We start from the raw sequence: 72,089 nt of genomic DNA, 5'->3' as shown, positions 1-72,089 counted from the left end.
CCCTCAGAAATATTTTTAAAGAAACAAAAGATACAATTTATTTTTTATATAATAATTAAAAGCACATACAAAATTAACACAGCAAGCCTTTTATATATATATATATATATTTTAATATGTTTCAATATACATAAACCAAATGTAGGTAGATATTATCAGAACAAAAAACCTTTTCATTAAAACGGGTCTGACGCGAGCCAAACTTGTTCTCATAAAAAACTTAATTTCAAATGCATAATGAAGTCATTGATTTATTTATTTATCAGCACTTTAAAAGCCGCGAAAAAAGTGTGCAAGCAATACTTTAATATCTAGAATTTGTTAAGTGGCAAACTGATAATTCATTTGAATATGTTTATTGGTATGGGTCAAATAAAGTTCATGAAGTTTGAAGTTGATATGACAATAACAATGTGTATAGGAATAATAAAAAAATAACGTTTATTACAATTAGATACACCGCTGATAACGAAGTTAATGATAAAAAAGTGACTTTCGCTTGAAATTATAAATTATATATTACTAGCTGTGCCTCGCGGTTTCACCCGCGTGGCTCCGCTCCTGTTGGTCTTAGCGTGATAATATTATATAGCCTAGATAATGTAGCTTTCGAATGGTGAAAGAATTTTTAAAATCAGTCCAGTAGTTTATGAGCCTACTCATTACAAACAAACAAAGTTTTCCTCTTTATAATATTAGAGTAGACAAATAAATAATGAACAGCCATTCGAGTATTCACTGAACATAATATATCTGTATGTTCCTATAAAAATAAAGTATTGATACATTGAAATTTGAAATGAATTGATAATTTGAATATGAAACGTTTTGTGTGAACAAGGGAAGTGATTCACAAGCTAGAGCACCTTCAAGCATAATACTATAAGTACTCATAAGAGTATTTATAAATACATGTAACCTGATAAAATGTAAACAGTTGAACTTTAAAAAAAGGGAAATTAACAAGTCTTAGAAAATTTAAATGTAAACTGATAAAATGTATACAGTTGAACTTTAAAAAAAGACAAATCAACAAGTCTCAGAAAATTAAAACATTGCAGCATACTTCTCTTTTTAGGCTGATTATAGAGAAACTATTTTTGAGAAATTGGCCATTTAAAAGAGGTGCCTAAGTATGTAGATAACTTGTTTTTGAAACTAAATCGATATAATATCGTTTGATTTGATTTGCTGTACCAACAAAGTGATTTGCTCAATATATATCAAATAGTCAATTAGTTTTAGAGCATTAGAACTTTCAGAGTAATTATTATTTCGAATTGTCATGAATGGAGATCTCAATGTGGTTCCAACTTTCATACACGAACCTCTTAAGGAAACTGACATACGCGTGCGAGAAAGTCTTGGTTTTAATAATACATATGTGTTACACTATGCCAATATACTCTTTATAATTTTTAGGGTTACATACTCAAAGGGTAAAACGGGACCCTATAAGCCTCCGCTGTCTATCTGTCTTCCTCCAGGCTTTCTGTCTCTCTCATAAACCGTGATAGCTAGAAAGAAATTTTCACAAATGACGTATTTCCGTTGCCGCTACACAAATCCTAAAAATAAAAAATAAAAAAATTGTTTCCCCATACTATAATATATGATACATAAGGAGCATACTTATTACGAATAAGTGATCTTTGCCAGTCACTTCAATCACCTTACTAATGTCCAGTCTGTGTAAGATGGCACAGTAAAATATAAAAAGGCAACAATTTTCGTGACTAAGCGATATTTTAAAAATTAAATGTTTTTGACTGATTTTTGCAGGGAAAAGTTGTTTTGACCGGTAATGAGCATTAACTGTAACATAAATATAGAAAGTCGGGCTCGTTACACCACATTTCATTCAAGAAAGGCTGAGTTCTAAAGATTTATAGTTTGTTAGAATTGTCTTCGTCTGCATAATGATTTGTAATGAATGTCAATATATCCCGGCTTAATATAAAAACTGGCTTACCATACGCGGCTTCGACTTTATAGTCAAAGGCAAACAATATCCTTTCCCATGGCATATCTGGGATAAAACCTATGTGTGGTATCAATTATCATCTATATCGGTTCAGTGGATGAGGTGGGAAGAAGAGACAGACAGAATTACATTCGCATTTATAATATAAGCTTACCGCCCGCGGCTTCGCCCACTTTGTCTGAAACCTAATTAATTATATACTAAAACCTTCCTCTTGAATCACTCTATCTATTAAAAAAAACCGTATCAAAATCCGTTGCGTAGTTTTAAAGATTTAAGCATACAAAGGGACATAGGGACAGAGAAAGCGACTTTGTTTTATACTACCTATTAGTCTAAGATCCGGCTGCAGGATTAGTGCGTTCATCGGTTTTTTGCTGAAAACCGAATTTTTATGTATATTTATAATTAGGAGAATATATATCGACTAGGTTGCCAGTCAAAATTTGGCCGCAAGCATGTTTAATTAAAATTTTTCTAATCGATTTTTGGGAAAAAAATTCGTTCACATTTTTTTTTGAATAAAATGTAGTCTATATCACGGCAAATGATATAAAGATTCAAAAAAATCACGGTTGCCGCTTTTCACCTGGCCGCAACATCTTGGCAGCCTGGTGCAAACAGGTATGATTTCGATTCATTTTTACGTTCATAACGTACATTTATGAATCATATATCAAATTAAAGCTAATTTTTTTCTATTTATTATCATATATGGTTGCCTAATTAAATCCGGCCGCAAATAAGGGTTGCCGGCTGTTAAAAATTATAAATATTTACGCCTATTAGTACACCGACGCATTCTTTTTATGTATATTTATAATTAGGAGAATATATATCGATTAGGTTGCCAGTCAAAATTTGGCCGCAAGCATGTTTAATTAAAATTTTTCTAATCGATTTTTGGGAAAAAAATTCGTTCACATTTTTTTTTGAATAAAATGTAGTCTACATCACGGCAAATGATATAAAGATTCAAAAAAATCACGGTTGCCGCTTTTCACCTGGCCGCAACATCTTGGCAGCCTGGTGCAAACAGGTATGATTTCGATTCATTTTTACGTTCATAACGTACATTTATGAATCATATATCAAATTAAAGCTTATTTTTTTCTATTTATTATCATATATGGTTGCCTAATTAAATCCGGCCGCAAATAAGGGTTGCCGGCTGTTAAAGATGTTGAATATTTAAGGTTGAGTGAAAGAAAATATGTCGTCCTTTTCAAAATGACAAATTTAAAAAGTAATATTGATTTAATATAATTAACAGCCGATCCTCTCTTTTTCTAGTTGTTTCGCTGCCGCACGCGAATGCGTCGGTGTACTAATAGGCGTAAATATTTATAATTTTTAACAGCCGGCAACCCTTATTTGCGGCTGGATTTAATTAGGCAACCATATATGATAATAAATAGAAAAAAATTAGCTTTAATTTGATATATGATTCATAAATGTACGTTATGAACGTAAAAATGAATCGAAATCATACCTGTTTGCACCAGGCTGCCAAGATGTTGCGGCCAGGTGAAAAGCGGCAACCGTGATTTTTTTGAATCTTTATATCATTTGCCGTGAAGTAGACTACATTTTATTCAAAAAACAAGTGAACGAATTTTTTTCCCAAAAATCGATTAGAAAAATTTTAATTAAACATGCTTGCGGCCAAATTTTGACTGGCAACCTAGTCGATATATATTCTCCTAATTATAAATATACATAAAAATTCGGTTTTCAGCAAAAAACCGATGAACGCACTAATCCTGCAGCCGGATCTCGTACTATATGTACTATGTAGTGATTAAATAGAGATTACAGAATTAAATGACCTATACTTAATTAACTATAGCAAAATTGTTGCTAACAAGGCAAAATTTATTCTTCTGCTGCTGTAAAAGATTTATTCACCCGTTTTAATAATTGATGTCACTGGTATAATAATAAAACTGATCACACTTATAGATATCAAGAAGCAAGTAATTAATTCCTTATCTTAAAAATTCAATTTTGTCACTCAAGCTATCAATTTATTCAATTATGAAGAAAACATATTTTGTTTGATAAAGGATCTATTTGATGGACATGAAATTCACATGACTGCAATAAATATAAATAAATTACCATAAATTTTATACTTGATTTGTATAGGTAATCCATACTAATATTATAAATGCGAAAGTAACTCTGTCTGTCTGTCTGTCTGTTACTCAATCACGCCTTAACTACTGAACCAATTTGCATGAAATTTGGTATAGAGATATTTTGATACCCGAGAAAGGACATAGGATAGGTTTTATCCCGGAAATCCTACGGGAACGGGTTTTTCTTTGAAAAAGCGGGCGAAGCCGCGGGCGGAAAGCTAGTATCTGATAATATAACAAGGAAAAATAACGCTTATATAAAATATGCATTGTTAGTCTTATAGAACACCTGGTATTGTATTTAGAAACTAGTTCTAGCACTAGCCTCATATCAATTTAATGATTATGACTAGCTTAACCCTGCGGTTTCAGCCGCGGACCAAAATTTTTATTCTCTATTTCAAAGTTTTTGGGGATGATTTCGTAAAAAAGAAAGATCGAGTGTGCCGAACGCACGTCATAGATACCAAAATCGTCGCCTTACTCCATGACGTGACGGAATGGCCATGACGCAAACTTGAAAGGAGATTGCCCAAGTGACTATGGCACTTGGTATCGCAATCAAACTTATTGTGTCAAGATGAAATATAGCTCAATTTGAAGCTTGATGTTAGTACTTTTAGAAACGATTAAAGTTTTTATGTAAATAAGCCGCAGTTCACGACAATAAAAATAAAACAAAAGTTTTATTCAACGCTTCAAAAAAATACTTTATCGAGTTTAAACTAACGATGAACATTAAGTTTTACATTTATTACATAGGTAATATTTTAATTTACAAGATAAATGTGAAAAGTAAATCGTAATAAACATTATTTCAAAATAAATAACGTCGAACAATGCGTCTTCCTCTATGCAATGCGTCGAACACATTCATTCAACTATGACATAAGACGCAGGACGCTTGCAAGAGAGATAGATATATGTGTCAAAACAAAAACTTTTACTTTTATTTCTATTTATTCGGTATAATTACGACTTAATAGTGATAAATATGATCATTATAAATACAAATAGGAATTAACAATATCACGAACACGTGACACAACTAGTATTTTACCGATACCATACGTGGTCATACATGTTTCAAAAGAATAACTTTTACTATTATTTCAATTTATCCGGTATAATTAAGACTTAATATTGATACATATGACCATTATAAATACAAATAGGAATTAACAATATCACGAATACGTGGCACAACTAAAATTTTACCGATACCACCCGTGGTCATTCTCCTTTACTCTCAACGAGCCTAAACTTTCACTTTATCATTAATAAATAACTATTATGAATCTAAACTTAATCTAAATCGGTGCCGTGGTTCAGCAGATAGACATAAAAGTAATATTTGTATATAGAAATGAATGTACTGTATTATTTACAAATTGTTACCCCGCTCTCATGGAAACCGGTATAAAAATCAAAATCAATTCTCAAAATTACGTCATACTTACGTCGGGAGGTTAGTGTTTTCATTTTTTATTAAAAAATGTTTCATGTGTCTCTATTAGAATATTTAACTTCTATATTATCATACAAACAACAATAGCACAAAAAAAGACGTGTGGAACTCGGGGACTATCGCGGTAAAACTATTATTGATCGCAGGTTCTCGTATACATGGTGTCATGTTTAGCGCGCAAGAGCAACTTCTGTCTCCGCAACTATTTTGTCTCTCCCATCAACTCTAGGAAGTTGCGTCGCTACGTGCGCGCACTTTCTTACTAGCCCATAGAGTTGATGGGAGAGACAAAATAGTTGCGGAGACAAAAGTTGCTCTTGCGCGCTAGCTTTTAGTCTTGAAGATTGAATATTCGTAGGAGGCTTGTAGTAGTATCCGTAGTAACAATAATTATTATTAATATGAGCTGATGAGGATGAATGATGACCTGTCTAGCGTTATCTAAAAGTTCATTTAATATATAATTAAGCTTGCCTGACTTAGCTATGTTCATTATGTTAATAATTTTTTTTAAATTAAGTTTAAATAACAAAATTATTAGATATCTATGTGACTAGGTTTCAAATTTTATATCAAGGTATTATTAAAACGCAAAAACGCTACTATTAAAATGTGACGAAAATAAAATCATTTTTATTTTTAAATTTGCAAACTAGTCAAGCCAATTATTACAAACCACTTCCTTTTTGTATTTTGTGAATTTGACCTTTCGACTTTGAATGATAATTTTGCACAATAAAAAATGATACTCAAATAATATAGATAATATATTTAAATCGAACATAGTTTGCGAGCAGAAAACAGCTGGTTAAATCTTGGGAACAAAATATTAGTAGATGATTAAAGAGATTAGAAATATACATTATTTTATAAACGAAACATTTTTTGGGTTTTGTGCCTTAGATCCTGTGTCTTTTTACCAGTCTTTTTCACTTTCCAGTCTTGTGCATTATTCCCGTCGGCTATTATTTTCTTATCCCTGAAAAGCGAGCTACGCATTTGTCCTGCTTCTACAAAATAATATAGGGCTGTAGTGAACAACCAGGTTATCCTCACTAAAATTTAATGGGCCCTCTCCACAGTGGGCAGCGTTGGCCCAACAAATGATTGTCGATGTTTGCCGCCATTACGGCGATTATGAATAAACATAATATGCAAATATGAAAAAAACTATCGTGATCTACTCAGCCAACTCTGTCGGTAGTGAGGGGTTCATATCACATACTTTGCTTTATATTATTTACCGTCTGATCCACGTTCGGCTATAGGTACTTCTATTTCTTTCTGTTAAATTTGTTCTTTATTAACTCGATTTTTGGGTATTCATTATTTATTATAATTAATTAGTTTCCTTTCATTAAATCTAAGATCAAGGTCAATTCAAATCAGTTCAACAAGAACAAGAAATTTCGGGAATGAAAAACAAAGACAGGTATATCGAGTTTAGTTAAATTGTTATTTTTAATTAATGTAAGGTAACGTATGAATTAATTTCTTTTAAAATGGCCTTGAAATCATGTAACCATGTGAAAAGCTAATACAAAATTTCTTACATATCCATTCAGCTCTTCTGGCGTAATCGATAAACATACATCCTTACCATCTATATACTTTGGTATATAATGATAATAATATTATATCATCACTACATAGTATAAAACAAAGTCGCTTTCTCTGTCCCTATGTCCCTTTGTATGCTTAAATCCTTCCTTAGAACTACGCAACGGATTTTAATGCGGTTTTTTAATAGATAGAGTGATTCAAGAGGAAGGTTTTAGACAACGCGGGCGAAGCCGCGGGAGAAGCTAGCACAATAATAAATATGAAAAAAATCATTAACATAGATACAATTAATACATGTCATGTTGCAATACAAACTGCGTATTTCATCTTGAAAAAAACGTACTCGTGGACAAAGATAATAAAAAAAACTATCAATTTAAAAACAACTTAGTGCTTTGACATTTGCAAAATTTTTATAAGACTCGCGTCGCTCATGCTGAATTTTACGATAAAATTCGCGCGCGTCCAACATTCGAGACATAATTTATTTTTATCTGTCTAAATACCAACATAGTTCAACACTCAAATTTTATGTTTTTTTTTTGGCACGCGCACACAACACGTTTTATATTTTGAAATTTAGTATTTTAGAGATTGACAAACCGAGATAGCGGTGCATATGCATTAATTAAAATAAATATTCTATTAAGATATAGATTATTAGTGATTTTAGAAAAAAACTTAAGTGTATTATTAAATGTGCTTTGTTTCCAAGAATTGTGATATAATTAAAAACTATTTTAAAGGTGAGTAAAATAAATAAAAAGTTAAAATAAATATTTTATAAAACATTTAATCATCTACCTACCTATATTTCCATGAAAATCGAGTATTAAGTAGGAAATATTTTGTGAAGTTTTTAAATACCTATCCTATTGTTTTGGACAAAACAGTTTGAAGTATGAGCGTGTTGAAAAGTTAAACTATGTATAATTTATTACTAAAAAAACGTATTTGCATACGTATTTCTACAATATTATATTGACTTTCGAATGTTATAATACCATTATGATAATTTTTGGCATACATTATCATTGGTCAACAATTTTTAATTCTAAATTAGCTTAGTCAAGATTAAAGTTCCATTAAAAAAAATGAGAATTCAATGACTAATTAACAACCATTTTGAATATTTATTTTGTTTCTAGAATTTTATTATTACATGCCTATTTGTATTTTTTGTTTTTATTGTTGGTAACCGAATTTAATTGGTTAAAAGTGCTGTCTTATTTTTTTATCGATTACCTAAAAATATACCTTACCTACCTTATTTCTCAACCTCGATTATTATTCTCAACCTAACTAAATTATATATTATGATTGTATTAACTTCCATTACAATAAGATTATTAACTAATTAATTTCCTACAGTCCATAACATAACTACATAGTATAAAACCAAGTCGCTTTCTCTGTCCCTATGTCCCTTTGTATGCTTAAATCTTTTAAACTACGCAACGGATTTTGATGCGGTTTTTTTTTTAATAGATAGAGTGATGCAAGAGGAAGGTTTTAGTATATAATTTATTAGGTTTTAGACAAAGCGGGCGAAGCCGCGGGTGGTAAGCTAGTAATATGTATATAACCAAGAAGCGCAACTCAGGGTCCCAAGATATTTCACTTAGTTTGGGACCCACTGTCGTACATTATTTGTAAAACATAAATGGACAATAAATTTATTTAATTTCATTAATTAATGAGTGTTTAGAAATAATAGTCATTATAACTTGTATTTTTTTTCATGTAATTTGAATTTTTATACATTATGAATACAAATGACTAATTGAATGCCATTTTTATTGTAATTTAAAATTTATAATCGATATTGCATTTAGATTCATAAATATACATTTATTAATCATGAAATATGTTGTAATGTAAAAACAAGGTTTGAGTGTATTAAATTTTATTATCGAAATGTTCGTTTTATTTATCTTTATAGAGGTATTTCCAGTGCTTATAATTAATATAATCAACTAGACAATTTAATTAATATTGCATTAATAGGTGCTGTGCTACGCACACCTTAAAATCTATACTACTATAAAGCTGAAGAGTTTGTTTGTTTGAACGCGCTAATCTCAGAAACTACTGGACCGATTTGAATAATTATTTCGGTGTTAGATAGCCCATTTATCGAGGAAAGCTATATGATTTAAATCATCTCTCTAAGACCAATAGGAGCGGAACAATACGAGTGAAACCGTGGAGCAGGAGCTAGTAAAATATGTGGAGTTATTAGAGATTTTTGATATTAAGTGAGTACTTATAGAAAGTAATTTCTGATTTTTTTTGAGAATTAATAGTCAGTAGTTGTAATTACTTGGTAGTACATAGCTTACCTCCTTTGTACATAAGAAAATGCGTGATCGTAGAACCCAAGAGTCGTGGTTTCGATTATCGTTGGATCCTAAAAAAGGCTTGTCCTAGCTAGCACAGAAGGCTGATAATCTACTGTGCTTTAAATAAAATTGATTATTGAAATAGCAGTTTATGTATGCACTTTAATTTTGCATGAATCAACAGGCAAGTCGTTATTATGTAAACATTTATTTTTTTATGGACTTCAATGAGTAAAACGGGGACATTCTTAAAAAATCACTATTTACAAAAGAGTCTTAAAAAAAGGTTCTAAGCTAAAATACATAATTAGGTATATTATGCCCACAAGAAAATATGCTACGAAAATGCATTAGCTTCAGATGTTTATACATACACCACGTTATAAAATCCAAAACTTATTTCAAACATTTATTCAGTACATCTGAGAGCTTTTTAATATCCCAAGTCACGATCCGGTCCATAATATGCATGAATTTACTATTAATTACCAACTCGTCTATTTCCATAGTACTTTGATAAACCCCCCGTACCACGTGTCTTAAAGCAGTATTATGCCGGCTACTCACGTACCAACGGCAGGGGCGATATGGTACAATATCGGTTGGTCGGCGGTCGGAGCAATTTCAGTTGTTCTCTAAATTGCCCCTGCTTCCCTATACACATCACAATTAAGGAGCCAATTAAGGGTCCAATTCCAATATTGCCCCTGCTACAGGTACGTGAGAAGCCGGCTTTACCTATAGTGTGGAAAAATGACAGCACTATAGGTCGTCTAGCCATCACTTATCCACACTGGATATAATACTGCTATAAGATGGTAATCTCCCAGGTTTGATATTGTAGGCGTTCTTAACTGGGCGGTATTACCACCTCCCATTAAACCGGCTCAAGCTTCCTCCAGTATTCCAAGAAGTCATAGTTATTTTATATAGACAAGACCAGGTGATTACATTTGTGAAATGGCAACATTTAGTTACGTATATTGTTGATTTCATACTTATATTGAAAATTGAGCATAAGAAGGTTTAACTCCTTGATGTGAAACGTTAGCGGTTAGATTGCATTGACATTGCTTTCAAATCTATTTTATGAAATTATGGCCTCTTGTATATTACCTTAAAAATACAAATAATAAAAAAATGAATAAAAAATATCTGTGATAGCCATTAAATTCGGTTCTATTACCTCTTTACCTCAATCTTCTTTATACAGGTCTGTTTTAAGAGAACAGGGCATAATGGTTTGTATTCTATCTGAAAGCTTAATACCAAATAAATAATAGTAAATGCTATGAGTGCTCTGTGCACTAACATAAATTGCTATTATTTAACTCCATCAAAATCTGTTGAAATCTGTATACATTTATTTTATTATAATAAATCTGTAGAAGTGTCATTTCTGTACATTGAAAATATTGAAAAAATTAATAGCAGGGTTTACTGGATCGATACCAAACCCAAATATGTGATTAAAAAAATGTTTGTCTGTACGTCTGTCTGTATGTTCAGGCATCACGTAAAAACTAACAGGTCGATTTCGATGAAACTTGGTATGATTATACCTTATTACCCTGGGCATAAAATGGGATACTTTTTATCCTGAAAAATACGTAGAAAAAATAAATCTTAATTTTTCTTAATTTTTCCGCGCGGACGGAGTCGCGGGCGGAAGCTAGTTTATAATAATTTATTCTCATAGCTCTACCAAAATTTTGTACACGATATATTGGTAGTGTTATATTGATTTATAGAGACAATTTATCTCTTAAATTAATTATGTCGACATTCTTATTTCCTCTCCATTATAATTATGTACAGAAAACAAGACTTTCTTATACTATAATATTATGGTTATACAAAGCCACACTCAGATCGTATTTATCTAGTCAGCCATGACTTCAAGAGGTAGTTTCACAACGATATCCTTATAACCTTCATTATCTGTGCTAATAAAAAAAATAAAATCACTAAATCACCAAGGAAAAAATATATTTCTACTGTAGAAATTTATCAACATGTCAATTATCACTTGACATAATACTACAAGCGTTTTAAATAGGATTAGTATTCATAGATATCAATAAATAAATTTGTGTCATATTCAATCAATTTTTGAATTATTATTGTATTCAATTGTATTAGTTCATAAATCATGCTAATATGTCAAAACACAGTGCTCCTGCTAAGCTGTTAGTTTATATTATACGTATTACACGCTTTTGTAGTTTTTTTACTAATATCTCTTTAATAACCAAAATAAGGATAAATCAAATGTCACAGCAGTTTAATATCATTTATAATATAATAATGGATATCATTCATCTAATATTATAATGCTGAAGTTTGTTTGAACGCGCTAATCTCGGGAACTACTAGTCCGATTTGAAAAATTCGTTTGGTGCAGTTGGATAGTCCATTTATCGAGGAAGGTTATAGGCTATAATATATCATCACGCTAAGACCAACAGGAGCGGGTCCACGCGGGTGAAACCGCGGGGCACAGCTATTATTGCATAATTATATTTTTGGACATTTAAACGAATGCCAAAGAGCGACAGAACATAGAAAATTGTTCACGATTTTGTATTCTTTAGATGAAGGCTAGCTTAATGATTAAAAAATGCCAATGCCAAGTGATATAGGCGCTATTCTATAACTAAGTGACTTATGTATAGACAAGATAAATGCCACTTGGTATAGCAAAAAATGTAAGAAAAAATGAAGCATAGTTGCTCGGAATGCCTGCATCGAATGCTAATGGATATCTTTATTATGCACACATGCTATGCGCCTTGACTTCCTTGGATATTTATAAGGTAAATAAAAGACAATAGAATCGGGTAGTACCCTATAACATCAGTGATAGAAAATATTTCTTACAGGTCTCAACTTGGTCATTAGCCTGGTCATTTGGTTGAAATTTCAATTGTTACTCAATAAAAAGCAATCTATGATAACGATGTAGAGCACTCTCTATTAAATATACTAACAAAAGACAGGGCACAGGACATACACATGGCTTAATAAAAAATAAAAATGTGTGCGTGTACTGGTGTACACACGTAAAAAGTGAAACTTCTTTAGGACCTTATTTTTCAAAAAATAATTTTCTATAATATACAACTTTTCAGAAATACGGTCGAATCACGCGTGGTAGGAATAAGAAAAAGATGGCGCGTAACGGAAAAATGTCACGTGTAACGAAAAAATGTTACTCTAAATTTTTTCGAACCCCGATAAAAATAAAAAAAAATATACCGGCCGAATTGATAACCTCCTCCTTTTTTATGAAGTCGGTTAAAAATACTACGTTGTTTGAAAAGTCACTGAAATTCGTACAATTAGTAATTATTGGTAATTCTAATATTATACGAATATTTAAGCGGGTAGAAATACCTTAAATCTATAAGCATTAGTTATGTTATGTAGTTTGTTATTTTGTTATCATTGTGATTGCCTCAATATCAATCTTCCTAGTAATTATTTTACCGGCATTAACATAGCCCAACTCAAGGCATCAACATAAAAAAGTTACAACGTAATACTTTACCACCGCTTCAGCGTATTTGCTTCGAAACAAGATAAACAAACATATACTATTTTATTAGAACTCCTATGTAGCTTTCTAACTATAAGTACGATTAAAATGTACATAGATGCTAATGGAGTCGTACCGGCATAACAGGAAACCGACCAATACTTTCAAAACATTACAACCAACGACGAAATGGCTTTAATAAATGAAACAAGCTTGAATGAAAAGTTGATTTTGCTGTAGGAATACGAGTAGTTCTTGTGCCGTAAGTTGGTTATCTGTAATGGTATAGCAAGAAAACAATTGAAACACAGTCTAACTTTTAACCAGGGATCTGTCACTTTTTTTATTTTTTGAAGTGAAAACTTCTTTAGCGGCGTTGGGTATAAAATCTTAAACTCGCGTCAGGACACGTGGCCTGATCGAAAAAGCGTAAGACGGACTTTTTTTTGTTTTTTTAGCCCTTATATTCCATGCGTAAGACGGATACCATTCCAAAATATCAAACATGCTGAACGTTAATAATCAAGTTTTCACTTCTGCCGGCACTCCCGGAGTGCAACCCGTCTTTTTTGCTGCGATAGGGGAGCGCTTGGCCACGATCTCGCCTGAACTATTAACGTTTAAACTATTTGGTAACGAAGAGAAGTGATATGTATTAGTTAATATTATAGGATAGGAATTGGCGTAGTATTGTTGTATGTATACACTCACTTTTATACTACGTTTATCTTCATCGGAATCAAAGTAAATCTAAAATTCGATATAAAATGTTCACAATGAATCATTTTAAGCGCTCTACATTTCAAGATATAGCATAATAAATTGAAATACAGAGATTCGTCATATAATTATTAAATTAAACAAATAATAAAGCTTTAGATTTGTATCACAAGATAAGACTCAGCTACTGTTAATAAATTAATCTGAAAATCTCGAATCTAATCGTCACTTGTATTTCCTTGTATTTTAGAAGATACTACATATTATATTATAGATAAATTTATAAAATAGATAAAATTTAATGTTACTATATAAAAATGAGATGATAGTAATAACTATTTGTTGAAACAAAAAGATAGCTCGATTAGATTTATTCCAAATTTTAAAAAGTTACCTAGGCATTAGTTTATCTCGGGTGGTATAAATTGCTTTTTGGGTTCAAAAATTAATAATATACCTATAAAACGCTATTTAACGATTATATTAGTTCAAATCAAGTACTAGCTGCGCTTCGCGGTTTCACCCGCGTGGCTCCGCTGCTGTTGGTCTTAGCGTAATGATATAAAGCCTTCCTCGATAAATGGGCTATCTAACACCGAAATAATTTTTCAAATCGGACTAGTAGTTCCTGAGATAAGCGCGTTCAAACACAACAAACAAACTCTTCAGCTTTATAATATTAAGTATAGATATTCTCGGACAGATTAACAATTTTTTATATACATGTTTCCACATGCTAATCTATTAATTAACTAGATTAAGACGGATATTTTCCGAGTATAAAAAAATAACTCAAGTGTATAACTCAGTAACTATGTCGGCAGTTAAATTACCATGCAACTGACTGAAGAATGCTAATGTTACAAGACTTGTAATAAATAAACATTCTGATCTATATACGCCATTTTATAACACCACTTTTTATGTATTTTTCCGCTTAGTAAGGGCCTTCAGTTCATTCATAGTGTGTACTGAAAAAGATGTGGAAATATATATTCATATATATTTAATTTTTTTTAATAAAATTTAATGAAGAAAATGTTGTGTGGTTTTATGAAACCACGGTAAAAGTGAAACTTTTTTCATACTATAGACATTTAACTAAAAATTATCGTATTTGTACGATAAGTGTAGTAAGTACCTATCGTGCGTCACGCGACATGCGCTACACAGACCAAAAAGTTTGAGACGATGTAATAAAAGATAATTGTTCAAAAGTATCTTTAAACTTCAAACAGGGCAAAACTTAGACGAATATACGGTATACGGTAGGTAACCCTCCTAGACTTCGCTTTATAAAACGGAGAAGTTTCTCTATTCGATTGTTTGTTTGAACAAATTTATCTCAGAAACTACTGAATTGAAAAGATTTTTATACTTTTTGGTGGATAGACACATTTAGAAAGGAAGGTTAGCACGCTTAGACCATTAGACGTGGAATGTTGCAAAAATAGGATAAAATATTTTCTTTTTTAACCGACTTCAAAAAAAAGGAGGAGGTTATCAATTCGGCCGGTATATTTTTTTTTATTTTTTTTTATGTATGTACACCGATTAATCCGAGGTTTCTGAACCGATTTACGTGATTCTTTTTTTGTTCGATGCGGGATGGTGTCGAATTGGTCCCATAAAAATTTTATTCGGATAGGCCCAGTAGTTTTTATTTTATGAGCATTTTTGTCTGTAGGTATTTGTAAATTTTGCAAGTGCAAGTTTGAAGTCGGTTGTTTTTAACGCAGTTATCACTTGTTAGAGCATGTGCTACGCGGGTAAGCTAGTAGATACTTATTTTAGTAATACACAGGACTACGACCAGTGTAGAATTCTTTTGACCAAGACCTTCATTTCGCATTAATCGTTTTTCTTCAATAATATGATACACTTTACAATAAGTACTGTAGAACAAAATTGTTTTCACTTTTTGTGATGTCCATTTTTATTTGTAACATTTCATGCGCTTTTTTTTCATTTCAATAAAAATTGCTTCAGATTGTGCAATAATACAAATTGTACGTTTAAATTCATAAATTACGTAACATTTTGATAATAATTTCCTGATATTAAAAATGTAAATAATTCACATGATAATGGAAATTAGTGACACAAAACGCAGTGTTTTACACTTTATTACTATTTGACTATTATAAATACACGCTTATGTAATTAAGAGGAAAAAAAATTTAACGTAATAATGTAGTCCATAATCTAAAAATTATTTCTAAATTGCATTTTGCAACATTATTTCTAAATTTTAAATCTTAATCGATTTTTTTCCTCATTCTGATTTACTCAGACGAAGCCGATAGTATTATACAGGGTATTTTAAAGTAAAAATGATGAGGAATTAGATAAGATTAAAAAAACATGCAGTTGTATGGGTCTTTTTTGAAAAAAATTGCATTTTACTAAAATTGCAAGTATTTTTTTATTATTTTTTAAATTCAAGTATTAAAATATCAGGTAATGTAGTAGGGAAATACTAGTACATTCGTTTTAATCGGCAAGTACATTGATTAAGCAAAAAAATAAAAAAAAAATCATCAAAGTCGGTGAGGTACAATCGAGTACAGAAGTGTTTAAAAAAAATATGACTAGAACATTGGACTAGAATTGTAAAGTTAAAATTAAAATAGTCGTATTTTTTTAAATATTTAGAGTTAAAAGAAACCATACCAAATTTCATGTGAGGATGTCACCTATCCACACTGAAGTGATGTGACCAGGTCTCCCTTACACCCTGTATTAGTATAGTTATATACCTATATTAAACTAAACAATATTTAAGTTCTTTTTGCAGTTCATTCGGACATTAAAAGTATTTCAAATTAAATATTAAACGATAAAAACTAAATTGCTACGTGTAAAAGCGTTTAACTTAATTTTTCAAATAACTAGGTACTTACAATTTTAATAAGCTTTGCAGTTTTAGATCTAACAAATTTATTATGCGAATGATAATATTATTCATTGATTTTTAGGGACAAGTAGGTGACCAGCCTCCTGTATCCTGCGAGATTGAGACATTACTTCATTTTTTTTCGTAAAAAAAACCTAAGGGGTTCCGGGTTCCGGTAACGAACCCGGAACCCCTTCGATTCAACGCACATGCACCACTGTGCCAAGGCGGTTCAAGTTAAAGGGCAGAGGAAACCGAGGGTATCTATGCAAGATTTCCCCACTAAAATAAGGGTAATACGGTAGATAATAATCTTCATTTCCCACAAGAACAATACACCAACTAGGATTATATTTTAAGTCCTGATTATTATTGTAGCCATGTCAACCTAACTGGAGGCGGATGCAAGCGGCGGTGACCAGTCTTTCAGCATTAAGAAATAACTTCTATTCTTCAATTTTTTTTTCTGAATTATTTTCTGCATAATGTTTAGTTTCGTTATAAACCTCTAACCTATTCGCTCTTTATTTCAAGCCCTTGTTGCTAAAGGACGTTTCAAAAGCTATTTTTGAAGTTATACTTCTTTTGGGGCGATGGAGAAAAATGATGAGAGTGAATTTTTACGATGCGCGCTCACACTGGCACCTAAATTTAACAGCATGAAGTTAGGTCTAGGTGGTATGAAAATTGATAACTATGTTCAAGTTGTATATTCTAGTATTTTTTCCATACGCCAAAGAAGTATAACTTCTAACGCGTGTACACAAGTACACACACTCATTTTTATGCGATTACACATATTTCAACTGTATTCCAATGTTTTTTATCTCAACCTTTAAATTTAAATAAATCTAACAAAAAGCACACAAGTCGTTAATCGTTATACATAGTTCCTTAATTTATTAGCATTTTATCACTGATCTATTGTCGCATTCTTTCCCACGTGCAATAATTAAAGTGCGATAAAGACAACTGAGTATGGCCGCCAAAAATTGTACATTCAAGAAAAAAAAAATGTCCTTGTCATTTTATATAGCACCAGATTTTTTTATATAGTAATTATGGTAGTTTTTAAATAGTTTCAGCTTCACTATGTTATATTTATCATTATATTAATAATTTAAATTAATTTTGAGTGCCTTTAACAAGCTCAATATTTTTTTTTTGAAATGCTTATTTTCCTTTCCATACTAAAATCATGTGTCCCACTTAGTCATCTCACACTTTGAAGTCACAAAATTATGCAAAAATCTATTGATACCTGTAAAATTTTGGTATTTTTAAATTATTCTGTAAACTTGTGGATAGTTTTAACAAGTTCTAATAAAAATAACATAAAAGAAATTAATATAAAACTCACTTAAAACTATGTCTCACTTTTTTTCACGAATGATACTTCACGCACGGTTACCATAAAATAACACCCTAAATAACTAGATATCCAAGCCACAAAAATATTTTTAAGTAGTGACAACACCGATTTACATGTTGGCCAACCTTTAGTAAAAAAATCGCCATTCTGTTACTGTCAAAGTTAATCGAAAGGTAGTCGGCATTTTTGCTTCGCAACATTTTAATAATTTTGAGTGAGAATTATGCAAGGTAAGAATACAAATTTACTATATTATTTAAATTATGTGTGTAGCTTTAGTGTTCTAGTAACAAATCAAACTATGCGGCGTCTTATTACTACAATACTTTGGCGAATAAAGGCTTTTTAGGTTATGTCCAACCATATTTTTATTCACGAATGATACCATGTGTTACTATTGTGTTACGTAACATCCGTGAGCGGCTCTTAGGGGTAGTACTCACTAGAGAATCTAAAGTTAAAAATTTACTTTTTTACATAAAGAGAACCCACTTCAAAAACTATCATGTTTCGGAAGTTAGTAACTTTTTTACTATAATAATTCGTATTCGTAATTAATATCATAAGTTGTGAATGATTTTTGCATTTGTAAGTATTATAGAAATACAAAATTTGAGAAATAAAACTTTTTCTTTAATATTTAAATTTGTTTTATTGAGTTTTAAAGTAATTTAATCAAATATTTTAATTAACAATATAAAACAGAAATGTAAAAAAAAATCTCCTGCATTATTAGTTGTAATGTACACTAGGCTTAACAAAATCACGTATGTTACTATCAGTCACGTATGTTACGGTGTGTTACGATTTCACGACTGTTATTGTACAATATTTGGCGGCCATACTCAACTAATGACTAGGTTAATCACGTATTAAAATGTACATCAGTGGGGTCTACACGATCCTTTTATAACGAGGCATGTAATTTAAGTTATGGTTTTGCGTTAATGGTACGTGTGTATACGCCTTAATAGGCTTCTGAGATGTTTTTATACAAATCTGATAAAAACAAGAATTGCGGGTCAGGGGTAGATAAACTATAGTTTTTTTTTTGTCACAATCAATATAGAGAATAGAGTAATGAGTTACGTAAGTATATTAAAAATAAATGCCCCGGCAAATGTTCTTTGCGTTACTATTATATTTTAGTGGTAGGTATGAGTAATAGATGTTGGCCGATTCTCAGATCTATCCAACAGACAAAATTTTATCGGAATCGGTCCAGTTGTTTTAGAGAAATGTTGTAACTAACATTGTGACGCGACACTTCTATATGTATACATATAGAGAAGAAGAGAAGATAACCTCCTTAGCAATGTGTTAAGTGGTTTAATCATAAAAATTAACTATTATAGAAGTTAAACTTAATTTATTATAGATTTTTCATATTATGCAAAATCATTACATAAATTTAAATTAACATGATTAACATGGCATATTTATTTTTATTTGAACTATAATTTTAATAGATACATAATTATTACCATTCATAAAACCATAGAAATCTAAATAACAAGATGCATAAAACTGATAAATACATATAACTAATAAATAAATATATTATGTCAAATTGTGTTAGATTTTTTAATGAACGTGATTTTTTAATGAACGTCATTTATGTAAACAAACATAATTTACTACAATCTACATATATTTTATAGTTTGTCCAACGAATTTTTTGTGAGCGATGTTTGCTATAAAAAGTGTAGTATTCTAGTAGTAATGCGTCACTGACTTAATGATAAAACCATAGTATTTCAAAAAGTTATGTATCTTCAATCCAGCCTTAATTTTAGATTATGCCTAGCTTTCCGCCCGCGACTTCGCCCGCGTTTTCAAAGGAAAACCCGCATAGTTCCCGTTCCCGTGGGATTTCCGGGATAAAACCTATCCTATGTGTTAATTCAAGTTACCCTCTATACGTGTGCTTAATTTAATTGCAATATGTTCAGTAGTATTTGCGTGAAAGAGTAGCAAACACACACACATCCTCACAAACTTTCGCATTTATAATATTAGTAGGATACGATAGGATAGGATAATTTTCATTCCAATCTTTCGATTGGTTAATTGATGTATCCACTTGAGCATGCTCAGGCGAATGAGCGGCTCGGCCAAATGAGCCGCTCATTCGCCTGAGCATGCTCAAGTGGATACAAGACTTTAGATGAGTCTATGGTTACTAATATTGAATTAGGAATGATTTTATTTTATCATCGGGCGACATAACGAGTCGCTTAGAATTGAAATATTAAAGTCAAGTTTTAATTTTGATACTTGATACAGTTATGAGTTTGCTTTTGTTATGAGTCCTGGTATTCATCTTGGTTAAAAGCAATGACAAAGATTCTGTGTAGCAGATAATGTAGTTTACGTGCTTAAAATGTAAAAAAAACAACGCGGGGACTGCCGCGGTAAAGCATGCTATGCCTTCAAGCCACACCTCCGCCCGTCGGAGTGGGGAGCGTGAGGTTTTTTCGTTACGGAATTTCTCGATTCGCTCCCCGCGATAGGAGCTTGCAATAGCTTAAAAAATCCTTGTAGTTTAAATCAATTAGTCAAAAACTACATCTATAGATATATTCGTATAAAACAGTCGTTAATGGACAAATTAAGCACAGCCAAGCTATTAAGATTAGATATGATATACCGGTCGATTTTATAAAGTGAGCAATATTTTTTTTTGAAAATTCTCCACATATTTGTAACTAGCGGTCCGCCCCGGCTTTGCCCGTGGATACATATCAACGTTTTCTCTCCATTGGAACCTTCCTAGTACTTCAAGGAATTTTATAATTTAAAAGAATTGTCAAAGTCGGATCAGCCGTTCTCGAGTTATGTGCTTACTTATTTTGCGATTTATTTTTATAAAAAAAGAGTGACAGGAAAGAGGGAATTCATAAGGTTTCCTGGTTCTAGAAGTAAGATAAGATAAATATAATTCTGTAATACATTCCTACTGCAGCATGGTTTGCATATACATATTTTACAGTTGTTTCATTGTGTTAGTAAATTTAACTTCATTTATTATTTATTATTAATCGACTTCAAAAAAAAGGAGAAGCTTCTCATTTTGGCCAGTATTTTTTATATTTTATTATTATTTGTGTATCATTGAATGTTTTGATAGTTATTTTTCTTTGTTTATTTATTTATTTATTTGACACTTCATTACACACATTGTTTTTATAAAATATAAAAGTATATACCTAATAAATCACAAAGTTACAGCTTTAATATGTGTAACGGGGCGGCCTTATCACTTCAGAGTGATCTCTACCAGGCGACCCCTTAGGCAAAGGACAATATTTTTACGAACTGAACCTGTTTATTAATATTTCACTACGTGGCCTGTGGGCTGAAAGTGAACTAAGATAATAATTATAAACTAGTTTTATTTGAATTAATTAATCATTTAGTGTTAGACGACCTGTTATACTAATAAAATATCCTTTCCTGTTATACTAATAAAATAATTTCAAAATTTACTAATACTACTTCGTTAATAGTATATCTAATATACATACTAAATAATTCTTATTTTGTTTGAATATTTCTTTGTATAGAATTTCGTTGTTCGATAAGTGCGATCGAAAAGATTCTATGCAATGTTCTAATACTAAACAACACCGAATACTGATACGGTAAACGAAAATTTACACTAAAAGAATGCTCTTTTTTTATGATATAGGATAGCAAACGAGCAGACGCGTCGCCTGGTGTTAAGCGATACACGCCGCCCATAAGCATCCACTCCATTGGGAAGTGGATGTGTTGCTGTCCTCAAAGGGATTTGGAAGGAGTTAGGTAGAAGGGGCGAGGATGGGAGGGAATGAGGATAGGGAAGGAGAGGATGGGTAGGGGATGGGAAAGGATGTGGGCCTCCGGACCCCTCACTCTAGCTTTAGCTTTAGCTCTATGTTCGTTTGGTCTTTAAATGTACTTTAATTGAATTTACTCATTGATAAAAAAATAGTGAAATAAAAGTATTTATTATGATGTAACTTGTATTCATTCTATTAAATTATATTGTATATAAAGTTTCACCTATAATGTGCAATTCTATATTATGGTATATTCTTTGTACAATATTGTATTCAAAGTTTCACTTGCCCATATAGGCCGGTATCCCATATATAGCTCGTAAGAAATAAACATCCGTAGTATTTGCCTTCGCTTCCAACGACACTAAACTTTTTATGACCTACCGTCAATTAGAGCTTATATTTACTTGGAGATCATTTTTTCTTCATTTGTATATAGCCTAAGATCCCGCTGCTCGATTCACTGTTCGAAATGCCATTTTACCGGAAAGCTAAAGCTAAAAATTCATTTATGGGTCAATTCCTCATTCTAATAAAGAGTTTAGTGGTGCTAAATTTAAAACTTATATAAAAAATTTATTAGTTCAGAGAGCTTATTACCTACAGTGTTAAGGAATATATTATGGAAGATGAAAATCCATGGAGGGTTGCCGCGTAAGAACCACAGGATAGTTCTTTGGCATATTCTGTAGTTAGATTTATGTTACATATTATGTAAAATTGAATTTTAATATTGACATGATTTTAAAAGAGCAACTATGGAGTTTCTTGCCGGTTCTTCTCCATAGATACTGCTTTCCGAATCGGTGGTAAATGTAAAAATATTTAACGACGATTCGAAAGTGCTCCTAAAAGAAGTCTTATTGAATAAATAAATGTTTGAGTTTGAGTTTAAATAAATGTTGAATTCATTTTCAATAAATGTTGGCAGTATTCATAGATATATAGGTTAACACTTAACTGTAAAAATGTTTAATAACCATTTTCAAATTGGCATGGATAGTAACAAAAATAGTCTAACCTCTTTTCAACTGGTAACTAACGTTGCAGTGCTCTGAGAGTTTGTAACCATTCTATCCTTTACATAAATTCTGTAATCAATTTGATGAAAGTAACATATTGTTGCAATTTATATAAGCTAATTAATATCTTTTCCATTGCAAACATTCTCCCTAAACATTAATTTAATATTAATTTCATCAAAAACACACAGAAGTGCATGTGCAGTGTGGATCTTAGGCTATTAATTGTTCGTAGATACCGCTAAGTCGTGGGTAAGTGGCTCTTTTGAAAAATTAAATGTCACTGCGGTAATGGAATTTATGTTAAAAATAGATTTTGCAAAATAGAGCAAATTCGAAACGTGTATAAAAAAAAACTTAAATGCTAGCAAGAGGCTTATACGAGTGTCACATCTGTCAAAGACACGATCTGATAATATAAAAATAATTTTAATTTTTTTGCAAGTTTATAATCACAAAGTATTAAATAACATTGTGAAACATAGCACAATTTCGTCTGCTATGATAAATTAAAAGTCACAGAGTAAAAAGTAATCTATGCTAATATTGTACAGAGTATTGATTCTGTTTCTTTGAAGTGAATAGATTCCGAAAAAATATAGATCGTTTGAAAAAATCATTTGCGGAAAACTTACCTGTGTGATATTGCATATAATATTTTATTTTAATCCCGTGTCAAGTGTATCCGGGACAAGCGGCTAGTGTAGCTAAATAAACTGGTGTAGGTATATTTTGATAAAATATTTGTGACCAATTAAAGTAACAGATCTTCTTTTTCTAAAATAATTCTTTTTTTTTCTTAAATATTAATTATTTCACATACTTAAAACGTCTTCGGATTTTGAAACAAATAAACTATAAAAAGTATGGCCATTGCATTGGTGTCAAAATGGCCACCTTAGTAGGCGTTGACGCCCTTTAAGATCTATTGACCTTATCAAAACCGGGAGACGATGGAATACAGTGGCAAATAGTCGCAAGCTTGGTCCACTTTGGGCGAGGCTTATGTCCAATAGTGGATGACTATTGGCTGAAGAGATGCATTAAAAAGAAGGAGGATACGCTTTATAGATTTCAGAATAAATTATACACTGTTAGGTGAATGTCTTACTAATAGAGAAGATTCTATTCGTATATATTTTCTTACATTTAATTGTGGAATTGTGCCTTTATAGAATAGTTTTTAGATTCTTAATTCTTCCATTTAAAATGTCAGTAGGTAGGTATATGCGATAAAAAAATTTTCTGTAACACCTTATGAACCATATACGAGCAAATAAAGATATTTGAATTTGAATTTGAATTTCTTATATCGTTTTACCTACTCATTAAAACTTAAGAATTACTTACGTATGATTTTATGCTAGAAGTCTACTTACCTCGGATGCATTCTTAATAGGTAAAGTAGATACAATTAAAGTATCGTTGCACATATTATTGTATGTTTCAGTTAATGGAAGCAATATCAAAATCGATTCAGACGTTCTATACATCTCATCACAGTTGATTAAATTTGAATTTTTTGTTCCAAATGTAAAAATAGTTCTGTTTTGCTATAAAAAAATATAGGTTAACCATTAATATTTATATAAGTTACATAATATACAAAGAAAATATTATGATCATAAATCGAAAAATTCTAAATTAATGTGGTGCTATATTATTAGATGATTTTGGATGAACACGGCGAGGTGTTGGGCCAAGTGGGGTGCTCTGGAGGAGGCCTTCACCCTCACATACGAGGGGTTCTTGCAATAGTAATAATAATCTTTGTTAACATTGTAAGACTGTAATAGATTCATTTATAATTTAAAGCTTAGTAATAGTTTCTTTTGTTTTTCTTTTTTGTTAAAATAGCTTATGATCTAACTATTTTGGATGTACTTAACTATTTGTGAGAAATAAAAGGCTTTTATATTTTTTTTTTATTTTATATTATTCGATATGTCAGACAAAAAAAAATAATACATATGGCGCTAATTACTTATATTAATATTCATCAAAAGTTACGTAACCATTTCAAACTAGGTACCTACCTACTTTAAAAATTTTGCACAACAACAACTACCTAGGTAATTTAATAAAATACATATGAAATGATTAAAATAAATAGGTTATAATATGCAAAACTACACAGATTATGTACATTCATAACATTTTTATCATAATTAACGTAAATATAATTTAAAAAAATATTAGGTTACATTATAATAGAGTCCTTAATTTAATATTAGTAAAAAAAATATTAAAAGCTTAATAATGATGGGGAAAAGCATTCCCTGTTTCTGATTTTCCTGATTTATTTTGACTGAAAATTTCAACCAAATCGGTTCAGTACTTCGTCTGTTTTGAACCGAACACATAGATGTTCATTGTTCAGTCTCTCTTAATATTTTTAATATTAGTGAGGATTCGAACACATTAATATGTGAATTGTGAACCCAATTTCTATTTATTGCATAACCCACACAATACCTTCACAACAAAGAATGATTACTTTTACCAAAAAATTAAATTTTAATTTTAATAACCTCGTTGACCGCGAAAAGACGAATAAAAAAACGAATTCCAAAGTAGTTTAACACAAAATGCCCATTTGCTAAATGTTTTGTTGCTATGTCACTCTAAAATAATTAACTAAGAGGGCATTCACATTAAGAATCAATATTTCATATGTAAATTGGATTTAACGACGCGTTCAATAAACCGGTTTTATTTGACCTGCAAATGATTCTGTTGATTTTGGGATGAATCCCTGTTCGCAATGTCTGAATATTCTAAACAAAAAAACCGGCCAAGTGCGAGTCGGGCTCGCGCACAAAGGGTTCCGTAGCAGCAAATATAATAAATTACAGTTAAATCAACCTATCTCAAAAACTATAAGAGATACTTTGATCAAACCAAAAATCGTTGAAAGAGTTAATTAGCATGCATCACCTCTATTTTTTTTAGAATTTTATACCCCGTAGTTATAAAAATAGAGGGGGGGGACATACTTTTTACGACTTTGAGAGCTGATATCTCAAAAACCGTTCACTTTAAGAAAAATGTTTTTTAGAAAACTTTATATCATTTTAAAAGACCTTTCCATTGATACCCCACACGGGTATGTACATCGAAAAAAAAAATTTCATCCCTCAGTTACATGTATGGGGGGCCCCACCCCCAATTCTTTTTTTTACTATTTAGTGTCATATTTTTGTAGCGGTTCATACAACACATATTCCCATCAAATTTCATCACTGTAGTACTTATAGTTTCCGAGTAAATCGGCTGTGACAGACGGACAGACGGACAGACGGACAGACGGACATGACGAAACTATAAGGGTTCCGTTTTTGCCATTTTGGCTACGGAACCCTAAAAAGGGAAAATGTTCTTATTGACACACTGACATACTTAGATAACCTTGTTTGTTGAAAATGAATCGTGTTCTTACTCAAAAATTTGTTGAATTTTAGAGGATAAGTTGGTACACGGAATCTTTATTTCTAGATTCTTTATTTGCGTTTTTTCTATATATTATGACGAGTCAAACATCTGAGGATGATTGAGTATTGTACCTAGTTAAAAATAAATATCTTGGCCTTGATAGACTTATTATTATTAAGTAATTCACACAAAAAAATAGTTTTATCTTAGAAAATTATACCGAATAACAATATTATAGACACACAAAAAAAATCCCGATTGCCATCCTATTATTGATTACTTTTTGGCGCAATTTTTTTTAACTATTTAATGTAATGTTTTACCCATTTTTCTGTTGGCACTACTCATGAAAAAGTCAAGCTGTTTAGCTCTAGGGCGTCGCAAAGAAATATACATACACTCGAAAAACATAACTCTCTATCGCAGTCAAGTGACAATTACCAAGCTATAGCCATTTACGGATAATTACCGTAGCCCATAATTTATACGGTGACAAAACATCCGACTTGCTAGTTACCTGTGATATCAAGATTATCAGGCTGATTAACGCTATCTATAAATACAACTAAAGGGCTTGTTACACAGCTTCCTGATAAGTTCTGTTACAAATAAAAGATAGAACTACAAAATATATTGTATAAGAATTAACATCATAAATTGACAAACAGTCATGTCTGGGACATCACCATCAAGCTGTAAAATTAGGCCTATTTTTTCTCTATTTGCTGTCCAAAGATAAGTTATTTATCTATAATATTTTAAGAGACAACATTTTCGAATAAAACTTATCTACCTAATTCACATTCGACTTATCTTTTAAAAAGAAAACTCCTAACTACTATAAAAAATACGTAATAAAAAAAAAATAACTTCAAATCCTAGTTTCATGTAGACATGTATGTGGTTAGACATCTCTGTTATCTGGATCTATAAAATATTATCATTACAAACCTACTGTCACGTACAAAATCGTTGAGATATAATATATCTCAATTCTATTATAATAATCTGACTAATAAATCGAACTGCGTTTTCTTTATAAATAATACATAATAAATGATCCCCTGTGGTTACATTACATTATTATGCGTACTTGAAAGTAATAAAATTTCATAATATTTTTCGTATTTTGGTGTGAATGTTTAGAAAAGATAAATAATAAGAATTATAGAGAAATGTTACATAAGTATTAGTTTATATTATGTAATACATGACCAAAACAAGCGGCGGCCGTGTGGCCGCGATTATCATAACAACTCTTCAACGTTGCTATGGTAACGTCAAACGGTTACGTTCTCAACTCGTAGGCGTGTCTATGAATAACGTCAGTTGACGTCAAGACACGCATTAGTCCACGTTGCCATGGTTACGCATAAACAGAGCGCACGACGAACTCAGTAGTCACTAGTCAGCGTTACCATGGCTACGCATGAAAGCAGATTGTCGAGGAATTCATGAGTCGGGGTTGCTATGGTTACGCATGAACATATAAAGCCTGTCCCAGACAGACGCGGCCTGCGGTGGCGATCTGCTGTTGCCTTCTTGCTTGACCGTGATAACAATATACTGCCGCGGCCGCGGTGGCGGTCATTCTAACCTACAGCGGCACATTAGCTCTCGAGTCTCACCTGCAAGTGGACGTTAGTAATGGCCAATCGTACGAAGTTTTCTTGCTTTTATTGCCCATATTTTGTCTTTAATTCTTTTGTTTTTTTAGTCTTTATGTGATGTATCATACAAAACTGGGTAATTTTGCACTATTTGAATAAACAACTCAGTGTTTATAGGCATAATTTCACGCGGTACACGCGGCCTGTTGCAAAAATTTACAACTGATCGCGTAATGACCGCCTCATGTCCGCGCGCTCATTCACACAGAAGCGGTGGCGGACAGGGCGGGGCTTGCGGCCGCGGTAAGCCGCGCTGTGACCGCGTCCAGGCCGCGTCTGTCTATGTCGTTCCTAGAACTTTCAAGTCATCCAACTGATCGCCACCGCCACCGCCACCGCAGGCCGCGTCTGTCTGGGACACGCTTTACAGCGTCTGAGAAATCGTAAGACAGCGTTGCTATGATTACATAATATTATGTTCACAGATTCCTATATTAATGGGAAAACCACCAATATTGCAATCAATAAAAAAATTACAAATTATCAGAAAAAATCACATAATTATTGATATTACATATCTTTTCACTACTAACGATCAGTTTAAATTTGACAGTAATTTATTTTTTTGTCAAAAATAGTCACCTATTTACTTCAAGATTCAATAGGATTCTTAATAACGGTGAATTTACATCAATCTAACGTAAAGCTTGAGCTAGAGCAAGAACCTTCTTTCGTGATCTTTTATAATTGTAAACGAAATCTGGTATACATTATTGTTCAGTATTAGAATTTAGAATATTGCATAGGATCTTCGAATGCACTAAGAAGTAAGAACAACTAAATAATGCTCTACGCCTATTTACACCAAAATAATTTGACAAAGTGGGGTTAGACTGAGCATTCGCTCGTCTAATGTAAATGCACCGTAACTAAAATAATATTCTTGTTTGTGCATCAGTGTCTTCAATATTATTGCCAAATCACTTAGATTATTATAATTTTTATTTATTACTTTAGACTTTAGAGGCAGAAAGCCTGGCTTATCGAAAAATATTTTATGACTGCTATGGAATTTTATAACTTTTATCAAAAATATAATAAATGGTAGATTATTATTTCGATTGTTCATGTATTTAGAAACATAAAGACATTCCGATATGTAGTTTGAAAACAGTTGGAAATTAGTCTTTTTTTTAATGAAACATTAACAACTCTTAAAATATATTGTAAATAGTAATTTAAATAAAATACTACAGTTCATAGTATCAGTACAATCCTACTACTATTATAAAGGCGAAAGTTTGTAAGTATGGATGTATGGATGTTTGTTACTCTTTCACGTAAAAACTACTTAACCGATTACAATGAAATTTAGCACACATATAGAAGGTAACTTGGATTAACACAAAGGATAGGTTTTATCCCGGAAATCCCACGGGAACGGGAACTATGCGGGTTTTCCTTTGAAAACGCGGGCGAAGCCGCGGGCGGAAATCTAGTATTATAATAAAGTGTAATCAAATGTATGGTTTATTTTTTATTTGTTAGTTTGTTAAAATGATCACTTTGTTTCATCTATATTCAAATATTTTTCGGTAGTTTTAGTGCATAATATAGGTACATGCAATATTTTTCGTTGAACCTGTCCGACCATTTCGAATAATTCTGTGCCTCCAGTGAATAAGGGAGTAAGACGAGTTATTCCCTTTGGTTTTTATTGCACCATTGGATTCAGCTCGTCAAAATACACAACATATCAAAAGGTCATATCTCTAGCTGCATCCTAACCCAGTTTTTCGAATGACCCAAACGGTATAAGTAGGGTGTGATAAACGGTATAAGTTACCTTATCCATCATTTTAGGCAATCGCAAAGGAACTATTCGTCTCGAGTCAAAATCACCCACGAACACAAAGACATATGTGTAGTTATACTTTTTGAATAAAGACTTAATTCATTTTGTTCCATCCGTGCTAACACTATTTTAGTATAAACGCAGTTGTGTCATTTTTCTAACATGAGCATAAAGGAACAACTCTTAGTGTCATTGGTTCAAGTGACGACATGAGACAGTTTTGCATTAATGCCGTGTTACTATTGGTCTATTTGAATACTGCACGGAAACAACGGACACTATTCCTTTTTGCTTTATAATATTTTTCAATCTTTTTTTATTTATCAGTTAACTTGGGATACTAATAATATTTCTATGGAAATGAACTATTTTTTGCAATAGATATTAAAAATACAGTTTTAATTAACACATTAAGTGCTAATATTATACTCCTTGTTTATATAAATACAGAACGATAATTGAATCATCTAAAAAAAGCCAACAAAAATGTTAAACTTATAATATTTTCTTCTTATATTTGGGTAAGTTTTATAAAAAATAACTAGTTTTTAATCTTTTTTTTTATTTAATCTAACTACAATAATACTATAATTATAGACGCATAGAAAAAAAATTTATAACCAGTCTTGACAATTATGAATATTGTGTTCTCTCTCATATAGCGTTTTAGCCACTGTAATTTGCCTTTTTATAGGAGAAAAATCCGCAATATCGAAACTATTTTGGTCCTGCATTATCGTAAACATATTATGGATACTCTGGTACCATATATTTTGAAAAAAATTGGATATTGTCACGTAGTCGAGTCTCTTCAAGTCGTATTTGCATCCAAGGCACCTTCAAATCTGTGCTTAATTTTTTCATAAAATCTTTGCGGCTCATTGTTTTTTCTTTATTTATCTATATTATTTTGATATTATAAGATATAGAAATTGTTAAAATTCCATATCATGCCGTAAAATATTGCCACTGACCACCTATAACTTTCCCTGTAAGGTAACTGAACATACCTACAGGAATATGGTTTTCGAGCTTCTCTTATCTCTTAATAGTGCTTGTATCCTCAATGTATAACCACCATGACATATTCGGTTTTTCTCCAGACAACAGCCACCCAATCCTCTTGCTTGGAGTCCAAATCCAGCGGAGGACAATAATCGTCATTTACTAAAATTGAAGGTTTTTCGTCCTAGTGTTAAAGTTTTCTGGATCCTATTTTATACTCAATATATAGTATATAATACTATATCATGTAAAACGTGACTTGGAAAAAAAATATTCAAATAAATCAACACAAAATATTTTTTTTAAACAATCGTAAAAGTTACGAAAAGCCCAATTATACGTCAAAATGACGTACAACATCCTCTTTACTACAAAATGGCGGAATTTACCGGGATGAGCCAACTATGTACTGCTAGGTCTCGATGGCTAATGAGTTGTTTCTGGATTTCGAAGCGATTCGATGGTAAATATAGAAAAGACAAAGTTATTTCGCCGCGGTGTACATTAAATTTACGTAGATTGGACTTCTAGGGTTAAATTACATGTTGTTTTGTTTTTATTATATCTAATAACGATAAAAAATCCGTTGATTTTATTCTTATATATCTTATATAGCTTTTGATCTGGTAAATTATGGTATTCTTTGGGATAAACTGGAAGCAACAGGAGTTTCTTACAGTGTAGCGCGTCTGTTGAGATTCTGGTACGGAAATCAAACAAATTATGTCAGATGGGGCGACTCCATGTCTAGCGGGTATAGGTTAGAATGTGGAGTACGTCAAGGAGGGCTAACCTCTCCGGACCTGTTCAATCTCTACATAGATGGATTGATTGGCGAGCTCAGGGGAACCAGGGTTGGATGTCATCTTGGCGACGTGTGCGTAAACAATTTAAGTTATGCCGACGACATGGTTCTGCTGAGCCCCTCAATTAAGGGTCTGAGAAAACTACTCTCAATTTGTGAGAATTATGCTAATTCTCACGGCTTGAAGTATAACGCTTTAAAGACCGAATTGATGGTATTTAGATATGGACAGGGACCGGAGAGAATACCTGGGTTATTTTTGAATGGTTCTCCTGTTAAAATCGTGGAACAATTTAAATATTTGGGTCACATTTTGACGGGGGATCTAAGAGACGATTCAGATATTGAACGAGAGCGCAGGGCCCTTGCAGTCCGGAGCAACATGCTGGCGCGAAGATTTGCCAGGTGCACTACTGACGTTAAAAAATTGTTATTTAAAACATATTCCATGTGCATGTATACGTGTCAATTGTGGTGCAACTTCACAAATAAAGCGATTTCTTCATTGAGAGTGCAGTATAATAACGCATACAGACTCTTCATGAAACTGCCCAGGTTCTGTAGTGCATCTGGCATGTTTTTGGAGACGAGGGTCCCGGATTTCAGGGCTTTAATGAGATCTCGAATCGCAAATTTTTGGGAGAGAATGAGACGCTCCAGTAATAGCTCCAGTAATAGTAGTAGTGGCTGCCTCTAACTATTATGACAATCCAGTACTTCTGTACTGGTGCAAAGTTCACTCACCATATTATGCTAGGGATAAACCTATAAAGCCAAGAAAAAACTATAAATGATGCTCTAATTGTCTTTAATCTTAATCTTTTTTATATATTACTTTTATATGGGAACCCAACATTTCCTGAAATAAAACAATTTTATTTATTTATTTATTTTATTCGTTTTTCAAACTACGTGCATGGTTGTTCCACTAAAAGGCCTCAATTGAGTCATAAAGTACACAAATTTCAAGCATAATAAGACGCATCATTTCTATAAAACCAAAACTGGCAATAATTTAAGTCGTGTTATGCGACTATGAACATAGTGCATTAGGGCATAAGTCGTTATATTGCAAAGAGCAAAAAACACCTTATGTGAATACATTGAGTTATTCCATGAAGTACTCGTTCATAAGGGCACAACTACAAAAAAACACGAAAAAAGTATATTTATGGGGTTGTTACAATATCTGTTCTTATGTAAAACTAAAGTCTAACATCATATCTTACCCATACAAGCTTAAAAATTTAAAGTTATAAAGATTTAGTGTTGATAAATAGTTTTTTGTCTCTCCTGAAAAGTGCTGTTTTTGAGTTATTCCCTTATTCACTGGAGGCACAGAATTTTGATTTGAAATTCATCACTGATGTGTTTATTGCATTAATATTATGTAATGTATGATTAATACTTTTATTTGTAAATTACAATTAAAAATAAATATGCGTTGTGTACCTACGTGCGTCAAACATTATTATTCATCGCTTTCTTTATCTGATAATAATGGCTCATTGGTCTCGAAGAATTTTTACCAGAAATGATAAGTAAAGATAAATATACTTTGAGGTAAAAATATCCGATGATATCACAAGAAGTCGAGACATACAGATGGGGTACCCATGAGACGTAATAAATATTAATAGTTAAATGATAATTGAAGAAATGCTAATACACTTTTGCTAAAGCTTTTCGCTCTCAGAGCGCTAGTCGTAAGGGTTTTTCGGTTGTTCCAGAAACGTCCGTCTATCATACTAATAATACTAATATTATAAAGCTGAAGAGTTTGTTTGTTTGAACGCGCTAATCACAAAAAGTACTGGTCCGATTTGAAAAATGATTTCGGTGTTAGATAGCCCATTTATCGAGGAAGGCTACAGGCTATATATCATCACACTGAGTTCCACAGCTGCTGCCACGCGGGTAAAACCGCGGGGCGCCGCTAGTCTGCGATCAACTCAAAAACTACGATATTATTTCTGTTTTCACCAATCGATAGCGTAGTTATAGAGGATGGGTTAAGTTTTAGATTACGCAGGCGAAGTCAGGGGCGGAAAGCTAGAATCTAAATAGATATATTTGTATGAGTCTGAGTTTGATTGTGTCGAAATTACAATAGCGGGTAGCAAATATTGTGTAGTTTTAAATTTTAATGTGGGTGGACACATTTATTTTGTAAGACGTTAGAATACATTTTATTAGTATAAAAATCATTACAGTAATGAAATTAAATAATGGATTTTTTATGTACAATTTAAAATGCCATGTATAGATTATTTAATATTAATATTGCCAATTAAATGTACACTAATATAATATAATTGTTATAATGATTAATCATTTCATAAGCCTTTGTCACAAACAGCAATGAGAAATAGACATTTTTTCAACGTGAATCGAACCAAGGTCCTCGGTTGTCTACGGATTAAACACTGAACCAATGAAGACAGCTGATACACAAGAGTTTTATGTATCGCCTTTTGATTAATGAAATGTAATGGACCTTCTTCACACTGGGCAGCGTTGGCCCAACAAATGCTTGTAAATGTTTGCCGCCATTACGGCGATTATGAATAAACATCTACAATGAAGGACGATCATAGACATTTAGGCACTCTACACTATCGCGACTGCCTCCACTCACTCGCTGCCCATTGTGAAGAGGGCCCATTTTTGCGACGGCAAACCTTATTTCACACCTAATAAGTGTTTTCCAAAGCCAAAAAATGTCTTATTATTAGAGTTTCATCTATTTGAGTTAATACAAAATAAATGAATCACTGAAGTTCTGTTACGAGTATGTTTTATTAAAGACTAGTTTATAGAAATTAAAAGCATGTATTTAGGTACATTTACTGTAACACGTTTTAACGACGGTTTAGATAAGTAATGGCTGTCATTTTAAATCCCTTGTATATATCCTTTAGCTGTTTATTATCGCATTAATCTAGCACTTACAACTTGATTTCTAACGCCAAGCTTCAGACATATTTCAGATTTTGTTCAAATAAATTACGATGAATTAATATTCGAATAATTTCGAATAATAGTCAATTCAAAATTTAAAACCAAAATAGAACTGAATTATTAAAAATTATTTATTTATTTATTTATTAATACTTTATTGCTCTTAAAAATTACAAATTGAGACTTAATCTAGGATACATTGTAACAAACGGCGGCCTTATCGCTAAATAGCGATTTCTTCCAGACAACCGGTTGTACAGAGAGAAATTAAATAAAGGATAGGAGTAGGGCAGAGCATAAATAAATATATGAACAAAAATAAAAAGAAGAAGAGTTATAAAAAATGATATAAAATAAAAACAGCATAATATACAAGCCACAAAAATTAAGAGATAAAATTAATTAAGTATATTATCGTAGATACCAAAATACAGCTCTAATTTTAGATTCATACATGATTGTTCGTCGACAGCCAAGGTCTGCATTATTAAATCTTATAAAGAATGCGACAGACACATACATCTGTATAGACTTAGATTTATTCATAACTAGATATTATGGTAGTAGAGGTTTATGCCCCCGGGCTTTGCCCGCGTTTTCAAAAAAAAAAAAACCCGCATAGTTCTTTCTCCCGTGGGATTTCTGGGATAAATCTATTTACATATTCTATCACATGTCTTTTCTCAGGTCTAAAGGTATCTTCGTACCAAAGTTCATCCACATAATTTTTATCTATAAAATTCTCGTGTCACTGTGTTTGCTACCAAATTCCTCTAAAACGACACTTTTGTAAATTTTTTTGTATATTTAATTTTATATTTATAGGTCGTTCGATAGTTAGCCGGTCTTGAATCTCGATGCAGGTCATAAACTGTTTTTATGACCCATTAAATGATAATGGTCTAGTGGCACAACGTTTCCCAGGTCAGCTAGTAAATGAATAATTAATAGATACTTACCTATATAAAAATAATAAAATAAATAATACAAAAATTCTAGGCTATGAATGAGACAGTTGACAGGTTTTTAATGTGCTCCTAATTAATTCACTTAATACACGACTTGTATTCAATGTCCTGTTTTTTACGACTCATTTTATTCGTGCATTTATTTAAATATCAAAAAAACCGACATAGATAAATGTAGTATAGATATCTGATAATATCAAGCATAGGTTCGTTAGATACTAACTGCCAGTTTTTTTATTCATTCATAAAGTTATCTAGCAATACTAGTTTTTTTGGCCTTTTTTTTTTCAAAAATCCTTGCTGAGTAACCTCACTGAGGCCTATACAATTAGCATTCGCATATATTAGAAATTAACGTTCACATCGAGTGATGTTTTAATTATTAAAGCCTCATATTATTCAAACGACTTCAAAAAAGAAGGAGGTTCTTAGTTTGATAGATTTTTTTTTGTTTACTTCCTCAGAACTTTCGACTGGGTGAACCGATTATGGCAATTCTTTTTTTATTTGAAAGCTCGTGCCTGCCATGTGGTCCTATTAAAACAGGAGCAAAGACAAGTATTTTTCGGGATAAGCCATAAAATCTAATGAGTTGGATTAGAATATTATGTAGGTATTAGTAAAATATTATTGATTTAATTCAATATAAAAAAACCGAATGGAATAAATTACAAAATGCATGTGTTACAGACAACTTAATAATTAAAAACGTTCCTAAAGCAATATTGCACGACGATGCGAAGCATCAGAGAGTGCTTTACGATCGAAAAATTTTTTTCGCCTCATTTTTGCAGCTATTCTTATTATTAAAACCTTGTTAGTTCACGGAATCAAGATATTTTGCATACTATTGTCGAGATAATTTAATGGAGATTAATCCCATACTTTTTAAAAATTGATTTACTTCAATAGAATTGGAAAAAAACACCGAAATAGGTCAAAAAATTTTCCTGTCCGTCATGTGTGAAACCTGAAAACACTATAACTTGTGAAAAAATCAATCATTTGAGTTAATTTTTTTTTTTAATATTCTAATCGACGATTGTAGGTCACTGAATGCGAATGATTAATTAATTCAGTGTCGTTTAATTGCAATTAATAAAAAACGAAAACTACAAGACTGTATATCTATAATATATATATATTTTTTTTTATATATTCATAATTAAATGAGCATTATGAGTCGTGCACTTTTGGATTTTCCAAATAATCTTTTTTTTTTCTCAACGCAATAATGTCAAACAATATCACATTTCTTATTTTTAAATAAAATACTGTTAAATATTCTGAAAAAGTATAAAAAATACATTATGGTTAATGATATGTTACATAATAATTATATTATAAGGTATTGCTGCAATTATTTTTTTTCTGACAATTAGATATTTATTTTTAAACACACTGGATATTAAAGTCAACGCGTATACAACGTCTTATTTAATTTATCACCTAAATTAATCTACCTATACTAAAATAATTATAAAGCTAAAGAGTTTGTTTGTTTGTTGTTTGAACGCGCTAATCTCAGGCACTACTGGTCCGATTTGATAAATTCATTCGGTGTTAGATAGCCCATTTATCGAGGAAGGCTATATATAGGCTTATATATCATCACGCCAAGACCAACAGCAGTAGGTACGGGTGAAACCGCGGAGCACAGCTAGTGGTTAGTTAATAATATTAAGAATATGTTAAATATAAATATAAATAAATATCTCCAAAATACAAGAATCTAAAAAAATCAATTAAAATACAATACAATTATTAGTACATTACATAATCTAAGTGCAGATTTATATCAGATTTCAACAAATTAAACACTGCACTTAAGAAGTGCATGTTATGTTTGAAATATATGAATTTTTATCAAGAAAAACATTTGTACATTATTTTTCACTTATATTAGTACCTACTTACAGGTCTGTTCCATCACAGATAATAATATCATAATGTATGCAGAACTTTAATTTTAGGCATAATCCTATCTTATCCTATCCTAGTTAGATACAAGATAATATTATAAATGCGAAAGTTTGTGAGGATGGATGTGTTTGTGTGTTTGTTACTCTTTCACGCAGATACTACTGAACCGATTACAATGAAATTAAGCACACGTATAACTTATATGTAACTTGGATTAACACAAAGGATAGGTATTATCCCGGAAATACCATGGGATTGGGAACTATGCGGGTTTTTCTTTGAAAACGCGGGCGATGCCGCAGGCAAAAAGCTAGTATTATTATAGTTTTATTATAATTAAATATTCATAATAAAAACTGTTATTTTCTTTTCAAGCGGTCATAATTGACTGTATCAAAACAAACAGAGAATCTCTTCAAGCGTAGAGTGAACGGGTACCTACTAGGGAGGCGCGTACCATCTTACACCACATCTTAGCTATTATACATGAGGCGAGATTGCGGTCAAGCGCTTCCCTAACTAGGTACAGTAAAAAAAATCAGTTAAAATGCTAAATAGCAATTCGAGTCAAGTTAATGCAGCAATTTAGTATATTATATAAGTTAATTTAATTAATTGTAATATGAGTTATTTTATTATTGTTATAATTTAGGGCAGCGTCGTTCATGGCTGAAGAGCCCGATTCTGGAGCGACAAGAGCGCCCACAACTCCTGCACTTATAATATGTTGATGATGTGACTGGTGATGAATTATTTATTCTAGTCCGACGATCACGCAGAGCGTCGAACCAACTGCGATCGTGTGCCTTACAGCCCTCATGAACAAGACTACGCCAAGATGTTCGGTTTTGGGCGAGCTTTTCCCAGTCTGGGGGGTTGATCTTGAACGTAGACATGTCACGTTTCACACTGTCTTTAAAACGCAGCAAAGGTCTTCCGATGCCTCTTTTAGCATGTGCAACTGCATGCTAAAAGAGGCATCGGAAGTTAGTTGGATATTTCCTTGGAAACTGGGTAACCATGTTTTTTTTAAATATCAGATTTTTCTTGCAATCTGCCTGAGAAATAGGCCTTTAGCTCTAGCTAACTCTAGCTAACCGCTAGGTTATGAGGGTAAAGTAAATGACTTGAATGGAATTAATCAAATCATCAATCGACTTTATTATGATGTATTTATTATGAGGTACTGCGGGGCCTTTCTTTCAATTGAAAACTTTTTTTTTAATCTCGATAAATCTGAGAAATCTGGAAGCATAATCTTTTCGTTAATTAATTAAGAAACGAATTATTGAAGTTATACTTCTTTAGGCGCGATGAAGAAAAATGATGAGAGTGAATTTTACGATGCGCGCGCACACCGACACCTAAATTTAACAGCATGAAGTTAGTTCTAGGTGGTATGAAAATTAATAACTATGTTCAAGTTGTATAATATTCTCGTATTTTTTCCATACGCCAAAGAAGTATAAATTCTAACGCGTGTACATAAGTACACACACTCTTTTTTTTCTTTTCACTCGATTATACAGCTTATGTTTTAGTATAATATTTTCGGGGATAGCTAATAAAAAGATAAATATTTTAATCATTTAATATTTTACCAGAAGTTACTAGTAAAGAAATCGGTTTCGAATTTGTTAGTGAACGCGCAAGATTCATCGCTAAAGTCCTTCAGAACAAATGATTTCCTGTGTTCCGCCAATTCTGAATATTTTGACAAAGAATCTTCCACATTTTTCAGAGTATCCCCTTGTAGGCGCTCCTTGGCACGCGACAGAACCCATGTGAAAACTGAAATAACATAAAAAAATATTAATTAATCGTAAAATAACTAACTTAACTAAATAACTATCTATATTATTTATTTGAACTTCATACATTTTCTTTTTTAGCAGGTTGCCTTTCAGATATTATTGCTGTTCAGCAATAAGGCCGTCTCCAGAACAAATGATGTTATTATTTTTAAAATTTCTTTTCTATTTAGTTTGTAAATCAAAGTATTACAAATAAATAAATAATTTAATCGAAATTATGTTACCAATTAACAAAAATTGAACTATAATCTTTAGAAATGGAAATAAATCGGAATTCGATAAAAATTGAGTAATTATAAATTAATTTTTTATCGGGCTAATTGCATTTTGTTGTTTCCATGATAATAATATATCTGCATTCAAATACTATTAAATAATAATTTCGATAAATATATCGTATAAATACATTTTTCTTTAATTTGCATAAAAATCCAAGCAAAATGCATTTTCATGCTTTTAGAATTTATATTATACTAGCTTCCGCCCACAACTTTGTACGTGCATCCCCGTTTTTCCCCGTTCCCGCAAGAATTTCGGGAAATCCTTTCTTAGGGGACGCCTACGTTATGACATCTACCTGCATGCCAAATTTCAGCCCGATACGTCTAGTAGTTTGGGCTGTGCGTTGATAGATCACTATATCAGTCACCTTTGAGTTTTATAATATATCGCCGTCCCCGGAGAATAAAATGATAACTGCAAAAACACAACTGTTCAGGAGAATTAATAATTTTATTCTCGTTCATATTGGACATATGCATTAATGGATAATATCCAATGAACTTTTATGCTGGGGGTTTTTAATAAGACAATATCAGAGTAATCAACTATCATTACATTAAAAAATGAAGACAATAAAAAGTAATATAAATTAGTCTTCCTGATCATCATCGTGATCATAATGTACATGGTCATACGAATGGCGCCAAAACATATTTTTACGAGAATAAAATGATAATAGGCGTTCGTGATTATTTCGCCGATTCGTTTTTCCGAGAATATTATTGTAATAACTATTATCACATTAAGAGTAAAGAAACTTTTTCACTATCATTATACTTTCTTTATTTTCTAGTACGAATATTATGTTCTGCGAAAAAGCAGTGAATATTATTGTAATATCTTATAACTTTGTGGATTACAGGAGAAAAATTACAAAAAAAATTGTATATATATGTATTAGGCTACGTAGGCTTCAAATATCGCATAAAACTATGATAATGGCGATTATCGTTTTATTCTCCGGGGACGGCGATATTTAGATAAATGAGAGACTGGAAGGATCAGCGATTATTTACAAAAATATGTAACAAGAAAATTATTATTTTCTTGAAAAATATTACAATAATTTTATATATAGTATTGTATAAATAATAAAAACCTATATCAAAATTCAAAAGCATTTTGATGACATTTTTAAATTGTCTTATTGCTTTTTGGATGACTCGAGAGTTATAATCTTTTAAATTAGCTGTTGGCTGAGTTAAATGTTGACCATAATTTATTATGTTCAATAGAGGAATTAATTCAATATAATAATATAATCATACCTATTGTATTTTGCTATTTTTCAAGAAGTTTATAAACTCGATTCCGCGCCATCTATGGAATTGGTGCCGTATTACAGAAATTTCTATTTTGTCAAATTGGGTGACCTTATCATTTGTGTTGGTTAAAACACTTTTTTAAAGATGTCGTTAGGACTAATATTGTAGTAGCTAATCTATATGTCGTGGTCATATCGTAGATTTGATCATTTCATGATATGAGTGGCCATTTCACGAAATGGTCGCATATCGTGAAATGGCCAATTTAGTTTGGCCACATCATGATGTGGTTTGGGCAGATCAATGATAAGAAATCGTTTCACGATATGGCCAATTAACGCACGGTTTTTTCATGAAATGATCAAAATTATTTGATCATATCGTAAAATAGTTACATTAATCGTTGGTAGAGGCGCTGCAAGCTCTGTGTTTATGTGATAAGATGGCGGCCGCTGGCGAAAATTAAATTATTCGCAGTTAAAAACTTCATAATTCGTTTAATAACAATATTATGAAGAAAGTCATAGCAAAGAATTTACGACGAAGAGGTACGAGTACTATGGAAAATGTGGATATCTTATATGTATTTAAGAAAAAATGCGACTTAAATAAAATAATTTAAGAAACTACTACTATATTATTATAATTGTTTGTTTTTTAAAAAGCGATCCGCTTCTGGCACTCGCCGGCCGCTGCCGCGGCACGCTCGCTTTGCTCGCTCGGCTCGTGCGTTGTTTGTCAAAGTCTAACCTAACCTAACCTAACTGTTTTCTATTGCAAAAACGATTCGCTTCTGGCATTCGCCGGCCGCTGCCGCGGCACTAACTTAAATGACATTAAACAAGTTTTTAGAATATATTCTGAAATTTTTTAATATTTTATGGACTCTTTATATTTTATACGATCTGGCCAAATGTGGATGACCAAATCGTGAAACGTTGACGATTTAACGATCTGATCAAACTATGTTGGCCATTTCACGATATGCGACCATTTCGTGAAATGGCCACTCATATCATGAAATGATCAAATCTACGATATGACCACGACATATATATACTAATATTATAAAGCTGAAGAGTTTGTTTATTAATTATTTGTTTGAACGCGCTAATCTCGGGAACTACTGGTCCGATTAGAAAAATTATTTCAGTGTTAGATAGCCCATTTATCGAGGAAGGCTTATAGGCTATATGATATATAGTCAAAGTAAAACCTGTATAGTTAAAAATGTATAAGATTTTGGGCGTAATACACATATAGGTTTAGATTCGTTAAAGTCCACGTAATCGAAATACTAGTATAAAATACATAATGTTATACATAATACGTTATATATTACAATACTATGGAAGAGTATAGGATATTTAAATTTATTTTCCTCATTTCACAAGTGTCTTGATATCTTACGTATCATTGAACGGTTGGGATGGAATACCTTTGCCTTATTCACAAACCAATTTAAGAGTAAACGTATCAAATGCCAAGAATATTGAAAATTTCAAATGATAATTGATTTTTTAGGTTATGCTAAAGTGATCATAGATGGTGACTTATTATTAAATTAAATCCTGAATTTGTCTTTCTAAAAAAATCTATGAGTGCCTTCCTTGTTTTCCGTCTATATCACTACATACCTAGTCATAATACTAAGTCGCTTTCGCTGTCTCTATATACTTATCTTTAAAACTACGCAAAGTATTTCGATACGGTTTTTAATAGATAGAGTTATTCTCGAGGAATGTTTTAGTATTATATAATTTAACAGATTTAGATGAAGTGGGCGAAGCCGCGTGCGAAAAGCAAGTTGGTAATAATTTTTACTACATTGCGGTTGGCTATACATACTGTATGTACAGTGTTAATTTTTTTGTATACTGTATTGAGACTGTTACTTATATCTATTATACTTACCGTAGTGTGTACGAAGTTTCTTCTTCAAAGTTTTGCAGGTATACGCGATGGCGTATGTGTCGTAGTCTGTAGACAGTATGAAGAAGGGGAATTGAAGAACTTTATCTGTGAAAAGACATTTAGTTTAAAAGACAATGCATTATTTTGATCCATTCTAAATAAATGTAAATAAAAAAAGGCATTTTTTGTGTGTACTGATATAAGTATGGTTGATATTTAAACCCTCTACCTTTTTCTCTTCATTAGATAATGTAGAGCTAGCAATTGAGTCAAAACATTGTACAACTTGAATTCCTATTTTTTTTTTGTTTTATAACTTATTTAGAACCTGTACAACTCATTCTTTAAAAAAACATTGGAACTGTACAGCTATAGGCGTATTCTGCGATATTTAAGCAATAAACTAACAATGTATATTTTGTAATTAGTGGAATTCCCATCCACAATACTTCGTTATTTTCTACTACTCCCAATAAGAACGCTGGTTTACAACTGCAGAAAAACAACAATTTTTCTTGACCCTAGTATACATACCTCCGTCCTCATGGCTGACTATGAATTGTGCCTTATTACCAGCATCAAACGTAGGGTCAACCCTAGCGAAATACGACTTCTGTGTTCTGTTCCCTCCATCCATGTCAACATAGGTTTCTCTCAAGGTGTAACCAAGGTTGTCTTCTTGGAAGTCGAGGGACGCACAGTCGTAGATGTTGCGTCCATCGCTGGCATAGCTTGCCACGTTGTACCAGAGCCCTGAAAACTTTAGGATAGTATAATTAGATAGGTATTTATGATAATTTGTAGGCAATTATCGAAAAATACAAATGAAAATACAATTTTGTTCATCTCCAAAAACTACTGCGTCTGTGTCTACATCATTGCAATAAAAGAATGATTTCGTTAAATAATCTACCTCAAAAAAAAAAGTTATATAAGAGCATCTCATTCTCAATTATAATCTGAAAAAATGTTTTTTTGTTTATTTTATACACACCGTATTTGCTCCTTAGTAACAAACATGTACCTACAACCAATTAAATCTAATTCCATATCATACTTGACAGGAATAATAAACATTTTAAATAGACAAATCAATTACGATTTACGCTAAAAACAATGAGTAAGTGAATATAAAACAAAAACAAATCTAAATCAAGAATCGATTTACATCAATCATGACGCAAGCGGAATATAATGAATAATTAACAGCATATAAGTACTTAATTAATGCAATGTAGTGTTGCAATTTACTTTTTACATACAAAAACGATCTTGTGATAAGCTCACTTGTTCTATCGCGTTAGAACATTATAAATTTCAAATCAAACTTACCTTCGTATAATCTAGTTTATCGTGTATTTTCACGTCAGGACATTCCCCTGGTAATGTGAATTCGGCGCCATATACCAAGCTGGTGAGACAAAAACAAATAAAGAGAAACATTTTGAATATGTTGACTGCTCAACTGTACTGAGCCGAGTGACTCGACTCCTACGTGATAATTATCCAATGATGACCCCTGGTGTTATATAAATCGTGGGTTATATTTAGCAAGGGTAATGGCGAATATTCTTCGAAGTGGATTGATGGGATATCAAGTAATAAAGGACGCAATGGTACTCGTCTTGTGTATCATCTTCTCGAAATTTCTTTGATGACCTACCTATTTCATGGAATATTGTGCATGATGTATGGAAACGTTGAGTGATTAAATATTGATGTTCCCGGAATCATGATTTATGATAGCATTTTCATACGTCTACTGGGACATCGGATACATTTGAAAATTTATAGCTATAAACTTTTTCTTTTGAGACTACAAATAGGAAAACCATATTTTTTAAGTGCTCTTCTTTTATAGTTTTTATAGTGTCTTCTCTTAGCTGAAAAACTAGTAAATATTGCAAATCTGCTTATTGTAATGAAGTATTATGATCATATTGAAATAACAATGCTTTTTATCGACCTCCAAAGAGTAGTGTCTTCAACGTAGCCCAAATCAAATAGATATAGGTATCGAAAAAATTATGTCCCTGTACATTGTTATTTCTAGTGATGACTTGTGCAGTGAATTTCTGTTTTACCTGTAAATAAAACCAGGTTCTATCGATAAATGATGTGACAAAAAATTCAGCAACCAAAATAATCCTAATTATGCTCTTTCTAGGCTTTTTAATTTCCTCGAAGCGTCCTCGTTGTTGTTTTTTATTTTGATGTTTATATCTTGGGTTTCTACAGAAATTGTTATCATTACAGATAATTATTTATTTGTTATTGAAATGATACTAACAGATATAATAAGATGGGAGCTTATAATTTCTTAGCTTATCCGGCTATGTTATAATAATTATGGATCTCGAAAACGAAATTTCAGAAGATAATATAAATATTTTAAAACAATTTAATATTATAGCAGATGAAAACTTTAAGTCAATTTTTGTGTGTTTATGTTGAGGTAATTTTTCAGTGCCGCAGAGACGATTTACAAATGTTTTTCAAGAATAATTTTTATACCTTTCATAGCATCCCTTTACCCTGTATAGGCTGTATATTTAAAAGCATTATTTCAATAATTCTTTGAAGTCAAATGTTGATATTCAAGACAATAACAAAAGGTTAATTCTTATTAAATTAATTAACGCGTTATTCTTAGAATGAACCGATAACCTTTAGCCCAAAAACTGTTGGTATCTCTTTGATTTCTACAGTCAGAGCCCGGAGTTCGTCATGATTAACATAATAATATTTTGTGTATTTGTCACTAATGCATATGGATATTTTACTATTCCAGGCAAATGCCCAGAAAATGTAGCCGTGCAAGAGGATTTTCGGTTAGCTGATGTAAGTACTCTAATGATTTTTCCATGGGTTAAACGTCCGGAGTATCCAAATATATTCAATTTAAGTTTAAGATCAGTTTTCTTACGCGTGCAATGTTACGCCTAATGTAAACAAACAAGTTGTGAATGTTTTATCGAGATCTTAAGTGAAACTCTTCCTAATTTATTCACTCACTACGAAGTTCTGAAGTCTTCACATATTCAAGCTTTTATTATTATTTGAAAAGGGTAATTTTTGAATTAAAGTTTTCATTTCAATTTAAGAGAAATCACTGCTTAAATAATGCTCAAGTGGTTCCATATCATATCAAATAATTTCCTTACAAAATAGGCATATGTGCGCATGCATGCGTATTTAGGAGGCGAAACAGATGGCCACTTTGTCAAATCTCTATTGAAAACTTCTTTAAACTTTCAGTTAAATATATTTTAAAGTAGTTATTTTGCACATAATTTCAGTTCTACGGCAAATGGTACCAAGCATACCACTACTCCAGCGATGGCCAGAACCTCAACAACTGTTCCACTTTAGAACTGATGACCAGACCTTCAGGGATCTATCTGAACCAGTCCAGAATTGACAGAGGTCTTTTCCATCGGTACAGCATTGGAAAGATTGAGATACCAACAAGAGTGGAAGGCGCAGCTAATTTAGAACTGATTTTCGCTTATAAGAATGCTCCTCGACGATGTGAGTTTTCTGTTTATTATTTTATCGAACCAGAAAAAATAATGTTACTTACTTCTTGATGAAGCAGCATAATAAACATAAAAGAGTGAATGATCCTTGCCTAGGCATAGTCAATCGATATTAGGAGATTCATTTCAGCACTGTCTTACTGGTTGATTTTCTTTTAGAGATATTTAATGTTTTTGATGGTTTCCATGGTATATTATAATAGCTTATGAGTTCTAAAATTAAATTAATATATTTTATGGACATATTTTTACCGTAATTTTTAACTTACTATCGGTTTTGAAACACAACCAATTGACGACCTAATTAAAAAATGCTCTTCTCCAATAAAATATATATTCAATTAATTTAAGGTCATCTGATATGATTGACTTGACATTTTCATCAATGATTATCTAGTTCTGGAACGAATTGATCATTTACTCTGTTATGACGATTTTACTCCACAGTGAAGACGAGGAAGTATCCGTTCAAGGTGTTAGCTACAAACTACAACTACTATGCAACTGTGTATACTTGTCAATACAGTCCGCTTATTGACAAACACTTTAGTAAGTAATTCGTTTTTATTGGATTCAAATTCTCTTTTACATTTGTTAATACTTTCTGGATTGCCTTATTTTGTATTAATTGGATATTTGATATCCTCTTTTATATTTGTTATAGTGTTTGAAGTGCTTGTCTTTCTAATTTAATCAGTTGGTGGTTGATAAGTTATTGGTATATTTTAAAGTGCTCTGAATTTTGGCATGACAAAAACGACTTCAAATTTTTAAACAATTTTTTTAGTAAACAGTCCTGAAATATTTTCGCGAACCTCCCTTAATTTTGTGATGCTCCTATAATAATAAAACTCTAAAATAATTTTCAGTGTACGTGTGGATACTATCCAGAAATCCATCACTAAATGTAGTTTCAAAGGAATTAGCGATGAAACCTCTACAACAGTTTGGTGTGAATAACAGTATTCAAAGGAATATGGTCAAAGAGGATAGGAACAAATGTGTGCCAAAATACTATGATGATGTACCATTGGAGCCTATGACTTTCAGATTTCCAGTACCAATATAATATTGTACAAGCCAATTGATAGCCAGATCCGAAAAAATAAGGAAATTGTTGAACGTAAAAGAAAGATGCAACTAAAAATAACTTGGAAAGATAAAATTAAAACAACCTTTTTTTTACAGAAGAATTTAAAAAGATGACATTAGATGATTAAGATAAAACTGTGATGCAAATGTTTGAACATAATATTATCCGCGAATTTAAACAGTTAAGGCACGTATACCATTCGAAGTGTTATTTTTAAGTTTGGTTCATCAATAAAACAATAGAATCCAGTACAAAATTATATTACAGTATCTTATTTACATTCCTGTGTTTCGTCCATAGTTTCAATATCACTATTTATATTAACAGCATGTATTTGTGCAGTCCATTGATAACTGCAATCACTGTGGTCTTCTTTCTTTAAATACACAGTATTGGCATCAGGCAGCAGTTTTAGTTGGTGACGCGCTTGTTCTAGTAGATCATCTGATAGTGTTGTACTTCGTGAAAGTATCCAGGCATTGACTGAAAATGTTAAAAAACATTCTTATTATAGGTAGACGACAGATTTAGCTTATGACTATTGATAGCTATTATAATATATTATGATGGTTGATCAGATCAATTATGGAGGGCAAGTGCAAATCAAATTTTTTCTATAATTTTTTATTTTATTATCGAAGTTGTAGTTATTCATTGTGTTCTGGTTTTTCATCAATTTTACTAATTCCATTGTGCAGTTAATATATCATAAATCTGTCCTGGGTTCAATGTCCAGAAACAAAAAATATTTATCTAGCAGGACATAGTTAAAGTGCGTCTACCATATATGCAAGTCAAGTACATATGGGACTTTTTATTTAGTCTAGACTCAAGAGCTACACACTAGTGTTTCGGACTTCTTCTATGTAAGTATAGTCCTATTTAAATAAAACTACAATTAAATATGACTACGAAATGTAGTAGAAAAATTTTGGTAGTAGTAATCAATAGTTTCGTTTTTCTTACAACAAATTCACATAAAGAGAACTTGAACACACATACCAAACAAAATTACCATGCTAAATCGACGCTATTTGCATTATCTCCCGACTCATTGTAAAACTTCCTCAGATCAAATTTGTCTTCAATAAACTTACCATATTTCAATTGTAAATTTCCATTTACTCTGCAGCCGTAAAGCACTGAATAATTCGTATAATCCGTTGATACAACAGACAGGGGCACACCGACCGGGTCTGTAATTATTTACAATTTGTTTTCAGTACTCTTTTGGACTTTTAACGCACAAATGACAGGCCTTTGCCCGGGGCAAACAGAATGTGTGATTCCTTTTGTATTTTAATGCTGTTGAGTATTGTATGGATTCTGTTTGTTTGTGAACGATATAAAAAAGAGAAGGATTGTCTGGTATGATTTCAAAAACAACGAAACTGTGACTGTGAGGGGATATTTGACTAATGAAATAAATTCACTACAGATTTTAAAGCTCCGTTATTGTTTGTTGTTTGTTTGTTTCGCCGATTTTCATAAAATTTGGCACATAATACATAAGTATAACTTGTAACACATAGGATAGTTTTTATCTCAAAAATCCCTCGGGAACGGGAACTACGCGAATTTTGCGTGTTCGAAGTTGCGGGCGAAATTTCAAATAAAACATGCAATCAACATACCTACATTATTCGCTTCTATAGGGAACACGGCTTCGTCACCAGACGAGTACGAACTGTTTACATGAAGCACATACTGTATGTCACCTTTGATGTACCCGCTCTGGATCCTCACTCGACGCCCGCAAAGCTGGAACACTTTGAGGGCACAGTGACCGTCCGTTTCGTACCAGATTGGGAATTTCTCTATTACGTACCATTTGCCGAGGAACTGGAATTAAAAAATATATGAAAATAAATAAAAAAAACGATGTTATGTGTAATGAACACAATAAAATAAAATATAGTCTGTAACAAGTTATTTTTCTAATATACTTTATGTATACTAGCTTCGCCTCGCAGCTTTTCTTATCGATTGCACGAAAAAGGTAACCAAGTACTTAATTAGCCTCAGTCAATAATATAAATCTTTGTATCCTAATTAAAAACGAATAACCACTTATGAGCAGATTAGGAAACAAGTACCTATCCTTCAAAACTGTTGCATTACTAAAATAAAATTTACAAAATTTTAATAAAATTACTTATAGTGTCAGCTTTATCACGAACTAAAACTAAAAATGCACATAAATGTGTAGTAGCAGACTGAAAGAATTTTACATTTATAATAGAGTGCATTTTAAAATTCTTATTAAAATTTACGTTCAAAGAAATAACAGACGTGTCACCTAATGGAGACATATTGCCGTCCGCTGATGCTCGATTTCCTAAAATACTTGCAGGTATAAAGAGGAAATATGAAAATATTTCATACAACTGACAGGCAAACGTTTTGAGAATAGATTTTTTGATATGGCTATATGGCTATGATGATTTTTACATGTGTGAATATTTATATTTTTATAGTTACAATGTCAAAAAAATAGTCACTGTTTAGATATCCTACTAATAGGGTTCACGACTGGATGTTTGTGGTGTTTAACACAAAAAAGTATGATTAGATCTATATCAAAATTTGTTGAAGATATACATTATTATCTAAATTATCACATAGACTTGGTACATCGCAGAAAAGCCGCCGGCTCCAACTAAAACAAATACTAATCTCATCAATAATGCAAAACCTGTACTATTTCTAGCAACTCACGAGCGATAAAGCCGCTCTTTATACATTTATATTTAAAGGTTTTTTATATCATAAGTTCATTTATTATTCATTATTAATTATATCATGAGTTATCTCAACCATTTAACAAACTGTATTTCTGTGTATGTACAATAAAGAGAATTCATTCATTCATCTTCCACCATTATACAAACAATGCTGTACAGAAGGAAGATTGTTGTTGAAAAAGAAGACTCGACGGCAAAGACCCTCAGCAAACTACAACAGTTTCACCGGTATTGTTATATGAACTAACCTTATCAATCTGGAATAACTCCATAGTTTTCACATCCTTGCATTCTCCGAATTGCAATATCTGTCCAACTATCACTTGAAAAACAGTAAACAGCACTATAAAAATTTCCTTGCGCATCGTTCATTGCAACTGGAACGCGTTTAGTACGTTTTTAGAGCTGATATAGCGGTATCTTCATCTAGATAAATCTCGATATCTTCGATTGACGTGGCTTCTAGAGAGGGTATTGACTCATGATCCCATCCTTTTAATATTTTCTTATCATTGATATTAAGTCCCGTATCCCGTCAAAGAGGATTGAATTATTATCATTTTATTGTGTTCTAGTTTTTTTTTATTAATTATAATTTAAGCTTTATATTTAATCAGTTTTAAATGTTTTTTTTATGGTTCTCATCTCTTATCTTCATGGTTTCATTGGCTCATTTAATAATAAATAATAACCCATTTTATTAAATATGTCTTCAAAATAACTACGAAGAAGCTTGCCGTTAATCCATAATCTTAAATAGGTACTACTCATATCTTTATAACCACACGGAAGAAGTCACGGGCAACAGCTAGTTGATAACATCCAAATAAATTACAAACACCTTCTATAAAAACAATAAACAAACAAAAAAAGACAAACAGATTGACACAAGATAATTAACCAATTATTTTGTTAATCTCTTTGACAAGGAAAAGAAGTTTTTGACTGCGGAAATAGATAGCATTTGATTGATTTGGGATAAGTTTATAAAACACCGTTAAATTTGACGCGACTCAGTTGACCAGAAACTTGCGATCGAAGCAGCGATATACAACTAGTTAAGATGTTTCATGTTCTACCATTTGTGTGTCTGTTTGTTTGTGTGAAGGCTGTGGTACAGAATGCTAGCTGTCCTCTTGTGACTCCTAGGGAGGTGGATTTGAAGGGAGTGAGTGTTTTAATACTTACCTAAATATTAATAGACATAGAAATCCAATTTTCACAGATTTTTAATTTAAATGAAATTTTAAAGTTTATTCGCAGTAACTCCTATAATATGTAAGCTATAACTTACATACATGTTTTGTCTGATTGAATAATGCCTAGTTTTTTTTATATATTTTCTCGATGGACTTTTCAATTTCATATTTGAAGTCGTTATTATACAAACATTACCTACTTTCGCGAATACGGGACAAAATGAATTGATAGAGCAGCATTCACCATAAAAACGACGTGTGGCACTCGGGGACTGCCGAGTGCCGCGGTAAAGCTATTGCATGCTATGCCTTCAAGCCACACCTCCGCCCGTCGGAGTGGGAGCGTGAGGTTTTTTCGTCACAGAATTTCTCGATTCGGTCCCCGCGTTCAATGTCCCCGATAGAAGCTATGCAATAGTTTAAAAACATTTGCTTTTATTATATTTTTTTTCATTATCTACTGTAAGATTGAATGCTTGCATCAAGCCCAGGAGCATTTAAGTCAAATTGTTTTTTTTTTTTTTTATAAAATGTTACTTGATTCCTTTAACGAAATACTTTAAAACGTGTTTAAAACTAATCTAAATGTATAAAACCCTACAAAGTTTAATAACTATATTACTCACCTCAACGTCAATTATACCTAATAGCTCGACGGTAAATGGTACCTAGCCGCTGTAGCAACAGACCTACAGATCGAAGGCGACTGTGCGATGGTCCTCTTCAACCACAAGACGAACAACACAACAGATGTGTCCATAAGCTGGATTGTGAACAACACAGTCAGTTACTACAACGGTTCTGTTGCTCTCACTGTGGATGATAGCGGTGGTGACTTGCTGTTCGTTACTTATACAGGTATAGAAATTCGAAAAAAAATTAAATCTTAACTGATATTTCAAATGCGAAAGTAACTCTGTAGTATGTATGTCTCTTCTTCACTCGTCAACCGCTGAACCGATTTGAATCAAACATGGCACAGACAGTCTAATATGTTTAATGCGAAAGTAACTATGTATGTCTGTCTATCTGTATGTCTTTACTTTACGCCTCAACCTCTGAATTAATTAGCATTAAATTTGATAAAGAGAGTTCTCAATAAGCAACTCAAAAGATATGGGCAATGTGTAAAAAATTTGTAGAAATTTTGTAGGCTTATTAACTTACTTATTTTTGCATCGAATGAGATATTTTTTTTGTCATTTTGAATATTAAATTTTTGCATAATAATCTATATAGAACATTTTATTTACGATTTAACAAAATGAATTGCTAAATGTACCTATAGGGTATAAATATAAATATTTTTAATTTCAGATCAGAAATCAGAAAGATACTCTGTATTGGATGTGAACTATGAACATTATGCCGTTATATTTGCGTGTTATAACAACACTGCTGACAACAGCAGTACTTGTGAGTATCTTATATTTATTTGATTTTACCCTTTTCTTATAAAATCGCTAACGAAAATATACGCCTTTCAATATGAGATACAAGCACAAATAAGTTAAATAATATTACACACTTTTTATACAATCACTGCCTACTAAAATATCGGAACTTAGATTATGTTGTTTTCAAATTCTGATTGCGTATAAAATACCTGTGAAACCCTTTATAACGTCTAGTTCAAATATTTATGTTATGAATCTATAACAGTGCACTGTGTGCTTTCTACTCATTGATTACGGCCAAAATAAAGAAACAAATAATTTCTGATCAAAATAGAGATATTTAGAATTTTCTATAAATATAGATTGATTAGTTTCTGCCACATTGCTTTGTCTAAACTTTGTCACATTTACATCAAAAAACGTAAAAATTTTATGACAAAAGTTGAGAAAACTCGGAAAAAATTGCGGAAAATTAATGAGCCCGATCCGGAATTGATAATTATTTCCTTCGTGAATACAATGAACGGCCGGGTATCGAACCAGTGACCTTTGGAATTAATTTTCTGCTCGACTGGAGGTCAGGTTCATGCGTCTGAATGGAGCGTGATCTAATCCACATTGTTTATTTATTTGTTCATTCTTTATTGTTTCGTAGGATTTTTGCATTTTTACATTTTGATTTTTTTTTTTTTTTGGTTCTGAGTAGTAATGCTATATAGATTTTTTTTTATTTGACTTTTTGCTTGTTTTTCGCAACATTTTTGTGCATTTATTTTTTGAATTAATAGGAGTATTATAATAAGGGGAATTATAAGACGAGCGAACAAAAAAAACTTTGCGACTGATGATGACATACTGTTTTAATAACTTGAGCGATTGATATAACTTGATATAATAATATATGGTTACAATAATAATTTACCATGGTGGAGTTTTTAAACGATAATAAAAGAAAAGTGTAATTTTATTATGAGTATGAATATGACCTTAATTGTAATTAATTATTATATACTTTGTAAATGCATGGAGATCCTTTAACGGAATTTTAAACATACATATTTTGCAAGTTGCAGTTTTTTCGTTCGTTCTTATCTTATCAATCCAAAAAATAATAAAATAAATGCAATCGTCTCCTCTTTTATGTTTACATTTTGATAAGAATATAGTGAATCATGATTCGACAAAATGCAACATAAGCAGATAATTTTTACATTATTTGTTGCCACCACAAGCGAAGCATGTAAATTACTCTCTGTCTCTTTCTATCTTACTTGACAATATAGCTTATGTGAATGAGAGAGATATATTTATATTGTTTAAATTACAAAAATACTTTTACAATAAATCTATTTTTCTTTCAACAGATGAACTATGGAAACTCACACGCATGCCGCACGTAAAAAATGTCGACTCAACCAAAATAGATGGCGCTATAGCCAACTATAGCTTACAAAATACGCCATTTTTATATTTCAATAACACAGAAGACACGTGTAGAATAAACGCGGGAAACCATTTGAATCCAGCATCTTTGATACTGACGTCATCTGCAGCGATAATACTGTTTAGAAGGTTATATTGAATAAAGTTATAATTGTATGGTAATGTTAGGGAGATTGGGAGAGAGTTTTTAATATAAGTTAAGAGTGTTTGGTTATTAAGTAATACAAAAATTGGTAAGGTTATAAGAATATATAAGTAATTTTACTTTTGATAATCTTCTCATTTGCATTGTCTGCAGATTGTTTTTCTTTTATATTAAATAATGTAGATTATGTAATTTATTGTATTTCAAATGAGTCTCGCATAATTTTAAAAATATGTCTTAACCTGTAATTAAGTGTGACAGTAGGAAACTTTACTCTAAGGTAGGAAAATCAATTATAACTTAAGTTAGAGTAAGTAAAATTTGTATTCTATTTATTATCTATTGTCTCTATTTGTATCTATTTATAATTATCTATCTCTATTGTCTCCTAGCTTAAAATACTTAGTTTGTTTTAATTAGTCAAGGAAATAAATATTTAAGTCTTTTAATAATGTGTTTTAATACAAATGTTATATTTAATAATACAATATAAATTATATACTAACTTGTAAAAAAAGTTTTTGATTGAATGTTATTTGATATGGTTTATATAAGTAATATTAGGTTTTTTTAATATTATTATTATAAACGTTAGTAATGTAAGACTTCTCAGGGTTATAAGTGTAAGAATAATATTTAATTGTATTGCGAAACTATTTAAACATTTAAATATTAAGAAGAAACTTAAACTAAATTGTTCTTTTTATTTATTCATAATTGACATTCCAGTTTACAAAATTAGCACAGCTTAACAACAATTCACTCAACACGTGATTCATTTGAACCAGTAACCAATAAGCAATCAAATAATAACTTAATTAATATAAAAATAAGAACATAAATTCAATAGATAGGTAATAACTCCAACTATTTACTCTTCTGTCACAGCATAAATGACCTCAAAGTATCAGCAAAGACCTTAATCGTAGAACAACCAATACAGATTCGCTAGAAAAACGTACTTTACATGATCATTGACTTTTATTGCTGTTTTTACACTTCCTCTACAACAGCGCCTTACAACTATACCAAAGTCATTAGCTTACAAACCCTTACCCTTATTCCCTGGTAATAAGGTTAAGTTTAGCCTGCAGTTGTTGTACTGGGTGGTATATAAGTATGTAGTTGCTAAAGGAGTTGATTACGATAATGCCCGCAGGTGGATAGAAGTTGGCTGTTTCTTGACTGGTTTGTTGCTAGTTGCTGAATAGTTATAGCGATTTGGAAAACTATTTTGTAAGTACACGGGGCGTTTGTTCGCTGTTTATTTAATGGTACTTTTATAGCAAAGGGTAGGGGTACTAGGTCTTAGAAGCAATCATTTTGTAAAATGGATAATTGCTGTGGATTGTGAAAGCGTAAATTTAATTTGGTGGCAGTTTCTAAGACTGATATTGGAATTCATTGAAAGGTTCATTTGCGATGGTTCAATCTGTTCCAGGTTAAAAAAGCGTGTGCCGAGCACTTTTCAGAATTCAAACTTCCTTGGCAAGATACAAAGATACCAAAATCGTCATCTTTCTCTATGACGTGATGGTATTGCCATGACGCGACCTTGAATTTTCACTCTCAATGCGCCTCAAGAAGTTTGACTTCAATGAGAGAGCAATGTCGTGAACTACGAGAAGCATTTTTTAAATTTTAAAAGGACTAGCATTTATGACTGATCACTTATGTTTTCATGAAAATTGGTAAATTGAACAGAAATGTGCATAAAGAGATGCGAACCTTCAACTGACGTCCAACTAACTGTGAACCCTTCAGAATACGTGTACTCATACAACATGTAGGTCTTCTTACACCGGTCGCGGTAGCTGAAGCGTATGTATCGAATATATTTAAATTCACTTTACAAATCCCTGAATCAGATGAAACGTCCGCTCGCGTTGAAAATGCATTTCCTAATGAAAAAATCCCTTTACCAGCTCATTCTTTGAGTCTCGTCTGTGTCAATTTAACTAATATACGAATACGGTACATTGTATATTCCATAGGTTTTGTGCCAGTAGTGCCAGTAGTGCTTTGAGATTGTATGCTTTCATTGGACTTAACGGATTTAAGACGTGATTGTTTAGGTATTATAATACATACCTACTAGCTGTGACCCGCGGTTTTATCCACATTACCTACTCCGCTTCTATTTGTGTTAGCGTGATGATATTATACAAGCCTTTATACTTAGATATATAGCCTTCCTCAATAAATGGACTATCTAACTGTGAAATAGTTTTACAAATCGGATCCTTGGTTTCTGAGATAAGCATATTCAAACAAACAAACAAACTCCTCAGCTTTTTATTATTAGTATTAGTAAGTATAGGTATTATTTATCAAGTTGAACAATACCTATTATGTCTACTTACATAAATAAATTCTAACATAGTTTCAACCAAAACTAATTAATTAATTAGGTACCTACTTTGTCAGGTAATTTTTCAATAACATTTATAGAGTTTTAAAACTCTTACCTATCTGAGGTTATTATTATATGTCATTATATCAGCTTTTAACAATTTACTGAACCATATTATCACCCAAAATAATTAATTACATATACAGTACATTGCGTGTTTTGTAAGAAAAATCACGGACATAGTGGACTAATGACGGGATATGGAAGCAAATAAAGCTAATGATGGCTATTTAGAACAAAGGGCGAATGGTAATGAATACATTTGGGTTTTGTCGTCGCTATTAATTTTGTTAGTTGTAATAACATTACTATTACCTATTTAAGTAATGTTATTGAATAAAAAGGCAGTAAGATGAAGATGTAATATATTTTATGATTTCTTTATATTTTGGATACAATTTTAACGTTTTATTATAAAGAAATAAAAACATTTTATTGGTTTTCCTGTACCTGTTAAATTCGTCAAACTTGACGCAGAGAAAAACTAACTATGTATGTACTTGTTTCTTTGTTACTGAACAATTAAAATATTATCCTATATCCTACAGTAAAACGTATGTGGAACTAAATTTTTTAAATTAGCGACTAACATCTAAGTGGCAAACTAATAAATAATTTTGCATCGAAAGCCATAAATTTTCTATTCAATAAAGATTCAATAAACTATAAAACAAAATTGACACTAAAATAGACATGTCCCTCAGCATCTGGTAAATTCAACACTAAAAGATGCGATAGTTGCCAACATTTATTATGATAAAAGTTCAGAATTCAGCGCACTGGCTATGAAAATTTATCAGAATGTTAGCAGGGTAAAAAATAACTGCTCTGGGATTCATATAAAAGTTGTCAGCTCACGTAAGGTTATTAATTTGGAATATAAAGTACCTACAGGCTACAGCATGACGCTTTTCATTATGAATTTAGAAACTTCGTAAAGGCTTTTTAGTTTTTAGTTTCAGTGCGCGGTTTTATGGGTTTATTTCATACTTATATTTAATGCAGATGACATTATTTTTGTTGTTGTAGTGGGTGAATTCTGGCGCTGTTGGATATTTCCAATGAAAATGTGAAGTGGTTTTGAATAAATATCCCTACCTATTGAATAAATATCCTGTTCTTCAGTTCTGGACACTAAATTAAACTCCTTTTAGAACAAAAATATAAATTTATTGCCAGAAGATTTGCTTTAAAATGTTCGAAGGAGCAATTGTTCTAATAAATCTATTGATAATGCGCTTGCGCATTTATATCATTAAAAAAATATACCAGCCGAATTTATAACCTCCTCCTTTTTTTGAAGTCAGTTTAAAACATACCAACGTCATATGAAGTCAGTTTAAAAATGCAAATTAAAATCATACTTTCAATGCATGTCATTCACAATACATTTTCAAAAACAAGTTGTTGGCAGCCCTATCAAATAGTCAATAGGGGCGCAAAAAGCGCATGTTACAACATGTTTATAGAAATCTGTTTAGTGTTTGGCTTGTTTACTCGAGCATATCGCCAAGAAAATTAAACGTACTGGCCAATTTGAAAAAGGCAAACAGAAAAGAATAAAAGTTGAAAGTGGCTGGATTGTTTTGCTCGCCTTGCCTGTGAGGGAGAATTGGTTGAGCTTGGAAAGTTTTCAACTTCAAAGAGTAGGAAATATGGGACACAGTGTTAGCTACGTTCGTGAACTGGATTACTTCTTTATTTTTACCATTTTTACCTGTGTGTTTCCGCCAGCGTTCATTTTGCGTTAACCGACAGCTGCACATATATTTCCTCCATCTATTTTGGGTTCTTTTTCGTCACAAGTAGACTATTTCCGTTTTTAAGATGCAGTCATAAAAGTCTGCTGTTAATACATTAAAAATGTAGAGAGCTGAATTTTTGTTTGTAAGAATATCAAGCAATTATCTATTAAACTAAAACGTAATAAGTCTCAAACACTGCACCAGACTTCTAAACCACAATTCTGACAAATTAATTTTTATTTCATTTCATTAAGGGCCGATTTTTCAATCATTGGTTAAAATTTATCCGTCCAATTACACGAACATTTTAAAATGTCAATTGTAAACTGTCATATACGGAAAATTAGAATACATTTTGAAATGGTAGTTTAATACGTTATTCGATGAATAAGTTTTAAGTTTTAACTTGGGTTAGTGCTTCAATAAGTGCCTTAATTAAGTAATTGATTTATATTTGAAACATTTCTGTTCTTACATCCTTTTCATTGCCGATGTTCCTCTTTTGAACAAATTGGACAAAACCATTCTTGCTAATGTATTTATAATCAGTATAATGCGGACTGTTTGATAATTTCTTACAAAATATTACTTGCTCGTCATTCTTACAAGCAGTGTGTCCATTACAAGCCTTTGGATTGAAAAATCAAATTAATAGCAATTACTGATTTTCATTTCTAAGCGATATTCTTTGTTCCTCATGATACACAATTTTATATACGTATTGCAACAGTCTGGGTGATGTTATTGATTGGATGTTTTATTCATTTTATAACGTCTCGCTTTCGCTTCGCTCCCGTTTCATAATAAATGCGTTTAGACTCACATGTATGTTTTCGTGTGCCACTGGTGATAAAATAATATATTTAATTGATATGAAAAAGATATATAGATTGATGAATTTATATATATAACTTTGATATGAAAAAGAGCGTGTGTGCTGAGCACACGTGGCAGAAGTGAAACTTCTTTGGCAAGATTCAAATAAAGCAAAATCGTCGCCTTACTCCATGACATGACGGTATTATTAATCCTGGCTGGCAAGGCAAGTTGTAACGACACTTTTTGCTAAGTTGTAAGCCGTCACTCTCTCTCTCTCTCTCTCTCATAGAAATCAAGTCAGTTATTTTAGTAACTTCGTTCTATTCGGGTGTCCCTTGACACCTCTCAATTTTTTTTTTATCGTTAGTACATTTTCAATTGACTGACCATTATGCTAATGTTGTATTGTACAACGCTTACAATTCCTATCACCTAATTGCTATGACCAACACAATTCAATTGAAAACACGATTAACCATGTAAATGAAGTTATCTTATCTAATTACACAATAATTGATCTCTCTGGGGTTTAATGACAACGCATTTACCTTACAATGTTCATTATGGCCTGAAATTGTATTAATGGTTTTGTAATTCACAACGAATTAACACAGAAAAGATTAATTTTGTGTAGTTTATACCGAGAATCGCGTTTTTCTATTACCTATTTTCACATTGTTTGAATCCATACTTACTAATAATATTATTATAAATGCGAAAGTAACTCTGTCTGTTTGTCTGTTACTCAATCACACCTAAACCACTGAACCAATTTTTATGAATTTCGTATGGAGATATTTAGATACCCGAGAAAGGACATAGGCTACTTTTTATCCCGGGAAAATGACGCAATCCCGGAAATCCCACGGGAACGAGAAATATATGGGTTTTTCTTTGACTGCGCGGGCAAAGCCGCGGTCGAAAACCTAGTTTCTATATAAAATGGATGACGTCTGAGCAGAATAAAGATTATTTAGAACAACTTTTAAAACCTAGAGCGATCAGAACTATCAGGTAACAACGAAATAAACTTTGAACAACTTATATCAGAGCCACTTGACGATCTTGAAACAGAATTCAAAAATTTCCCCAGCGCCGCCGCCGTATGCTGAATGCTGATATGACTAGGAGGACCACGGTATTACATTTACACTATGTTTTGTTTTGTTACAATCAATAGCACTGGAGTCTTTTTCTAGAGCGTCTAATTCAAACTCAAACATTTGTCTATTCAATTATACTTCTAGAAGCGCTCTTCATCCTAAAAAGCCATTAACTGCCCTGTAATTCACGACATTCCATTAATTTTGATCTCCCATTTGCCTCTAAATACATCCATATAGATGGAGCAAGTATTAAATGCATAATATTTACCACAGTAAAAATATATAAAGCGCATATAACGTAGCCTAAAGCGTGTAGACGACAGCTCGGAGCACTACACTTTTAATTGTTCCGCTACAAAGCACCGGATATTAGAAGCTTTCAACTAATACACTGTAACCGCTAATAGTCTGAAAATTTAATGGAATAAGGCTGTTTATTATATTTTATACAATATTTGGAAGCACTAAGTTACCGCACGGGTAGTAGATTAGATTAACTGTGCAAAGCTGTTTGGTATACAAACAAGGTTTTAAAGGTATGAATTTCTGGGTTCGATACCGAGTAGGTAGGTTCATTGGAATTTATTCAATACTTTAAGAGTATGAATATGTTATATGCTTATATTCCGTCAACTAGCAAAACACTACTAGCAAAACGATTTTTAGAGTAAATTGTGCGTGCTGTGTGTGAAAATTGTCCTGAAATATTTATTTATTTATTATATTATATCTAGAGAATTATTCACTAGTAACTGTGTTCCATTTCTAGGATGTCCTTTGCAGTTTGTCGGTAACCTCCCTTATATATAACAAAAGTTGGAGTGAAAGCTTTATCTGTATGTCTGTCCACGAGATTTACGAGAGCCCTCGTATAGCACGTACGGTACAGGATGCTATGTATGTGACCCTTTGCTACGTGACTGCGGGGCCCAATGATTTGTCAGGACGTATTTCGGCTGGTTCGTACTTAAACTCAAACTCAAATATCTATTCATTGAACGACAACTCAGTATTTTAGACGTCTTTTTGAATCGTCAAAATATAAAATTAAAAAAAAATATTTACGTGAATGAAAGCAGTCTACGAAGAGCCGACAAGAAACTATGTAGTGATTATAATATTATGGTTCCGTTTAAAGCAGTTAGTTCATATCCATTTTGTATTCTGATTTTAAGATCACCAGATTCAATGGATATAGAATTCTCTTTATAACTTACCAAAACGATACCTCAACTATTTCAAAGTTGGTAATGTACATTAGTATAGATAAACTGAAAGTTCTTCATAATATAAACTTTCGCAAGTATTTTTAAACAATTTTTTTATACTACCATCGCATCTACCGAGAAGATTCGTATAAAAAGAACTAATGGTCAGATAGAATTAATCGAAGTATCATGGTTGGTGATTAAAATACTCCTGTCAATTATGTAAAAACGCAATAATGTTTTAAACGATTAAGGTGCGGAATGTACATGCAATTAGCTTAATTACGTTTAAGTTAATCGCCGTTTAGCCGAGTGTTGATGATCAGCGAACAATTAAGTCTAAAATTATTGCTTTCATTTGCATAATCGTATAAGAACAATGTAGGGGGTAACGTTAGGGCTGTTTCACATGGGGAGCTTTATATCTACATATATATTAATATTATAAAAAAATACCAATAATTATTCGATCTATCTAGACTAATATTATAAAGAGGAAAACTTTGATTGTTTGTTTGATTGTAATGAATAGGCTCATAAACTACTGGACCGATTTTAAAAATTCTTTCATCATTCGAAAGCTACCTACGTTATCCACGAGTAATATAGGCTAGGTTTTATCCCGGAAATCCCACGGGAACGGGAACTATGCGGGTTTTTCTTTGTAAGCTAGTTATATATAATATATTAGCATAAGAAAAGTGAATCTTGATTGAAGATTCTAGGCTTTATTATTTTCAACCCGGGCAAAACGAAACAAGCTGATAGTATGTAAACTGGAAGTTTACTAATTGTATTTGTATGCGTCTAATTAATGGTCTTAGATAACGCAATATCATGTAGAACAAATTAATAATCTATACTCAAAATTGAAAGCCAAAGATTTTATTTGATGCTAGCAAGCGCTTATATCAGGATCTACGATTCCGATTTAAGAAATTATTTGAGTGTTAGATAGCTCATTTATCGCGGAAGTCTATTAGCTATAAGATCATCAAGGTATGACCAATAGTAGCAGAGCAATGCGGGTGAAACCACGGGGTGCAGCGAGTTATATTTTAATGTGCATGAGTAATTTTGATTTTAATACAGAAACATAGAGGCTTATCTACAAAGCTAAACAACTACTCAGTCAGCATAAAAAACGAAGTAATTACTTACGTAATAAACACACTGTAAACAATGAAAAGCAACTAACAGAAAAGGAGTAAAGAAAGAGTTACTGAATAAACATAATTATGTGAATGGAAAATTATTATGATCGTGCTAAAAGTATAGAGACCTAGATTATCTGTAAAAGGTGTAAGGGCGGCCATACACGGACCGCTTCAAGCAGTTGAGACCGACCGCTTCAAGCCGTCAACTACGCGGTTTTGCAATAGCTCAAGCAGTCAACGACCGACCGCTCGAGCAGTCCGTGTACGTCGCTGAGCCGCCCGTGTACGGCCGCTTTAAGAGCCTTCAGCTTACTTCATTATTTTGAGTATTTATTAAACGATTTTTCTGCATTCAGCAAAAAACTTTCTTATTATTCTTATATTATGGCATTTGTGAAGTAAGTAATATTAAAATTTGCGGTTTAGTTGATTTTAATATTAAAAAAAAAATCACGTAGTCCCCTATTCTGCTTCGTGTTATTTACTTGATCAAAATACCTATTGTTAAAAACTTACTTCCTTTACAATAATATTTAATCCCAAACCGAGTTAAACCGAGTTAAACAGTCGACAAAAACAACTGATAATAATTTATTAAATACTTCTTACTATGTCGCAGCCTAAAAAGCCTTTACAAGCTTACCTCATTCAAAATCAGATCTTACCCCCTTGTTATAAAGTCTAAACGACATACTAAAGCAGTGGCATAAAAACAAAACTCTGTATCACGTCAGTAATAATCAGATTACGAGAAAACATATTTGCATAATATTAAATGGAGGCAAATGCATGGGAATTGCGTGTGCTTTAGGGACTCAAATATGTGGGGGGCCTGAATATGTTCAACTGTCTCCTAATGTAATTAAAGACCCGTTCAAATGCTTTTATTTGGGGAACGTGTTTTTTTCATAAATTGTTTTAAACATGAATACGATTTGAACAATATTTTAAGTCAGCCAAAGCATGGAACACACATTACTGGAATTAAATGTATTATTTTTAAGCTATTGCATAGCTTCTATCGCGGGCCTTGAGCGCGGGGACCGAATCGAGAAATTCCGTAACGAAAAAACCTCACGCTCTCCACTCCGACGGGCTCGGAGGTGTGGCTTGAAGCCTGAAGGCATGCTATGCAATAGCTTTACCGCGGCAGTCCACGAGTGCCACACGTCTTTTTTATATCGTGATACTCAAATGATGAATGTTTGTCATCATCGTTTGAGTTAAAACTTTGTAAATACTCACTTACTTTTTTGTAGTTCCAAACCCAGGCTTAATTAAAATAAACATGATAACTCCTGTACTAAATACTAATACTGTGAATGTGTGAATAATGAATTCTATCTAGCCTTTATTGACTAACGTTTTTGCTTCTAGAGCATAAATAAGTAGAGACAGTTTTGATTTTATTCAAAAGGAAGTTTTATATCACGACCCTGTCTAACCGTAACTATACAAATGCTTGAATATGTTTGTGTTATTTTGACAAAAATATGTCGCGTTATATATCTATTTCTATAATATATACTCGCCTAAAATCAAAAAACGATCGTACAATTAATAGCTACCACTCATAAGAGTAAATCGATTTTCATACAAATAATCCCTCTTTTTACAAGTTCCCCACACTGAGGTCATAAAAGATGAACGCCCAAGTAATTTTCTCTCCCTTGACTCAAAGAACATCTCCCTGAGGCAAACAAAAGATTATTTGCGCTTTGTTTTAGACCTTTTAATTCACACGTATTTTTGTGTCACACTAACAATGTACTAATCAACAATGTAAAATATGATGAAGACTAAGCTTGTTTAAATAAATGATGATGAAGAGATTTATACTATTAACAAAAATAATATGAAAACGAAAAAAAAAATACTGACACAGTTAATACCTATTGTATTTTTTGGTTGGTGTTTTTGGATTTATATTCATTTAACTGATTTTGATGAATATTATCAATCCAATAAATTCCATTGAAAGCTTCAATGAATTTGTGAATATTGCGTGAAAAAATATTTATGAAACGTGTTAGAAATTTAAAAATTTCAAATTCAAAATGGAATATATAAATTTCTAAATTTCTATAAAAATACTAAAGCTTAAAGCGCAAAATAGATTGAAATATTTTAAACGGAAAATGTTATTTAATTTTTAATGTAAAAAAAATCTTTATCTAAATGCATTAAACATAAAAGGATCCCTAATTACTTTTACCATAATGTAATAAACCCTATCCTGCGATTCTGAAACTAAAAAAACCTGGTTAAGTGCGAGTCGGAATCAGTCGTGAAGGATTCTGTTCTTATTAATTTAAGACTGATAATGGAATAGGTATTTATTTATTCTTTATAGTACATATACCAATCAGAAATAAGCTATACTATAATAAAACACACGGCACTGCGGTAATGTATGCTAGTACGCGAAGGCGCAAATTCAATCAATAAATTAAAAATAACAATATTATATATTATTTTTATTCTTATTCTTAAAATATCCATACTAATATTATAAATGGGAAAGTAACTCTACTACTGAACCAATTTGCATGAAATTTGACATAGAGATATTTTGATACGGGAACGGGATAACGGGAACTATGCAGGTTTTCCTTTGACTGCGCAGGCGAAGCTGCGGGTGGAAAGCTAGTTTTTAATATATTTAAAGAAAGAATTACAAACGAAAACTTCGAATGTTCAGAAAAATGTGAAAATAATGATTACAAATCAAAACATAGAGCCAAAGATTGTCTTATCAAATTCCAAGTAGTTTGCATGTTTTAGCAAGAATTTATAATACACATACAAAAGGGCTCATCGTATCTTTAGAGTACGGAACCCCCATTAGCGCCCCAAACCCCTAACGACCCCTAAATCAGGAAATGTAAAATTTGCCGTCCGGTCTTTTAGACCGAATTATTTGCAACTCACAAGGCATTCACTTTTAACGGTTTTAAGTGTTAAGCCCGGGGTCCGGAATTAGCACATTTTAAAGTAGGTTTTAGACCCACTCTCATTTTCTATGCAAAGCCTTTGATCAGGACGAGGCGCTCTCAGTGGTTAGATAGTGAACTATGCGATTGTATGCTATAAATGAATATTTAACGACTTCCAAAAAATAATAACAATCAACAGTTTTACAATGTAGCAAAACTTAATGAAGGCTTAGTGAAATTACGTAGGTACTTGACGCTAGGGAGTTATCATTTTTTAATTATTTAGACCTTATCTATGTACAGTTCAGTGTAAAATGCAGTTTGATATTTTAAGATACGTTACTAATAGAGGTTGATTTTAAAATGCAGATAAATATTTAAAAAAAAATCACAATTCATTTGAATGAAAACCGCCAAACCAATCCTGAACTATTTTTAGATCTATGAATATTTTGATTTGATGGTATGAATCTCATGCTGGTAAGTTATGAGAATTTCGTTTTTCCTTCTCCTATTAACTTCAGAAATTATCAGCTAGTAAAACTGACAGACAAGACTGACAGAACAGAATATATTAAAATATATCCTCTGTACAGCTTTCAGTCTAACCACAACCTTACACCCAGACACTAGCATGGGATTTACATGTAGGTACACTCACTTATAAAAACAATTACACTTTGTCTCTGTATTCGTATAACTTTAGAACGTGGAATTTTTAATAATGTTTACTGCCCTTACGCTTTGTCGCTTTTATTTTTATTTTTTAGAACAGTTTGCGACAGTTCTTTGTAGTATTATTGTTTACATACAAATAGAATAATATTTCAGGTCATAATCAACTAGCTTCACAAATTACAGACAAACAGCACATTTTATCTTAAGAAGTAACTTTTATTCATATTATACATTAACTTTCAGACTTAAACATTGCTAAGATCAAGCCTTTAAATTATTTTCTACTACTTCTTTACAGTTACAAATTATTACAAGATCTCATAACATCGGCGATTATCTGTATTTTTGTATACTTACCTGCTAACTCCTGAAGTCTAAACTATTAATATTATCGTATGCATAAAAAATATATTCAAAACTGTGTGTCAATTATGTTGCTATTTGCAAATACACGAATCTAGTCACTACAATCTTTTAAACTAAAAATAAAACAAAATTTATATTTTCCAACCAATCTACAAACTGTCTACACTAAACTCTCATAAAACTACATCGTCTACAAAACACGAGAGATATTTAAATAAATGTACTTCAAGTTGCATATTCATCAGTTTAATAAATACGTTGGAAGGCTCTATTTCATTTTACATCCAATACAACGATGCAACACATGTTCCGATGAATCGAGTATCTATCTATATTGAGTATTCGTTACTGCATGCTTAAGGTTGTTATCCATTCCTTTTTCCATGCTATAAATATATTTTTGACAAATTTAAAACTGTGATATAGAGGTCTTTAAGAAAAGAGATAGAAAGGGCCCAAGAGTCACTTGTAAAACCACCAGTGTTACGAAGTTTTATTGGCTTTGGTGATCACTCAACATATTGTTGTCAATTGATTGTTGGTTTTTATATTTGTACATGGTTGAATGGTAGTTTAATACTTAACAATAAAAATATTTTAATGTTAGTACTTATAATTTACTTCCTTGCTAATCACACATAATATAATATAGGTAACTAGTAATAACAATAAAAATGCAGCAGCTTGTTTGTTTGTCTCTGTATTATAGTTCAGGATACATCGCCCATTTTTTCAAGTGACTACTATCAAGCTAATTTTCCGTTTGTAGCTTTATTTTGATGAGACGCCCAATAATTTCGTGTACGAAAGTCTCGATTGTGGTAGCTAACAGAGATAACAAGGATAAAAATTTTTGATTTGATGGTTGAGAACCGTAATATTTATTACTAACTGAATTTTTTTTTGTTCAATCTCAAGATAATTACCTAAATTATTCGAAAAAATATTTGTCCTACAAAATCTATGGTTTGTTCAAAGAGTCCCCCTTTCCAAAGTGTATCGATAACGAGGTCATCATAAATGATTACTAACAAGCTGATTTTTTTGTTTTCACTTAGTTAATGTTTATATAATTCAACAGACATATTGTCCTACAAATTGCGTAATAAATATTTGAGAACCATCAAATCAAAAAATTTTATCCTTGTTATCTCTGTTAGCTACCACAATCGAGAGTTTCGTACACGAAATTATTCGGTGTCTCATCAAAATAAAGCTACAAACGGAAAATCAGCTTGATAGTAGTCACTTGCAAAAATGGGCGATGTATCCTGAACTATTAGTTGTGGAAGCATTATTTCGTTCTACAGATATGTAGCAATTCTTAATCTATATATATAAAACTCTAAGGTGACTGATATAGTGATCTATCAACGCACAGCCCAAACCACTGGACGTATCGGGCTGAAATTTTGCATGCAGGTAGATGTCATAACGTAGGCGTCCCCTAAGAAAGCATTTCCCGAAATTCTTGCGGGAACGGGGAAAAACGGGGATGCACGTACAAAGTCGTGGGCGGAAGCTAGTTTTCTATATTATATCTTCAGCTGGAATACCGAATCAATTGAACATTCGAGTCTATGACAAACAACTAACATCTGGTGTGTCTTATTGAGTTCTGAACTTCACAGCGAGCGACTCACTTACGAATTGATACGAAATAGTATTGCTTTATTGTTCATATTGTGTAAATGTAGATATTTTCTCATATTTTATATAATGAAATCTAAATTATTATAGAAAATATGAGTGTTAGTAATATTTTGTGTGCTTAGAGCTAGCGCGAAAGAGCAACTTTTGCCTCCGCAACTATTTTGTCTCTCCCATCAACTCTATGATAAGTTGCGTCGCTATGTGCACGCGTAGATTAGAGACAAAAGTTACTCTTGCGCGCTAGCTCTTAGTGTTTGATGCCAATAAATAGACTGTTAAACTGTCATAACCACTCTGTCAATTAGGGGTATGTTATAAGGCAGATCAGACTCCGATTTCCATGAACATGAATAGAATATGGATAAATTAAATATTAAGGTTTATATCTCCGACAATTCGTTATTAATATAGTCGCTTTCATCAATATACATTACTATCTGCTCCGCGCGGTTTCACTCCCGTGGCCCCATTCCTGTTGTTCGTAGCGTGATGATATTTAGCCTATAACCTTCCTCAATAAATGGGCTACCTAACACCGAAAGAATTTTTCAAATCGGACCAGTAGTTCCCGAGATTAGCGCGTTCAAACAAACAAACGAACAAACAAACTCTTCAGCTTTATAATATTAGTATAGATTACCCCAAAAATGGTTAACTTTATCAATTCACTCAGAACTAAAGTTTCAGAATAAATTAAATAATTAAAATTTGAATCTATTAGTTTAACCAATTTTGCACACTGGAGATAGTTTTCTTCGGAACCTCAAAATATATGAATAGATAATAAAAACGTACCTGAATATGAAAGCATTATTCACAATCTTGCAAACTTGAATCAGCAAAAAGGGGTTTAATAGCTGAGGAGCGCTCAAAAGCAATTTCCATAGCGTTCAGTTAATCTATTTTTAAACCATAATTCTTCAGCAAAGGAATGCTTTGGTGAATTCCGCGAGTTAAAGCATCCATTACAAAAGGATCCACAAAGAAAGTGGTATAAAGGAGTTTTTGTGAAGGAAAACATGACGGGAGAGGTATATTTTATCGGATATTAAAAGGGATGTACATTGATTATGATATGTGGGGAAATATGATAAAAAATCTCTTTAGGCTTTGCCGTAGTCGGTATACTTACAGAAAAATAACATTAGGTTTTTTTCATAGGAAAGCTATGTGTAATATTACTGGCTTGTGAAAACTTTGATACATGTTGAAGAAAACGATGTTATAATATTTTGGATTATTTGGATGCTGTGGCAAGTGACCATTATTAAAATTTATAATGTTAGACATCGTATGACCGCCTCCTTGGTACAGTGGTTGACGCGTGAGCGTAGCGCCGAGGGGTCCTGGGTTCGATTCCCGGTGGAGACGAAGAAAAGAAAATGTCTCGGTCCGACAGGATACAGAAGGCTGATCACTGACTTGTCCCTTAAAAAAATCGATCAGTGAAACAGATGTATAATGCATATGCCCCTTACCCCACTAGGGGTCATGGGACTTCACTATAATACATCCGACATCGTACTTACTCAATCTGTAATAAATAAATTCGTAGCATATGTATGTCGATTTACTAATTGATGAAGTATAAATCTAAAGCTGAGTATATTATGAGATATTAAATGAGTAGGTAACTGTTGAAGCAATAACACTGAAACAACCGGTATTGCCCCTGCGGCAGGAATGTGAGTATCCCTTTATACTTATAAATCATAATATACATTCGAATGCAAATCAATAGCTCAATGCTGAAAGCATTCAGCAATCAACAAATAAAGCCTAACATTGTCACCCATTCGTTTGTCATGCTCTCATGATTTTAAATCAAAGCGTGGAAATGAAAAAAGGCATTCTACACCAGGTGGTGCGTCAAAAGCTCCCGTTGATCCAAATGGATGTAACATTCCACACGATGCTGGACATTTTAGGAATAAATATTTGACTGCATCCACGATCGATATGTCCTTGCGTTGGTTTAAATGATTTGTTTATGGTGTTACCGTTTGGTGTTTATGTTGAAGTTTTTTTGTTTAGTATCGGTTATCTTCTGGTGTAAATGTAGAAGTTTTTTATCTGTTTTGGATATTGTAACTTCCATGTTATGTTTTTAGGTGAAGTTTGGAAATAAAATAAAGACTTAGATTTAAATGAAGCTAAATAAAAGCAGCTATTTACTTTCGTGATCTACATAATATATACATTCTTTAATACTTTAGATGTCGGTCAATACAAAGGGATAAAATTATAAATTTACTAATCGTCATCGATTTATTGTTAACTAGTTTCCGCCAGTAGCTTTGCCCGCTTTGTCTAAAACCTTCTTCTTGAATCACTCTATCCATTAAAAAAAACGCATATAAATCTGATGCGTTATTTTAAAGATTTAAGCATATATAGGGACATAGGGACAGAGAAAGCGACTTTGTTTTATACTACGTAGTGATAGTGACATTAATAAGTGTGCTTAGGACCTTAGAAGTACCGTTATAAACTACCAAACTAATATGAATTAATAATACTTCTGGAAGTGTTAATTATAGAACGATGTAATACGACCTAATTTATCTCACTAGCTTTACAAAACAACTTATAGTTTACTAGCGGTCCGCCCCGGCTTCACCGTGGTACATATTTCGCAATACAAAGTAGCATAATATGTTCTTTCTCAGGGTCTAAAGATTGTCTGTGCCAAATTTCATCACAATCGATCCAGTAGTTTAAGAGCCTATTCATTAATAATAATAATAATAAAATTCTTTATTGACATAATTACACAGGTCTAAATAATGAATCCTTTGGCTCCCGAACTAGTTTTAAACTGTGTCTCAGGAGCCAGAGGCTTCTCCCAATATTGATCATAATATTATGTCTATAAACTAAACTAAAAACTCTAAAATAACAAAATTAATAAAGAGGTAAGTTAAATTATTACGTAAGCGCATTTGTGTATCTAGATGAATGTGAGTGAGTGTGTGTGTGTGTGTGTGTGTCTGGGTGTGTGTAAGTGTGTGTGGGTGTTTGTGTGTGAGTGTGTGTGCATGTGTGTATGTGTGGGTGTAGTTGTGTATATATTATGTTGTAATTTATAAACATTTTTTCTTGATGTGATTTATTATATCTATATATATTTTTTTTTATCCATATTATGTTGTTAAGAATTATAAAAGATCCCTTAAAATGATTTCAGTATCGTCGTAGTCGAACTTCTCAAGCCAAGTAAGTATTAAGTTTTTAATTCCATTATTGTTTACTTTTTTTAATTTTAGTTCTTTATTTATAATATTGTACAGGCGCGGAGCAACTACATTGTAGTGCTTTTGTGCGAATCGTGATTTCGTTTTTGGAAACGGGCAACGATCCACACGCTTGGTACTTTCAGGTAGGTAAGGCACATCCTTTTTATGATAGCGTCTCAAGGTTTCAAATATGAAAAGCTTTCTTATACTTAAAACTCTGGCTTTTTTATAAACATCACTTGTGGGATGACTGAATGGTAGATGAAGGCAGACTTTAAGAATTGCTCTCTGGGCACGCTCAGCTGTTATAAGGAGCGATTTGGATGCATTGCCCCAAGCACATATACAATACCTTATTAAACATTCGCACAAGGATTTATAGGTTTCTATTACTAATTTTTGCTCTGCGACAGATCTCAAAGTTTTAAAAATATAAATGAGTTGACGAACTCTAGAAGATAAAGTGGAAATATGTGAAGTCCAGTTCAAATTGTCATCGATCTGAACT

At 32.0% G+C, this 72,089-nt stretch overlaps 4 protein-coding genes across 4 annotated transcripts; 2 read left to right on the top strand and 2 right to left on the bottom strand.

The window, feature by feature from the left end:
- Positions 1-39,004: 39,004 nt before the first annotated feature.
- LOC123699711 (lopap-like) lies at positions 39,005-44,209 on the bottom strand. The gene is made up of 4 exons (XM_045646725.1): positions 44,037-44,209; positions 43,239-43,464; positions 42,705-42,809; positions 39,005-39,220 (listed from the first exon to the last, which is right to left on the bottom strand). Exons 1-4 carry the CDS (start codon positions 44,145-44,147, stop codon positions 39,027-39,029), a joined length of 636 nt encoding a protein of 211 aa, XP_045502681.1. The 5' UTR covers positions 44,148-44,209; the 3' UTR covers positions 39,005-39,026.
- Positions 44,210-45,399: 1,190 nt separating this feature from the next.
- LOC123699710 (insecticyanin-A-like) lies at positions 45,400-47,520 on the top strand. The gene is made up of 4 exons (XM_045646724.1): positions 45,400-45,545; positions 46,004-46,235; positions 46,691-46,792; positions 47,113-47,520. Exons 1-4 carry the CDS (start codon positions 45,432-45,434, stop codon positions 47,310-47,312), a joined length of 648 nt encoding a protein of 215 aa, XP_045502680.1. The 5' UTR covers positions 45,400-45,431; the 3' UTR covers positions 47,313-47,520.
- Positions 47,521-47,580: 60 nt separating this feature from the next.
- LOC123699712 (lopap-like) lies at positions 47,581-50,589 on the bottom strand. The gene is made up of 4 exons (XM_045646726.1): positions 50,329-50,589; positions 48,971-49,178; positions 48,434-48,532; positions 47,581-47,819 (listed from the first exon to the last, which is right to left on the bottom strand). Exons 1-4 carry the CDS (start codon positions 50,443-50,445, stop codon positions 47,608-47,610), a joined length of 636 nt encoding a protein of 211 aa, XP_045502682.1. The 5' UTR covers positions 50,446-50,589; the 3' UTR covers positions 47,581-47,607.
- A 227-nt stretch (positions 50,590-50,816) lies between these two features.
- On the top strand, positions 50,817-54,650 carry LOC123699713. The gene is made up of 4 exons (XM_045646728.1): positions 50,817-51,248; positions 51,930-52,137; positions 52,597-52,695; positions 54,041-54,650. The coding sequence occupies exons 1-4, from the start codon at positions 51,144-51,146 to the stop codon at positions 54,256-54,258; spliced, it is 630 nt and encodes a 209-aa protein (XP_045502684.1). The 5' UTR covers positions 50,817-51,143; the 3' UTR covers positions 54,259-54,650.
- Positions 54,651-72,089: the final 17,439 nt, after the last annotated feature.

The sequence above is a fragment of the Colias croceus genome, chromosome 18 (assembly GCF_905220415.1).
Source record: "Colias croceus chromosome 18, ilColCroc2.1".
Lineage (NCBI taxonomy): Eukaryota > Metazoa > Arthropoda > Insecta > Lepidoptera > Pieridae > Colias > Colias croceus.
This window is presented reverse-complemented; position numbering and strand designations above follow the sequence as displayed.

Coding starts and splice junctions, on each gene's coding strand:
- LOC123699711 (XM_045646725.1), bottom strand. CDS start 44,147: ATGTTTCTCTTTATTTGTTTTTGTCTCACCAGCTTGGTATATGGCGCC. Junction 43,465..44,036: donor ATAAACTAGATTATACGAAG/GTAAGTTTGATT, acceptor ACTATCCTAAAG/TTTTCAGGGCTCTGGTACAA. Junction 39,221..42,704: donor GAAACTTCGTACACACTACG/GTAAGTATAATA, acceptor ATGTTATTTCAG/TTTTCACATGGGTTCTGTCG.
- LOC123699710 (XM_045646724.1), top strand. CDS start 45,432: ATGATTAACATAATAATATTTTGTGTATTTGTCACTAATGCATATGGA. Junction 45,546..46,003: donor AGGATTTTCGGTTAGCTGAT/GTAAGTACTCTA, acceptor ACATAATTTCAG/TTCTACGGCAAATGGTACCA. Junction 46,236..46,690: donor TAAGAATGCTCCTCGACGAT/GTGAGTTTTCTG, acceptor TTTACTCCACAG/TGAAGACGAGGAAGTATCCG.
- LOC123699712 (XM_045646726.1), bottom strand. CDS start 50,445: ATGCGCAAGGAAATTTTTATAGTGCTGTTTACTGTTTTTCAAGTGATA. Junction 49,179..50,328: donor AGTTATTCCAGATTGATAAG/GTTAGTTCATAT, acceptor TTTTAATTCCAG/TTCCTCGGCAAATGGTACGT. Junction 47,820..48,433: donor AAATTTACAATTGAAATATG/GTAAGTTTATTG, acceptor TAACATTTTCAG/TCAATGCCTGGATACTTTCA.
- LOC123699713 (XM_045646728.1), top strand. CDS start 51,144: ATGTTTCATGTTCTACCATTTGTGTGTCTGTTTGTTTGTGTGAAGGCT. Junction 52,138..52,596: donor GCTGTTCGTTACTTATACAG/GTATAGAAATTC, acceptor TTTTAATTTCAG/ATCAGAAATCAGAAAGATAC. Junction 52,696..54,040: donor TGCTGACAACAGCAGTACTT/GTGAGTATCTTA, acceptor TTCTTTCAACAG/ATGAACTATGGAAACTCACA.